The sequence below is a fragment of the Podarcis erhardii genome (assembly GCF_964252035.2).
Source record: "Podarcis erhardii genome assembly, chromosome: 3".
NCBI classification, from domain to species: domain Eukaryota; kingdom Metazoa; phylum Chordata; class Lepidosauria; order Squamata; family Lacertidae; genus Podarcis; species Podarcis erhardii.
Genome location: NC_138507.1, coordinates 76,193,088 through 76,264,485, shown reverse-complemented (window position 1 = coordinate 76,264,485; position 71,398 = coordinate 76,193,088). Strand labels below are relative to the sequence as shown.

Here is a 71,398-nt window from a genome sequence, read left to right as displayed (position 1 = left end):
ATTAATGGGGCTTAGTAACGGGGGGTTTAAAAAATCTTTCTGTTTTGGATTTGATATATTTGATAAGGCTTGTTTGCCTGAGGGTAAGTAAAAATCTCACTCTTGGCTACTTTTGTCAGGGGAATTGGAATGTGGAGAAAGCTGGGGCAGTTACGGGGGGAAGAGATGGAATGGTGGGCTACTGAGGAAAAAATACATGCCGCAGTGTTTGTGAAATGCATCTGGTGAGGAAAACTGTGAGTTTTGGGAGCAGTGTTCAAAACTCCCATTGTTCTAGGTGCATTTTGTGACAGGGAATTTCATTAGCGTGAGCAGTTTCTGAGCTCTGGACGCAGTACTGTACCTGAGATTTCAAATTTAAACTGCACAGTGGAAGGAAAGGAGGACCTTTTTCTGCCTCCCCACTTCCAGCTACTCTCTGAAGACTGGAGAGGAGACCCTCTTAAGAATAATAGAGAGGTGGGCAGGGGAAAGACTAGACCATGTGAAAAATGCACATAATATTTTAGCTGCAGTTCATTCATTTTCAGCTTTGTATTCTTGTTATAAAAAAGCGCACCTGGATATTCCGTTGTTGCGCCCATGACCTAGGTTCAAGGTGCCATTTAGCTCCTAGCTTTCATATCTCAGTTTCTAACACTGTTTGGGAGTGGCTGTGGGGGACAGAATGTCTGTAAGGTGCAGGAGTCTCTGGCAGCCTGCAATGCCAGGGAGCAGCAAGAGAGCACTGCCTCACATGGAAACCCAAGCAACACCACAGCACCATAAGGGACTTAAATGGGGAAGAGGACAGCAGTGTTGATTTTTATTGTACAAGAAAGGACACAGTCTCAGAAGGGTATTGTACACTGGAGAAAACATATTCCCTCATTTATAATAAAAGTCGCTTTAACCAAGATGTTCAGAGCGGCTTCCAAACGCCCTTCCCAGAGTGCAACTCTGTGGAGTGTGACCTTCCACCTGTGACACTGCACTTTGGTTACAACAAAGCAGGAAGTGGGAGAAGGAATCACCATTCATTAGTGATACAGAAGGAGAGAGCCTGCAGCATGCTCCTGACAGCTAAACCATGATTTGGCTGCAATGTCTGGACCAGGCCAGAGTACACTTCAGAGATTCTCTATGCTAATTCAAGTTTTCTGGATTATGGCCAAAACGTGCAGTTCACACCTTATCAAAATCAGAAGAAATCTGGTGATTAGCTTGATATATTTGATTTTACACTGCAAGTTACCGATGTCAAAATAACCACTGACTCCAGTGTGCTTGTTTGCCGCAGTATCTTTTAAATCTAAAGATTTAAAAGATTCATTTTATATTCCAAAATCAGTTTTACAAATCTACAAACTAGTGTTCGTTACACAGAATGCTTACTGTAATATTGGCTCCAGTTAGGCGGTTTATCCGATGCATGTGTTTGCAGAATTCCGGGCCATGGGATTCATGATCTTTGTCATTATTAGTGACAAATAACAAGGCATGAATCATTTCATGTAACAGGGTCTGAAATTAAAATTATTACACGATTACTTAAATTGCTATGTCCTAACATAAAACATTTGATTACTTACTGTTAAGTTGGCTATGATAAGAAATGGTAGTTAATTAAAAAATAAGCCTTAAAATCTTCTTGCTTCCAGTTTTCCATTCTCTGGGATACGTCAGACATGATCCCAGCTTCATAAAATCTTAATTTGGGACACAGACATTTGAAGAGCTGTTTCCTCCCACACCAATACTTCCCCGTGTTAAGATCAGTAGCTGATGCCTCCCTGGTTGTTACAGTAAGCATCTGAAGAGCACCTGTTATGCAGCAAAGAGGGCTTATTCTGTACTGGCAGTCCAACTATGGAATACCCTCCCCCTTAAAACACAGAACAGTTTTGGGGGTCAGCTGAAAACACACCTATTCCACCAGACTTTTCAGGGGGAGGGAGGGTCGACCACATAGTTAGATTTTGATTGATTGCTGTGATTTTATCTTTTGGTGTGATTTTATCTGTTCCTTTTACATTTATGCTTTTACATTTATGCTTCTAATTGTAAATCCTTTTCTAATTGTAAATCCTTTTACATTTATGCTTCTAATTGTATCAGTTGATTTTATTTATATTACTGCACCCTATGCTGGTATCACATAGAAATATTTTGTGAGAAATAAACACAATATTTCAAGGAGACATTTACATTATAAGCAGAAATGATGGGTAAAAAATACCACTAAAGGACAGGAGAGGATGGAGAAGCCTCTGCAAGCAGCAAGGAGCTGCTTGCTTCTCCTGTCTTTGCAGAAGTAGCTGCAATATAAGATAGCTATTTACAGCACTGGTAAACATGTTTGTTTCCAAAACTACAAGATACACTTGACTTTGGGAATGTACATATCAGCTGCAAAAAATGCACATGTTTGGGTTCATATCTATATACAAAAGAGGAATACCTCTACAAGATCCTTTCTTGGCCGCAACTTCAAAAGTGGTTCACTGAGCCGGATGGAGCACATTCCACCACGGCCTTCATAGCAGCAAACTCCTGCACACCTAGAAATACAAATAAAAAAGGCAAATTGTTTACTGAGACACAAACAATACTTGCTAAGCATTAGGTACTCTTATTAAACATTAGGTCCCACTGCTAGTGGCTGGACTAGACCTCCTGAGAGGTAAGAAAGCAGGCACTTTCTCCAATTCTGTTACAATTCGAGTTAGAAGATTTAGTTTACAAATAATGTCATCACACTGCAGCAAGTATGCTAGGAGACATAACAAGTTATTGATTTTTAAATTTGTGATACCATGCACTGCAGGAAACCTGCGGCCCTCCACATATTGTTGGATTCCAGTTTCATTCAGCATGGAGAATTGTCAGGATACAGCAATATCGGGGGGGGGGGGGTCACAACTCGCCCTCTCCTATAAGAACTGCATCTCTCACAAAGGTCAGATAAAAGACAGAATACAATATGCTCCTCAAGTTGTAAACAAGCACCAGGAGCCCACACACAGTATACAAATACAGTGGTACCTCAGGTTACATACGCTTCAGGTTACATACGCTTCAGGTTACAGACTCCGCTAACCCAGAAATAGTGCTTCAGGTTAAGAACTTTGCTTCAGGATGAGAACAGAAATCGAGTTCCGGCGGCGCGGCAGCAGCTGGAGGCCCCATTAGCTAAAGTGGTGCTTCAGGTTAAGAACAGTTTCAGGTTAAGTACGCACCTCCGGAACGAATTAAGTACTTAACCCGAGGTACCACTGTACAGAGAAGCTGTTTTCTGACTGTGTGCTTGTGAATACAGGGCTCATGCCACCTGGAACAGGACCAAAACTAGATCAAAGTCTCTTGAGTCAAAATGTGAGTACCCCTAAACATTTTTAGCAAACAAAAAACCACTATTATTATCATGATTTTTTTTAGCATTTGTTTCCCGCCCCCCGCCCCCCGCCCCCCGGTCCCAGAGCGAGTAACAGCCTTCAGGGCAACATTCAGGGCGATTCAGAGCCGCCTCTCCCTCGTCCCGCAGCGCCTTCCCCGTACAGCGTCATGCGCGGGCTCCACTTCACTTCCACGGCTGCCAGGCGGCCCCAGAAGAGGGTCTCGTTGAACTGCAGGAAGAGGCCTCGCACGTCGGGGCTCGGGTCCAGCAGCTCCCAGGCGCTGTCCACGACGGAGAGCGGCCGCGCCGGGGAACCGGGCGAGGCGGCAGGGGAGGCGGCGGCCACCGCCTTGGCCCCCTGAGCTTCCCCGTCCTCTGCCTCCCACTCCGCCTGCAGCCGGAGGGCCAGCAAGAAGTCGCCGTCCATCTCCGCCCAGGCAGGATGCCAGCCAGCCGGCGGTCGCGAACTCTTCAAACTCCGGCGCATGCGCCAAACAACTTGCCCTAGGAGGAGCACAGAGGCGCGGCTCCCTTTCCCTCCAACCCTCCATCCATCCCCAGCCACTCTGGTTTCGTTACGCGCTTGCGCGGGGCCGCGTTAAGCCCGGAAGTGGCTCCCCGTGTGTAGCTCTTACACACTGAGTCTGGTTCGCCGTTGCGCCTGCCGCTCCACGCCCTCTCTCTTCCGTCGCGCTCGCGAGGTCGTCAGCGTCCGGCGCAGGCGCTCTGGCGGCTAGGCGTTTGTCGCTGGCCTGCTTCCTCTCTGCCCGTCGCTCCGCTCTCTCGTCGCTCCGGGTTCGGACATGGCGCTGTCTGTGGGCGAGGGGGCTGCGGGCGGCGGCGGCGGCGGCGGGAGCCGTCTGAGGCGGCAGCTGGAGTCCGGCAGCTACGCGGCGGAGGAGTACGTGAAGCAGCTGTCTCAGCAGTCGGACGGCGACCGGGACTTGCAGGAGCACCGGCAGCGCATCCAGGCGCTGAGCGAGGAGACGGCGCAGAGTCTCAAGCGCAACGTCTACCAGAACTACCGGCAGTTCATCGAGACGGCGCGCGAGATCAGCTACCTGGAGAGCGAGATGTACCAGCTGAGCCACATCCTCACCGAGCAGAAGGGCATCATGGAGGCCGTCACCCAGGCCCTCCTGCAGCAGGCCAGCGCCGCCGACCGAGACGACCCGGCCCTGGGGGGCGCCCGGCGGGCCGCCGCCGACCCCCACACCAACCCCTTCCTGGCCCTCTCGGCCAAAGACAACGCTGCCAGCGAGGAGGGCCGCCAGCGCACCCTCACCACCCTCCTGGAGAAGGTGGAGGGCTGCCGTGACCTGCTGCCGGAGAGCCCCGGCAAGTACTTGGTCTACAACGGGGACCTCGTGGAGTATGATGCCGACCACATGGTGCAGGTCCAGAGGGTACACGCCTTCCTCATGAACGACTGCCTGCTCGTGGCGGCGTGGCTCCCCAACCGGCGTGGCGCGTACCGGTACGATGCCCTTTACCCGCTGGATGGGCTGGCGGTGGTCAACGTCAAGGACAACCCACCCATGAAGGACATGTTCAAGCTGCTCATGTTCCCCGAGAGCCGTATCTTCCAAGCGGAGAACGCCAAGATCAAGAAAGAGTGGCTGGAAGTGTTGGAGGAGACCAAGAGGAATCGGGTCCTCAGTGAGAAGCGGCGGCTGGAGCAGGAGGCCCCAGTGCGGGCCCCTCCCCCCTCCCCTCCAGAAGCCACCAATCCTTTTGAGGAGGAGGATGAAGAGGAGGCAACACCAGAAGAAGAAGTGGTGGATTTGTCCCTAGAATGGATTCAGGAGCTGCCCGAGGATCTGGATGTCTGCATCGCTCAGAGAGACTTTGAAGGGGCAGTTGATTTGCTAGATAAACTGAATGAGTACCTGGGAGATAAGCCTGTGACTCAGCCAGTCAGGGAACTACGAACAAAAGTGGACGAAAGAGTCCGACAGCTCACGGATGTGCTTGTGTTTGAACTTTCTCCAGATAGGTCTCTACGGGGTGGGCCTAGAGCTACCCGCCGAGCTGTTTCTCAGCTCATCCGCTTGGGTCAATCAACCAAAGCATGTGAACTTTTCTTGAGGAACAGGGAAGCTGCAGTACACACAGCCATCCGCCAGTTGCGCATTGAAGGTGCCACTCTGCTGTATATTCACAAGCTCTGCCATGTCTTCTTCACCAGCCTGTTAGAGACTGCAAGGGAGTTCGAGACAGACTTTGCAGGCAACGGTGGATGTTATTCTGCCTTTGTTGTCTGGGCCCGATCTGCTATGAGGATGTTTGTGGATGCATTTAGCAAGCAGGTGTTTGACAGTAAGGAGAGCTTATCCACTGCTGCCGAGTGTGTGAAGGTATGAGGAAAATATAGGCCCAAATGTGGGTGTATTATGCTCAGTCACACATGCACTGGATGACCACAAATTCATTCTTATAACTACTTCAGTTTTCCAGATAATGTCATAGAATACAGGGCAAGGAGGAAACCAGTGAGTCATTTAGTCCAATTCCCAGTCCTGAAACAGGGTGTTCTGTTTGTAAAGAAGCTGTGTAAATAATTTATTGCAGTAGCTGCATTGACTATCCTGTACTCCACATTCCCCATCACTTGGAGCCTCTCTCCCTTTTCAGCTCTCTTACAATGTTAGAGTGCTTTTTGCTTAATTCTAAAGGAGAGCAACACAAACATTTCTTGCTCTTCTAGGAGCCTTCCACTTTAAGATTAGGAACAAAAGAAAGGGCGAGTCGTGTGGCATGACTTTACAGATTTTGGCTATCTGATCAAAGTATATTTTGCTATATTTGGGCATTGAAACCTTCTGGAGTTGTTACTTGTCTTTCAGGAAAAGGCAGTCTGTACAGGATATCCAAGGTGGCTCCTCCCTGCAGCCAGCAAGAACAGTGAGGAGTGGAGGGGCCCACACCCGCTTCCTGCCCTAATCATGTGGCAGTCCCAAATACACTAGGAACAGTAGTGGGCAGGCTGCTGTGGGGGATTAAAGGGGGAGGGGAACCATGTATGCCACCTTGAGCTCCTGAGAGAAAAAGGTGGGACAGAGATGCAGTAAATAAATAAATGTGTTCTGAGCAATTACTTTTACCCAAGTATGGAGAAGTTTGCCTGGACAGAATTGCTCCGCAACCCACTCCTCCAGTGAGCTGCCCTGATTAGTGGGAAAAGGTGATCTCATGTCTTTGCTTTATCTAGGTGAAGGAGACTGTCATGGGTGATCCTATCCTGCCAGGAAAGAGACAGCCTGGATAACCTTGCATTACCTGCTGCTCCGTCCAATGTGATACAGCAAGGGCAGTGAACCTGAGGCCCAGGGGCTGCTTGTGACCTCCGGGTGTCTCTGGACTCTCTTTAAGCCATATCCCTTTCGCAGGCCATACCCCTTGCCTGCTCTGCTCCACATCCTCCTTAAATGCTTTTGCCTGGTAGAAATGTATTATTGACAATGCCTCCTGCTTGCCTGGATGGAGAGATGTGTAGACTCTCCAAGTTTTGTGTTGTTGGGTTGCAGCCTACTGTACAAAAGTAAGGGTCACAGTCATTGCTCAGGCGCTTTTGTCTCTTGTCATGCACATCACTGGCATATGACACCCCCCCCTCCAAGGTTCCTCACAAGCAATGCAACCCTCTGGATAACATGTTACCTACTCTGGGATACAGACTGCCTTTTCCTGAAGGCCAGAATGGTAGGGATCAATGCTGGGTCATATCTTCTTCTCCTCCCTAATGTGTATTGTGTTAAAAACTTGGATAGAAAAGCTAGGAGCCAAATGCCTTCTGGGACCTGGATTGTGGGCACCAAAACAGAATATCTAGTTGCCACTGGGGGGGGGCGGGGGACACGGGGTGATCAGCAACACTTTTTATTTAATATTTTGATAACCATGAATTTATACACAATTCACATAAGTGACACATTGTTAATATCACATTTTTAGCAGAAATGAAATGTTTAATTTGGTGTTTACAATAAAAATATTGGTACCATACTTCAGTTTTCAAAACACTCTACTCTTTATTGTTAAACTCCTTAACATATTGTCTATCTTTAACATATACTTTGAGGCTTCAAAGCACATACATTTCAGTATTCCTTGAGTGTCAGTCAGGTGCAAAAAAATGGCACCCAGACTTTTTGAGGTGCTCTCAAATGGAGAATCTTTAAGGTACAAAATGCCCCTGCCGCCCTGCTCATTTCGAACCCTGAATGTATGTCATGTTTTTCCTGCTGTTCATAATGGGATGATAGTTATCTTTTAGAGTGTCTCTATTGTGCAACTGCTTAAAGGTGTAGTAAAATTAATCATGTAACTTGTTATTGAAGGTGGCAAAGGAACACTGCAAGCAGCTCAGTGAGATTGGTTTGGATCTGACCTTCATCATTCATACCCTGCTAGTGAAGGATATCAAAGGGGCTTTGCAGAGCTACAAAGATATCATAATGGAGGCTACAAAACATCGTAACTCTGAAGAGATGTGGAGGAGAATGAACTTGATGACGCCTGAAGCTTTAGGAAAACTTAGAGAGGAGATGAAGAGCTGTGGTGTGACCAATTTTGATCAGTACACTGGTGATGACTGCTGGGTAAATCTTAGTTATACTGTTGTGGCTTTCACCAAACAGACCATGACCTTCTTGGAGGAAGCTCTCAAACTGTACTTCCCAGAGCTGCATATGGTTCTGCTGGAAAGTCTGGTGGAGATAATCCTTGTGGCCATCCAGCATGTTGATTACAGTTTACGCTGTGAACAGGACCCTGAGAAGAAAGCATTCATCAGGCAGAATGCATCTTTTCTTCATGAAATTGTCCTTCCTGTTGTGGAGAAGAGGTTTGAGGAAGGAGTAGGGAAACCGGCTAAGCAGCTGCAAGATCTGAGGAATACTTCGAAACCGGTGCGTGTTAACCCTGAAAGTACTACCTCTGTAGTGTGAAATGTAATCTCTCATTATTTTAGTATAACATGTCATGTATACATGTGCACATTTTCAAACATACATTAACATTCCCTTTAACTAATTATGCCCTGGGCAGGGGGGAAAGACGAGACAAAGGGAGAAGAATTCAAGCAAGTACTTTAGTAGACGAGCCACATCTAGTATATTTTCCTCAAGGTCTGGTTGTGGCATTTAGATAAAGGAGCTCATGTAGTGTCAAAGTGTGTTTTGGTCCAAAGGCTAATGAACTATTTAAATATAATTAGTATGATCAAGAATAGCTTCTGATAAGTATTTTACAGAAGTATAAATGATGAGATACACCTAGTTCTTCTATTATATTGACCTTCAGAAAGAGAAGAATCAGTTTGAGAAACAAAAAGCAAATTTGCATATTTCCCTCTTTGATAACTTGAAAAAAAGGTTGTAAAAACTACAGCAAATGCTTCTTTTCAAAAATTTGTGGCTTAAAATTCCTCTGAAAATTAAAACTTGGCAGGAGCATGGAATTAAGTGTAGCAGTTCCTGTGTGCATTACTGATTCTTGATAATGATAAATCTATAAACATGAATGATGGCAGTCAAATACAAATGCTGTCAAAGTCAAATCCTGTCTCATTTGCAGCAGATGAGAATTGGATTGAATGTGCAGTTGCTACACGGACTGTTGTTCCACTTGGGGATTGTTTTTTGCAGTTTTGTTACAGCTCCTTGGCAGCCATAGGGCCAAATCTGTTATTTAGATTTCAAAAAAACACACCACCCAAACCTGCATTGTTAAATTAGCTGTGGGAAGTGCTGTGTCAAAAACATGCACACAATCCCATTATGGCCCTCTATACATTTTGTGGGGAGGGGGGGCTTGCCACCAGACGTGTTAATTGAAGGAAAGGTGTATCATCGAATCTAGGTTGATAACTGCTTATGTAATCAACAAGAATAATGACTTGAAAACAAATAAAACAGAATAGTTTTACATGTTGTCAAATCAGCCTGATAAAGGGAACCACTGGAGAATTCATGATGTGAAAAACTACCCATTTGTGATCAAGTAATGAAGGGTGCAACAGGGGTGAGAAGTGACCTTGTATAAATAGCAAGGAGCTTTGAGTTACCATAAGTGAAAATTAGGGTTTGGGAGTAGAGGCACGTGTGCAGTAGACAATGAAAACCTGTAGGAACTATAACCAAGGCCTATTCCTAGCAGGCTCATCTGTAGCTCTGCACACAGTATGATTGTGTATAATGTAGGTAGAGGGTTTTAGGTTTTTATTCTTTTCAAGCATAGGTAGGTGTTATGTCTGCAAATTTAATACTGCCTAACATATTGTGAAATCCCCACCATGTTGTACACTGGGATTGCATAATTGACACTGAACCATAGTTAATGACACTAGGGGACATTTTTCCATGGACTATAAGAAGAAACAGCTTATGTTCTTTAAAAAGGTGTAAAATAAAACGTCTGGATTGTATGCTAAAAAGTATTAAAGGCCTTAATTCACAATTGTGGCCTTTGGAGATCTGTTCCCTCTGGTCTTGAGAACTGGTTTCACCATAAAAATGATAAAGGAAGCATAATTGTGAGAGTACAGATAGTTGGCCCCAGGAAAAAAAAGTAATATGAAAAAATTACTTCCTTGCCCAGCATTGTAGAAATGTTTGGTCCAAATAGTTGCTTGATATGATGCAGCTCTGTGCCCTTCAGATATTTTAGACTGTAGCTCCCATCAGCCTCAGCCAGCATGGCCATGGTGGCCAGAACAGATGTGAGTTTAGTCCAAAACATATTGAGGGCATCTGGTTGGAGAAGGGTGGTGCAATGCATAGTGTTGTGGGGCAAGTCACATCTTTCAAATGATTAATTTTGCCTCTCGCTGACAGTGGCTGGATGGCAACGGGCCTCAGCTGAGTGTGACTCATGTAGTGCAGTTCATCTTCCTTTGATCTCTAAAAGAGTGTGGTGTAGAAGATGCTTAGTATAGGGATGTGAAATACGTGACCCTCTGGAAGTTGTTGAACTACAACTCCCACAATCCATTGGTCATGCTGGCTGGGCCTGATGTGATTTGGGAGTCCAACATCATCTGGAGGGCCACGCATTTCCCATCCCTGCTTGAACATATTGTCTAATATGCATTCATGGTATATGGGCAGTTATGCCAAAGGATAGTCGGTATAATTATTTGCGCTCTCTTTCTGTGTGTGTGACACACAAAACAGCTTTGCAATCTCCAGTCATTGTATGTATGATTTTTTTAAAAAAATACACACAAGGAAATCCCCCTCAGGACTGTTCATCTAGCAGACTGAAGAAGCTGCCATTTAATTAACAGAGAAACTCCTCATTGGGTGTTCAGTAGTCTGCCGAAGAGGGGCCCACTGGACTATGTTTCTAGAGCAATTCTGGATTTCTGACGAATAACAAATAGTCCTGGTGCTTAGTAACTTACGATTCTGTTTGTATCATGCCTGTGAATGTATGGAGGCCAAATTATTTATGAATGAGAATAATGCCTAAACATGCAGACTGTATTTGTATATTAACACAAATGACTGGATTAAAAAGTGTGCCCTAACAATCTTTCAAATTGTGTTTTGTCTTCTTAAGCCTCTGTATGTGTATGAACAATGAGCATTAGACTCTGGGATAAGAAGGCTAGAAAAAGACCTCTGCTTGGGACCTTGGAGAACTACTCCAGTCATAGTAGACTGTAATGGTCTAGGTGGAGCAATGGTATGTCTCAAGACAAGGCAGCTTCATATATAACAAAGTAGTTATGTTTATTTGTTTGCTGTGTTTTCATCCCACTTTTCAGGTAATTAAGTGTCTCACAAAGCACCTCTCATCAAGAGAGACAGAAAGAGAAGCTGGCCATAGCTTACATGCCTCATCTAGCTTACAAACTTAAAAGAGATACAAGGATGGGTAAAGGCAGAGGAGGGAGATCAAGGCCAGACCAAAGTTTTGAACCGCAAGCATTCATATGCATTGGGGCCAGGTTCAATCTAATGTTCATTGTGTTCTTGCTTGAATAGCAATTGATGGATCTTGCTCCTCTGGCTGATGGATGGGGCCAGAGTGCCTTTCCTCTTGCTTTTGCATCCCACAGTCATTCATCAGTGGGAGCACAGTATTCTTTCTGGCAGGGAGAGGGGAAGAAAGTCACCTGCAGCTGCTCTGTCTTTGGCCAGTAGGTGGGACCAGGTTGGTTTCCCTCTTTCCACATTGGTCTTCCTTTGCTGATGACAGAGGTCAGAACTCTGCAGCACTGTGTCAAGTAAGCCCTGATATGGAGTATTGAGCACATGGATGTGTGTGTATTTGGTAAGAAAGCAAGGACATCCAAGTCTGCCTTAGTTATTAAACAAAACCCATATTTTAAAAATTGTGCAGAGTTACACCAATTACGCTACTCCAGTGATCAATGGTATGCCACATAAACACTGTTTGTGCTGTGACTTCCATGCTATAATTAGGAGCGGGGGAAACGGCATGGGATTCTGCATATTGCACAGCCTACTGCCCATGCTCTCTCCATGCATGTTTGCTGTGCGGAGACACAGGATGACATGAATAGAATTTTGGTTCATAAAGGGCAATGATCATATGAAAGTGTCTATTCCTTTTGTAAAGCTATGTTTGCTAATTGCAATCAGACATAATGGCTAAATAGAGCCTCCGGGATCAGAAGCAGTATACCCCTGAATAGGTGATGCTGGGGATGAACTTAAGAATGGCATTGTGGTCTTCAGAACCGTGTGCGACTGAGCATAATACACTTCCTTTTAGGCCCCTTACTTTCCTCATATCTTTACACACTCAACAGCTGTAGATAAGCTCTCCTGTCAAATACCTGCTTGCCTTAATGCATCCACAGACGTTCTCATAGCAGGTTGTTCCTGTATGTGAGTGTCCAAAGACTGAATTGGAGATAGACTGCTCAGCTAGACCTTGGTGTGACTCAGCTTGCGAATCCTTATGTTCTTAAATTATTATTATTATATATTTATTTATAACCCGCCTTTTCCACTGACAAGAAGTCAAAGCGGCTTACAGATAAAAATAAGAACAGCTAGAAACAAAGAAGAAGTCATTTTAAAAGAACTAAACATTGATAGAATTAAAATTATAGATAGGCAGACAGACAGACAATACAAATACAGTGATACCTCTACTTATGTTCACCTCCGGTTACGTATCCTTTGGGATATGTGTGTGGCAAACCAGGAAGTATTGTGCTGCGTGTGCTTGTGCAGAAGTGATAAACCGTGCCATGCGCAGAAGTGGCACCTCGGGATCCGACTGGATCTCTGGAATGGATCCCGTGCACAACCGGAGGTACCACTGTACAATAAAACAGCCCGGCACCAGTCCTTTCATTAAAAGCAGTCAGTTTCCTAAAGCCTGACAGAGCAATAAAGTCTGAAACACAGCGAGGAGGGAGCCAGTCCAGCTTATATAGGGAGGGAGTTCACCAAGAATGTCTTCTCTTGCATCCCTATCAAGCATCCCTGTGAGGGTGGCAGAACCACGAGAAGGGCCTCCCCTGAAGTTCTCAAAGCTTGGGCAGGTTTGTATAAGGGAATATGATCTTTCAGATCACTTGAATCTAAGCCAGGAGTCAGCAATTTTTTTCAGCAGGGGGCCAGTCCACTGTCCCTCAGACTTGTGGGGGGCTGGACTATATATTTTTTTTGGGGGGGGGGAATGAATGAATTCCTGTGCCCCACAAATAACCCAGAGAAGCATTTTAAAGAAAAACACACATTCTACTCATGTAAAAACACCAGGCAGGCCCCACAAATAACCCAGAGATACATTTTAAATAAAGACACACATTCTACTCATGTAAAAACACACTGATTCCCGGACCGTCCGTGGGCCAGATTTAGGAGGCGATTGGACTGGATCTAGCTCCCGGGCCTTAGTTTGCCTACCCATGTAGGGCTTTATAGGTCATATCCAGCACTTTGAATTGTTTCTGCAAACAAACTGGTAGCTATTGGAACTGTGGCAATCAGGGAGTCATAAGCTCCCCATAAGCAGAGCTAGTCAATAATCTGTGAGGTGGGTTGGGGAACGCTGATGTCCAATATGCTGAACATGGATATACACAACTAGGGCAAAAAAGCCCCAGCACCAACATGATTCAACAAGCTGGAGGCCAGAAGCCTTCATTATTGCAATATTCACTTGATAATGAGGGCAGCCATATTGTGTGCACCCAAGTTCTTCTTGTTGGACTATATTAATTGTATTTATGTTTCTCATTGAAGCTTGAAATAACACATTAAGTGCTTATAGAAGTAGTGCTATAACCTCCAGATGAATGAAATTAGCTGTGTCTACCATTTACATGCCCGTCACTTATTCATTTATTTGATCAGTATAATTGCTTAGAGGAGCAGTTAATTGGAAAGTGCCATGTATTTGCCTTCTCTGAGGAGAGATGGTTATTGAGTGTTTTGCTGCAGGGCATTAATTCTAATATTTCTGACAGCTTTGGAATAAAGGCGGGGAGCTTCATCCCTGAGTTATAAATGGAGAGGAATATTGCTGTTTCTTTAACCAGTTTTTTCCTGCCTTCCAACAAAATTGGTCTTATTTCATGTTCACCATGCAAAAGCCATACATGTTGAAACTTGGGTATCTGATACTGATGATCAATTATTTTTTGTTTCATATCTGTCCCTAATTTGGTTCAGCTGGTGATGGACTAATTGTGTGGATGATTTTAAAACAAAAGGTCTTTCTATAAATACATGAAGAAAATAATAATTTACCTGATCTCAAATCAGCAATTCTGATCCCCAGAAGCTGCTTTAAATGATGTTGCCTCCTCAAACCCAAATCCCATCAAGGTTTGTTGTTGTTGTTTAGTCATGTTCGACTCTTCGTGACCCCATGGACCAGAGCACACCAGGCACTCCTGTCCCATCAAGGTATACTAGCATTAAAAGGAAAAATATTTAAAGCAACATTGGTATGCCTATAAAACCAGGCAATGTTCAAGATCCCTAGCACATTGTTCCCTGCAGCTTTTGAAGGTGTGATGTGAAGGAGGTTTACTGGAGCCAAGGGCTGGTTAGGAATAATTTGATTCTCAAGGGCTCAGCTTTTGCTAGAAATGAGATGAACTAGATGGTTTGAATTACTCCTTGGTAGTAAATAGTCTGTGTCACAGTGGGCTATAAAAAGCACTGTTTTGCCAGAAGTTCTACAAAGGATGTGTTAGAGAAAATGGTCTCGTGGGTGAAGATCTTACCTTGAAGAGGTGGAGGAAAAGCATCTTCAGCCCTGGGCATTAATAGCACTCACATTTTCCCTCCCCAATATTCCCCAAGTCATAAAAGATCCGTAGATATTATGTCACCATGTTTCTGAGGTTCCTTTCCTTTATTCTCTCTGACCAGTTGAAGAATATTGGGGTGAAGGCTGTGTGTGTCAGAGAGACAAAAAGACAGACAGACCTAACCGCTGGCCAAGAAAGAAATGGCAAAGACCACCCACTAGGGCTGGTCCACTACATTTTGCTGAGATGAAGGCAGAGGCATAGTGTGCAGGGGCAGGGGGCACTGGGGGCAGCACTTACCGAGCCCAAGCCACGTGTCTCTCCTGGGAGTGATGGGGTGGCTGAGGCGCCTGCAGGCTTTGCGCTGCTTTTTGACCAGCGCAGGGCTGGAATCTGCCTTCCGCTTCCTCCTCAGCCGTTCTCCAGCTGAGGGGAAGGTGGCGGGTGGACTCCCTGCAGGCTCCACGCTGCTTGAGAAAACAACACAGGCCTGCAGGGTACCGGAGCAGAATGGGGCTCGGGCACTGGGATTCTTGTGTGCCCCGCACTGCACCGCTGCCTCCTTGCACTGCCCTGGGTGCCCACATGGCTAGCTATGCCACTGGATGAAGGACAAGACGCCTCCCTCAATTCTACAGACAGAAGCTGGCTTGAAAGACAACTGAATCTTGCATCAACAATGGCAACGAAACTGCATCCTTCAATGCAAGACAACAAGTCCACACACAGGGGGTGGGAGGGGTGTGTGCTCAGGAGGAATGACCAGGGAATAGATGTCTCCCACAGCCCTAAGTGGCTACCATCTGAGGCAACAGCTTTGCTCTGCCTAATGATAGGGCCAGTACTTCCAGCCTGCCAAAGAAGAAAACTTGTTAGCTGCAATAGGCCAGAGGGAGTAAATGTAAGCATCTGGACCTCCATGAAGCTTTCAGGCCACTCTTACTCTCAGGTCTAAACGCCTAGGGGGTTCTGCTCCTGGCTACAGGGTGTAGACTACCTTGTAATTCCTGCTGTAACAACAGCTGGATTCCCCACCACCAGCACTTGTGCACAGGAGTAGTGCATTTGTGAAATCTGCACACATTTATGTAGTTATGCTTTTATACATTGCTAAATATGGTGGGTGGGTGGAAATGATAATAAACAGAGCTGTATTGCTAGACAATGTATATATGGGTATTGTGTTTAAATAAGAAAATGTGGGTGGAATTTGGTCAATATATGAATGTGTACACAAAGTGTGGGAAATATGAGGAGTCTTAATCACTATTATTTAAGATATTTAGATACTAGCAACCCATTGGTGGAAGGAAAATACTATCAAGTTGCAAAATATAGTAATTGTTTAAGCAACAACAGAAAAATGGCATGAGGTGGATGGAATTGAATACATTTCAGTCTGATGCACTTACAGTACAATTCTATATATTCACTTGGAAATCTGTCCCACTGCTATTCAACAGACTTACTCCCAAGAAATTTAGGATTTCAGCCTTAAGCCCATTGCAACTGGAACAATGTTCCAAATTACCTTTCCTTGTGTTTAAACATGAAGTGATTAGCTTTGTACCTTTTTCCTTTCTGAAAAAAACCCAAGCCAGCATAAGTGAAGACTGCAAGCAACTAGCAAAATACAGTGTGCGTGTAATCACATGAGAATATGCCACCTGGTAAGGATAAAATTATATATGCAAGCTGGGACTATAAGGTTTGGCTAGACATGAGCTGTCCTATTTATAGGGCATCTGTTTTAAAGGATTGGTCCATTCCCTAAAACAACAGAAGTGCTCCTTATTTTAGACTGCACAGCAGAGTGTCCCCCATTTCCCCAGCATTGTTGTCACCTCCCTGACTTGAGACATTGGTGCAAGACTGGCAGTAACAAATGCAACAGTGCAGTCTGTGCAGCAGGAGGCAGCATTGTCCATCGGAAATGGAGCAGCCTTGCAAGAACAATATTCCAGCCTGCTATCCACAGGAAGCGAAAAAGGCACTTTGGCTCCTATTTTTGAGTGGTACCGCTAGGAATTCTTTAATTTGCTTCAAGCAGGCATTAGAATTTGCATCAGCTCATTTGAATGAAGCCAACACAGCTTAGAATCATAGAATCATAGAGTTGGAAGAGACCACAAGGGCCATCGAGTCCAACCCCCTGCCAAGCAGGAAACACCATCAGAGCACTCCTGACATATGGTTGTCAAGCCTCTGCTTAAAGACCTCCAAAGAAGGAGACTCCACCACACTCCTTGGCAGCAAATTCCACTGTCGAACAGCTCTTACTGTCAGGAAGTTCTTCCTAATGTTTAGGTGGAATCTTCTTTCTTGTAGTTTGGAACCATTGCTCCGTGTCCGCTTCTCTGGAGCAGCAGAAAACAACCTTTCTCCCTCCTCTATGTGACATCCTTTTATATATTTGAACATGGGTATCATATCACCCCTTAACCTCCTCTTCTCCAGGCTAAACATGCCCAGCTCCCTTAGCCGTTCTTCATAAGGCATCGTTTCCAGGCCTTTGACCATTTTGGTTGCCCTCCTCTGGACACGTTCCAGTTTGTCAGTGTCCTTCTTGAACTGTGGTGCCCAGAACTGGACACAGTACTCCAGGTGAGGTCTGACCAGAGCAGAATACAGTGGCACTATTACTTCCCTTGATCTAGATGCTATACTCCTATTGATGCAGGCCAGAATTGCATTGGCTTTTTTAGCTGCCGCGTCACACTGTTGGCTCATGTCAAGTTTGTGGTCAACCAAAACTCCTAGATCCTTTTCACATGTACTGCTCTCAAGCCAGGTGTCACCCATCTTGTATTTGTGCCTCTCATTTTTTTTGCCCAAGTGCAATACTTTACATTTCTCCCTGTTAAAATTCATCTTGTTTGTTTTGGCCCAGTTCTCTAATCCAGTGTTTCCCAACCTTGGGCCTCCAGCTGCTTTTGAACTACAATTCCCATCATCCCTGACCACTGGTCTTGCTAGCTAGGGATGATGGGAGTTGTAGTCCAAAAACAGCTGGAGGCCCAAGGTTGGGAAACACTGCTCTAATCTGTCAAGGTCGTTTTGAAGTGTGATCCTGTCCTCTGGGGTGTTAGCCACCCCTCCCAGTTTGGTGTCATCTGCAAATTTGATCAGGATGCCCTTGAGTCTATCATCCAAGTCGTTGATAAAGATGTTGAATAAGACCGGGCCCAAGACAGAACCCTGTGGCACCCCACTAGTCACTCTTCTCCAGGATGAAGAGGAACCATTGATGAGCACCCTTTGGGTTCGGTCAGTCAGCCAGTTACAAATCCACTGAGTGGTAGCATAGTCAAGTCCGCATTTTACCAGCTTCTTTACAAGAATATCATGGGGCACCTTGTCAAATGCCTTGCTGAAATCAAGGTAGGCTACATCCACTGCATTCCCTTCATCTACCAGGCTTGTAATTCTGTCAAAAAACGAGATCAGGTTAGTCTGACATGACTTATTTTTCAGAAATCCATGCTGACTATTGGTGATCACAGTATTCCTTTCTAGGTGCTCACAGACTGTTTGCATTCTCCGAGCCATATGCAACCCACCCACCAGGTATTTGCACACAGAAAAAACACCAAGATTTTTCAAGCCCTTGCTGAGTGGCAATATAGGCTGCCTTCAGGTTAGAAGAGAGGTTTTCAACCTTTTTGAATCCATGGCTCCCTTGACCAACTACAGTCATACCTCAGGTTACAGACGCTTCAGGTTATGTGTTTTCGGGTTACGCACCACGCCAAACCCGGAAGTACCGGAATGGGTTACTTCAGGGTTTCAGTGCTTGTGCATGCGCAGTAGCACTAAATCATGCTTTGCACATGCAGAGAAGCACCAAATTGCGATCTGCGCATGCACAGACACGGCGCTGCGGGTTGTGAATGCTGTGGGTTGCGAACGTGCCTCCTGCATGGATCACATTCGCAACCTGAGCGTCCACTGTACATTCTTTCTGCAGCACCCCTGTAGGGCTCCGGAGCCCAGTTATGCCACCCCTTGCCTGCAGAGCAGGCAGCCTCTCGCCATTTTATCAAACCTTGTGAAGTGTTCCCTCAACCTCTTCTCCTCTCCCCTCTCCTTGGTAGTCTTCTGGGCAGCCACTGCTGCCACCCCTGGTCTCTGAGCTGCCCCCTCCCTGCTCCAAAGAGAGATGCCTCCTCCCACTGCCCCACAGGGGCCTGGGACTTGTTTGCCCATTCCCAACAGCAAGGGCTGGTGGGCTGGCTGGCTGGGCTCCCTTGCCCACTTGCTTGCTTGCTTACTCCAACTCCAGAGGCAGAGACATGAGAGGACATCAGAGGAGGGAGGGAAGGAAAGAGGGACAGAGGCCGGTGTTGCCCTTGGCACCCCTCACCATCATTCAAGGCAGTGGCGGAGCTTCATGCTCCAGCACCGGGGGCAGAGAGCAGGTGGGAGCGTGGCGTGTGTCCAGGGAGTGTGGCGCCCAACACGCGCGGGGGGAGGGGGCAGCCGCGATGGCACCCCACTGGGATCGTGGTGCTGGGGGTGGTGTGCTCCCTCCGCCCCCCTCTTCCTCTACCAGTGATTCAAGGCACCCCAGGGTGCCACGGCACACTGGTTGAAAACCTCTGGTGAGAGTCACAAAAGTCCACAGCACTATGGCTGCTCTTTGCCACAAGGTGGCGTCTTTGGATGGCTGTGAACTTATAAGGGCACGATCATCTTTTTTCTGTGAGTGCTTGCAGTTCTATGGAACCCACATTGAGAAAAGTAATAGGTACTGGTGAGTTGTTCTAATCTAAAGTATTACTTCTGGGTACTATGACCCTGTTTGATACGTTTTGATTTTGAATATCTGTTCTGTGTTTGGTTTATGTATTCTTGCTATGTAAAATAAAATATATTCTTTTTGCAACCTGCTTTGAGAGTGGTGATTTGATGATGATGTGAGGTGAGTGTGTGTGTATAAACAAATAAAATAAATTTTTAAAATGGAAGGAGAAAAGAAAGAGTTTGTTCTTACTTTGCTGTGGGAAGAAAATTAATGCATCAGAACTTTAATGTGGTCTCTTTCAAATTCAAATATGTATTGGTTGTTTCTGTTGACTGAGAATGCCAACACAAATGTCAAAAGAGAATTCTGAGCTGTACTTATATATTAGCTGAAACTTCTCCTTGATCTGTAATGCCGTCCTGCCAAGTGCCTAACTAGGTTAAAAGAGTCCTGCCCCCAGTGTGATTGGCTGTCTAAACTTCCAAACTTCAAATCACAACTCAAGGGCCAATGGCAGAGGCCAAAATCCTGAAATGTTCTGTGATTGGACAACACATGCTTTCAACATTACCAAATGCTTTTAGAGGACCATGGGTGAAACATGGATAAGGCTGCTAGCTTTCATTCATTCATTATTATTTTTTGAAAAATAATGTGCTTTTGATTGACTGAGTTTGTTCCCAAAACCTCCATTTACAGCTTGATCTTAAAACGGATTGACTCTGAAGCAAAGCAGGTCACATTCTGTTCACTGGAATTTATTTATTGGTAAGTAAGATTAGTGTCTTTAAGAATATCCACATCAAACCAGCTTTCCCCTGTTAATATCTAAAATATCTGTGGCTCCTGGTCCAGGACATTCACTTATGGCCAGTGGATTTGTGGCGATTTAAATTGGAATGCAGGCTGCAGCTACAGCCAGTTTTATCACCTCTGAGAAGTATATTAATAGCAGATGATAATAATAATAATAATAATAATAATAATAATAATAATAATAATTTATTATTTATACCCCGCCCATCTGGCTGGGCCTCCCCAGCCACTCTGGGCGGCTTCCATAGAAAGCAAAAATACAATAAAATATCACACGTTAAAAACTTCCCTGAACAGGGCTGCCTTAAGATGTCTTCTGAATGTCAGGTAGTTGTTTATCGCTTTGACATCTGCTGGAAGGGCGTTCCACAGGGCAGGCGCCACTACCGAGAAGGCCCTCTGCCTGGTTCCCTGTAGCTTTGCTTCTCGCAATGAGGGAACCGCCAGAAGGCCCTCGGCGCTGGACCTCAGCGTCCGGGCAGAACGATGGGGGTGGAGACGCTCCTTCAGGTATACTGGCCCGAGGCCGTTTAGGGCTTTAAAAGCCAGCACCAACACTTTGAATTGTGCTTGGAAACATACTGGGAGCCAATGTAGGTCTTTCAAGACCGGTGTTATATGGTCTCGGCGGTCGCCCCCAGTCACCAGTCTAGCTGCCGCATTCTGGATTAGTTGTAGTTTCCGAGTCACCTTCAAAGGTAGCCCCACGTAAGAGCGCATTGCAGTAGTCCAAGCGGGAGATAACCAGAGCATGCACCACTCTGGTGAGACAGTCCGCAGGCAGATAGGGTCTCAGCCTACGTACCAGATGGAGCTGGTAAACAGCTGCCCTGGGCACAGATTTGACCTGTGCCTCCATGGACAGCTGTGAGTCCAAAATGACTCCCAGGCTGCGCACCTGGTCCTTCAGGGGCACAGTTACCCCATTCAGGACCAGGGAATCCTCCACACCTGCCCGCCTCCTGTCCCCCCAAAACAGTACTTCTGTCTTGTCAGGATTCAACCTCAATCTGTTAGCTGCCATCCATCCTCCAACCACCTCCAGACACTCACACAGGACCTTCACCTCCTTCACTGGTTCTGATTTAAAAGAGAGGTAGAGCTGGGTATCATCTGCATACTGATGAACACCCAGCCCAAACCTCCTGATGATCTCTCCCAGCGGCTGCATGTAAATGTTGAAAAGCATGGGGGAGAGGACAGAACCCAGGAGTCTGAACACTCATCCCCCACCACCACTTTCTGAACACGGCCCAGGAGGAAGGAGCGAAACCACTGTATGACAGTGCCCCCAGCTCCCAGCCCCTCTAGACAGTCCAGAAGGATGTTTTGGTCGATTGTATCAAAGGCCGCTGAGAGATCCAGCAGAACTAGGAAACAACTCTCACCTTTGTCCCTAGCTCACCGGAGATCATCAACCAGTGCGACTAAGGCAGTTTCAGTCCCATGATGAGGCCTGAATCCCGACTGGAAGGGATCCAAATGGTCCGCATCCTCCAGGCATGCCTGGAGTTGTTCAGCAACCACACGCTCAATCACTTTGCCCAAGAATGGAAGATTTGAGACTGGGCGATAGTTGGCTATACTGGTCGGGTCTAAAGATGGTTTTTTAAGAAGCAGTTTAATAACCGCCTCTTTCAGCAGGTCTGGGAAGGCTCCCTCACGGAGGGAAGCATTCACCACCCCACGAAGCCCATCGCCCAGTCCTTCCCGGCTAGCTTTTATAAGCCAGGATGGGCAAGGATCCAGGAGACAGGTGGTTGGTTTCACTCGTCCAAGCAGCCTGTCCACATCCTCGGAGGTAACAGATTGGAATTGATCCCACGCAACTTGACTAGACAGGTCTCTAGCACTCTCCCACCCCGGCCCTGCTCCAATGGTGGAGTCTACTTCTTTCCCAAATCTGAGCGATTTTATCTGCAAAAAACTTTGCAAAATCATTGCCAGGAAATATCTCACTGTTTGATCTCTGACGCTTAATTAGGTTTCAGTAAGTTGCATGCGTGGCAGAATAGAAATTGAAGCTGTTTGGGCAAGCGGACAACATTAAATATCAGCCCAATAAGAACCAGTCATTCTTTGTGCTCTGCTCCTGGTAAGTGTGTGAGCAGCAGCGGTAGGCAATAATGAAGGAAAGGGTGATTAAAACTTAAGCCTGGTGATTAATTGGGGAAGGATAATCAGCCAGGGCAATGTTGTTATATCCTTGCAGGTGCTCTTTTCCTGTTTCCCTGTCGACATTTTAACTACGTAAGCAGATAGTTGCTTGCAACAAACATCACAAAAAACCTTATCAATGAGTGCATAGAATTTTCCTTCTTTAAATGGGCTTTGATCTTCAGCTGGTCTCACATTCCTGCAGTTTACCTAGTTTAGCACGGAGATAAACTGCGATCAAGTGCCAACACAGTCTTTTTTTCCAGCATAGGAACACACTTGGGGGAGCTGAGTGTACAGCAGCCTTTGTGTGCCAGTACTGGAGCAAGCAAAAGCGTCAGGTGAGAGAAGAGGCAATAGAAGAAACAGACTGCAGCACTGCATCTAGCCTCACCTGACAGATGGGCATGGTATATTCCTTGAGATGAAGTGGTAGAGCAGCTGCTTTTCCTGCAGAAGGTCCCAGGCGCAGTCTCCAGGTGAGCTAGGAATGTCGTCTGCATGGAAACGTAGAAAGCCACTGGCAGTCAGTGTAGACAATACTCATGGACCAGTGGTCCGACTCAGTATAAAGCAGATTCCTAAGTTCCTGTGTATAGCGGTACCATATGGTTTAGCTCCCTGGAGACTGTAACTTTAGTACGCACTTGGGCCTTTTTCTTTTAATTTTTAATACACAGGTCTTTCACAATATCTCTTCATCATAATGTTAATTGCTGGGCCTATTGCAGTGGACGGGCATTCCTTATTTTGGATTATGCCATCCCAAATCCAGCCGAATTAAATAGCAGATAATCACTTTTGTGCAAGACCTCAGTATTGATATATATTTTCACACACACACCCCACACACAGAGAGAAGTAGACATCACCTTCTCCAAAGATCACAAGCATCTTTTTTGGCTATTGTGACACATAGTAACTAAGGGCTGGTTACATTTCTCTGTTTGCAATATGAAGGCTCCATCTGGAGACACCCAAGTAACCAGGAATGTAAAATTCCCAGACTGCATGTAATTGAAATTTATTTATCTGGGGACTGTTGTATGTCCATGTATCTGCACAAGAGTTTCCTCCATCAATAACAGAGCACTGCAGACAATCATTGTTTAGTGCAGGTTATTTAAGCCATCCCTCGATCGGTATTTCCTGGGAGGTGTCCCAGAAAAAAGCAGGATCCATCTCTCTTCACTGTGTTAACTGTCATGAATTTTGACAGTGTAATGTACCTGAACAAAATAAATGCCGATCATGGATATAACTGGGACAAGATGCTTTTCTGGGCCAAGGGTATGGAGAGCTCAAGAAATCACAAAGGCTTCCTACTATACTTATACTGAGTTCCATGTTTCCCTTGAGTCCCATTTCCTAGGAAATCGGGCTAGATGGTGGGGTAATTATCACAGCTGTATTCTGAACCACTTTAATAGCCCACATTTTCTGTGCTGGTAGTGGAATGCAATAAACCAGGGGTTATTCATGCAAGCATAGCACCACTGAGTAAAATAAAATAAACAGTCATTCTGACTTTTTGAAGCCGTTTTATGGTGCTCTTTAAGCAGCCAGCTTATGTGAAAATATTAGTACTCTTTTCGTGTTCTCTGCTGAATTTTCCTTAATGCCTTCTGCAATTAAATTGCTGTTTGCAGAAGCTTGTGCTAAGCCTTTTCTTCCCAGTTATTTAGCTGCCTTTTCCAGGAGGATGCTATAGTGATCAGACGGTCACCCCAGCAAACATCTCCATCCATTCTTGCCTGGAAGGAAGCATCTGGACATAGGCAGCTACTTCATAACTGGCTCTTTTGTGTGACTTAAAAATGACTCTTTTCATATTAAATGGATTCTGGACTTGGAAAGATTTCCACGGACTTTTGGGGGGCGGGTGAGGAGGGGTGTTAACTGCTGCTCAGGTGGAGGACAGAATCCTGGCAAGATGAACGAAACGTTAATCAAGACGAATATGCAGCTCACATTTAATGTACATTTAATTCAAACAACATTGGAGATAATATTTTTACTTCGACTGGATCTACGTTAGTGTTAATGATTTGTTCATACTGTTGTCAGGGTCCAGGTATGTACTGCATTACAGTGAATGTCTGGAATTTGGTGAATGTCCGCAGATGTAAATGTTGAAAGTCTCAGATTCTGGTTAAGAATGTCCAAACATCACAGATGTGCCAGCAAATGTGGACATGGGTGCAGCCGGGGGGGGGCAGGGAGGGACAGCTGCCACCCCTAAATTAATAAAAATACATAGCTAACTAAGGTTCTGTCCCCCCCCCAACAAAAGGTGTGCCCCCAGGGGTTTAGGAAGGGGGGCATACTGCCCCGGGTGCCCTCACTGAGGGGGGTGACATTTGGCACGCTGCCCGCCGGTGACTCCCAAGCTTACCCTGAGCCATCGGGGTAAGGGGGAGGGGAACTGTGCTGCTTTGCATTCCCCCCTTCCCCCTTCATTTTGACAGCTTGGAGGAGGCTTGGGAGTCGCAGGCATGCAGCGCACCGAATGTCTGCCATAGGCGGCTCACTGGGCCCCGTAGGTGGTTCGCTATGCCCCCGGCTGCAGGGCACGTATGCCACTCCGGGCACCTCAGCGGCTATCCCGTGCCTGGGAGGGCACCCTCCGTGCCACACCCCCCACGGGAGCATGTCACGACCCCCCATGGGAGTGCGCCCACCCTGGGCAGGGCAGGCATATGCTCTGCTGCTGCCTGCCCCTCTAAGAAAAATCCTGGCTACGCCCATGAATGTGGACCATCATCTGCAAGACTTCCCTCTTCTCCTGTCCCCTGCATTGCCCTTGCACCACAGCAATTGGAGAAACTTATGTCTGCCACAGCACTCCCTCTACTATAATAGAATATATATAGTTTTGAAAGAGAAACAAAAAACATTCCCTCTACTATATTTTACACTTCAAAGTTAGACTTGTTAGCTATAAGATCTGCAAAATCTCCGCTTCCTGTGCATTGAGTCAAAACCCTTTCAAAGAAGCCAAGGGTGTTGTGTGTCCTTGCTTAGCATAAACTCCCCATTATGTTTTTGGACGCTTCATTTGAAAAAATAAAATTGGAATATTTCATTTCACACCAGCCCTGTATGGTAATAAGTCACTGTTACTGCCTTGGGCTCAATATGTTTATGGCAGAGGTAGTTTTGAATCAAAGTGTCAAAAGCGTTAACTCAGCTGTTTATTCATTGTATTACAATGTCTTTGAGTGAAGTGGTTTGGTGCCCTGATACACACTGGTAAGTGATGGGGGGATCTGTTTGCTGTTCCATGGAAAAATACACTTTGCGCACCCATTCTTAAAGTCCAAAATCCACATGTTCTTACATGCTTACATGAGCAAAGACTTGTGCATACAGAAATGTATGCATCTGTTATGTCTCTAGTAGATTTTAAAAGCAAACACACACACACGCAAGATCATCCTGTGTGACAATCTGCATATGGGTTTCATGCAACTTCCTATGTGTAAGTGACTTCTTTGTAGGAGCTTTGCCATATGCGAAGTCGTTAGTAATCCAATTAGGAGGGGAAAGTTTTAGAACCTTTATTCACCTTTCACTATTATATGCTAGTCAAATGGAAGCAGAGTTAGCAACAATTGGGAACAAGTGGTCCTATTTCTTACAGGAGGAGGATTCTTCCAGAAAAACAGAGAAGAAGGATAACAGTTTAACAGGAACTTGAGTTGGAATTCATATATGAGGCATTCATCAGGCTGGTATGCATTACATCATAGGTAAGAGATATGGCATATCTGCTTTTCTCATTATTTGCTCTGACTGATGTTCCCTGGAGACCTGCGTCCCCCAGTCTACAATGAGTGTTTAAGCAGGTCTGCCATGTTCATCAGCTGCACACTACATGGAGCCAAAATGAATTTCCCCCAATAAAATGTACCCTTTAAACTGCATTTCCTTGCTTTATCACAAAGTTCACCCTCCTTGAAGTTTCTCTGAATGTTGTCTTACATGCCACCCCAATCTCTGAGCAGCGAGAGATTCCAGGGGTTCCTGGTGCTCACCCAGGGTTTGCTTTTCCTGGAACGAAGGTCAACAGAGACTGTGTTGTCCTTAGGATATAAGGTTTGTTTACACATATATACACACTGAGCCCAAGATGGAGGGGCTCACAGCATTCAACACCAACAGATCTTGCTTCTCCATTAGTAACAGCTTTGGATTCAGCACAAACTAAGCACGTCTCTGTCTCTCAGCCTGCCTCCTGCTTTCAGCTCAGCTCACACACAACTGCCCTGGCGATTTTGCTTCCAACTACCAGCCAGGTGAGGAAGTAGTTTGCCCTCTGGGCATGGAACAACTTCTTTGGTTATACTAATGAAGGTACAGTCATACCTCAGAAGCTGAATGCCTTGTGAGTCAAACGTTTTGACTCCCGAATGCCGCAACCCCGGAAGTGATTGTTCCGGTTTGCGAATGTTCTTTGGAACCCGAACGTATGATGTGAGTTCCATGGCTTCCAATTGGCTGCAGGAGCCTCCTGCAGCCAATCGGAAGCTGCGCCTTGGTTTCCTAACATTTTGTAAGTCAAACAGACTTCTGGAATGGATTCTGTTCGACTTCCAAGGTACGACTATACTTAAATGGCAAGTCAATGCCATTATCTTACAATTGTCTAGTTAGCAATCTGTTTTTAACCCATACTAGGTAGAGGATCTCAAGGAAGGGGCTCAGACCACCAGGCAAACTGTCCCACCAGACCTACATCAGCATATATGGAATGCAGTATATATGGGATGCAGAACAGGCAATCAATTTCAGACATAACACAGATCAGTTTAAAACAGTGGATTCTGTTTAGCAGAAGCCCCGGATCAACTTTAGCCTCAAAGGTTCATTAGGAGACAGAAAAAAAATGTAAAAAATTAAATCATTTCAATCATGAAGGATTCTAGGTGCATGTTCAGTCAGGTGATGGGTAACACTGCTGCCACCATTTTTTTTTTTACTGATGAAAGGAGGTTCGTTTTCACCTTCTGCCTGGGCTGCCCCTGGCATTGTAATACCATTTTGGATTAGATGGAAAGTTGAGGAGGAAGGGAAACAAGGTGTGCAATTGATTTGTGCTTTCATTTCTTCCCATTTCCCTGTCTTGTCTGAAATTAATCTTACCTAACGAGGAAGTGCATAAGTACCTGCTGTGGCCCATCTTGCACACCTCCTTGTCAGAGTTAACACATGGCATTGATTTCAGATGAGAATACTCCTATTCCTTCTCTTTTGTCACATTTCAAACAGATCTTAGCCTGCCCCTTGGTTCAATACACTGACACCCTCTATTTCACACCAGCTGAACCCTTGACCCTTGCCCACCTTGGCTTCTTAGAGATAACCATAGGGGGCTGAAAAGGTGGGTCCAGGGAATTATTAATGTCTCACTGGAGGAGCAGGAAGTACCATCTGCCTTGAAGGAAGTGGTGGCACACCACATCATTCAGAAGACCACCCAGTGTTAAACAACAATTGTCCAGTGGCAATATGGAAATAAGATGCAGTGAATGCCCTTCCATGGAACATCCGGAAGCAGACCAGATTCAAGAGCCACACATACTACTCTAACACATCATATGCTTTGTTTATAAATATACTAAATGAAAGTTTTGTCTGAGTTGTTAATTAAGAATACCAAACAATGCCAGGAACAAAGAATGGCTGACAAAAAAACTGATGTAAAGTAATGAATAATAATAAGGTAATAATAATAATAAAATTTTATTTATATCCTGCCCTCCCCAGCCGAAGCCAGGCTCAGAGCGGCTAACAACAATAAAAGTATCACAGTTTACAATCACAATCACAATCAGTTAGTAATTGAAATGCATTCTAAAATCAAATCATTCTAAAATCAGTTCAAAATCAAATTAATGGGAACCATTGGGCTAGAGTTCTTTGAGGATTACAAGTAAAATCTCTTAAAATAAATTATGGGACAGATCTCTTGAGAATATTAAAAGAACTATGAAAACAGCAGTTCTAAAAGCAAAGATTAATAATAATAATTTATTTGTACCCCACCCATCTGACTGGGTGCCCCAGCCACTTTGGGTGGCTTCCAGTATATATAAAAACATAATAAAACCTTAAATCTTAAAAAGTTTCCCTATACAGGGCTGCCTTCAGATATTTCCTAAGTATTATATGATTACTCATCTCCTTAACATCTGATGGGAGGGCATTCCACAGGGTGGGCGCCACTACCGAGAAGGTCCTTTGAAGTAGTATCTGATGACTGAAGAACAGCTAATTGTGCACCAATACAGAAAAAAATGGATAATTGAATTAGGTAAAATACCTGTTAGCAGAGGTGACTCATCCCATTTGGCTGCCTGAGACAAAATGAGAAGGGGCCGCTTACTGGAGGTCATGTGACTGTGGCTTCCAGGTTCCAGCGAGATCTTGTGAGTTGTCTCTAAATCTTGCTGGAACCCAGAAGCCACAGCCTCTTCTCCTTGCTACTCTATTGGTGGTGGCAGCGGCAGAGGAAGGGGAGGGTGTCCCCACCTTCACCACAGGAGAAGTGAGAAGTGGTGGCGAGATCTCACCAGAAGCACCACCTCCATGGGATTCCGCTGCCCAAGGCTTGACCCACCTATAAGTTTTATTTCAGTGGTGTTTAAGGTCCCCAACTAAAGACAAGGCAGGAATCATAGCTCAGATCACCATACCTGGATAGCTTAGTTGGTTAGAGTGTAGTGCTGATAACACCAAGGTTGCAGGTTCAGGACAGCTGGATATCCTGTATTGCAATGGGTTGGACTAAATTATTCTCAGGGTCCCTTCTAACTCTACAATCCTACAATTCGATGACCATGGTTTCATTTGAAGTTGATTACACTAGCTAATTTCATAATCTTTTTCAAGAAAATGATTTGCTTTTCCAGATAAATGGACTGAAAGTGTGGTTTTAATTTTAGTGAGGTTTTTTATTTTATACAGTAGAAGATCTGATACAATAATAGCAAGGAATAGCTACTTGCCCTATAAATGAAGGGCTTCGTTAATGTAAGACGTGTGAGGAATCAGTAAAAAGTAACAAGACAAAAATGCAGTTTTATAAATCAACATTGACATTAGAGACATATAATTTCCAAGAATCAGCCTTTGGATCTGTTTCATAAAACATTTTGCTGGCAATATTGACTAAATAATTAGCTCTAATCAATGTCTTTGAATCAAATCTATCTCTCCATGTTTCATCCGGAAGCTAAAACATTCAAGAATTGTCACAAAGTAAATGCTACTGTTCTCATTCACCAATAAGGATTCAGCAATACTGGAATGTCTTGTCACCAACAAACTCTCTTTGATTTGCCATCACAGTACAAATTGTTTCACTAGGGCTTTTTTCTTTTTCTTTTCTGCACAACAACTAGCTTGATCATACTGTTCAACAAAAGGCTAGTGTATTCAGTAGGATACATTACATTACAATTCAACACAGCCATAGTGGAGGGGTGAATTCTCAAAACCCAATCCAGAAAAGGCAGGAACAAGTCAGACATTTGTACTTCATAATCCAAGTACTGAGCTTGCACTGAAATCCAAGTACTAAACTTGCTTTTTTTTTTTTAATGCACACAAGTCCTTTGTCGAGAGAATGCAGTAATTCCATTAAATTATTTTTACCTCTGCAATTGCTTTTTATTCCACACAAAAAAGAAGTGATGTCATAATCTCTTCACCCCCAGGATCATAGCTCCTTTTCTACATCAGTGATGTCCCTCTATTTTGATTTGTTTTCTCTGATGACAATAGATCATAATGGCATTAATGAGAGACTGTCACTTGCTGCTGACAGCACATGCCATGAGTACAATATCCCAGCAATGGCATCAAAGATCCTAGCATATTTGTTTGTGACAAGCAGAAATGATCAGCTATTGTTGTAAGGAAGAGCTTCTGCAGCAGAGGCGTGGTGAGGAACTGACATTGCCCCCCAAAAGAGGATGCTGCACTATCTCTCTGAGCACTGAAAGGCTTCTGCAGCAGCAAGAAGCCCAGTGAGGGGAATATCATCACCTAGACATAGAGGGACAGCACTATTTCAACGGCTCTAAACCTTGAAAAGCTCTTGCTGCAGCCTGTGGGACCCTTCCAATGTTTTTTTTTAATGTGCATTCATGATTATTTGTGCTCATTATTGCAATACTGTTTGCACCTGCAAGTGTTTTTTAGGGGGGCGGGGACATACTGCTTCATTCAGTGCATCATGTACTGTAACGTCCTGCTGAAATTCTGTAACTTTTTGTACTACATCATATTGTGGTGTTTGGGGGTGTTTGTCCTGTTTTTGTTGTGCTACGGTGTAAGAGTGCACATCAGGCGGCAATAATGCAATAATCTTGGGGACACAGAACAGTGTGAGCACTTTTCTTATTGCAGAATGTCCAGTATTGGGGGGAATGGGTTTGCAATGGCTGTGTACATAATATACCTTTACAGCCCATTCGAAACTCGTTTTCCCCCTCAAAGAATTATGGGTATTGCATTTTACCACTCACAGAATTATAATTCCCAGCAACCCTTAACAAACCACGGTGCCCAGAATTCTTTAAGGGGGAGGAAAACGTGCTTCAAATGTGTCTAAAAGGTATAGCAGTCACGCAGCAACCTGAATTTTCTGGTACATGACTGAATCTCAACAGAAAATAGTGAAAATGTGGAAGCAACCTAACTTTTTATGTAACAATTGTTCTGGGCTTGTTTTATCCTGCTTTTGTTGCGCACAAGGGTCCCTCCAGATGGCAAGAACGCAGCGACATCAGGAAAGGATTGTAAAACAACAAATACAACCTGTGGCCCTCTCAACATTGTTGGACTCCAACTCCCATAAGCCCCAGCCAGTGTGGCCAAAAGTCAGGCATAATGGGAGCTGTAGTCCAACAACATTTGGAGGGCAACCAATTCCCCATCTCTGTTGTACAGGTGTGAGCTAGTTTAAAGTAGAGCTGAGTCACCTCAGACAAGCTGCTGCTCAAATATCTTGTTGCTCAAAGCTCAGGGTCTCTCACTACCATTTCCATAGCTTTGCTGAGGGTGAATTTTTGTGTGAAAACACACAAAAACCAGTTGTTGCATAGGCTGGGGATATAATGGGGTCAGCAGAGAGAGGCTGCTAAATATCAAACGTATTGTTTGCATTTGGTCCTGAAATGCCTGTGTTCTCCTGAGCTTTCAGACAGCACACACAAAGTAAACATTGCTTTCCCTCTTCTGCTTTGAAGCCACCCAGAACAAATATTTCCCATATTCTGGGGAAAAAATGATTGTTATAGGTGGCATCATTCCTCTTCTACTCTTAGACTCTTCCAAATAGGGGCTTAGTTTGCAAATGGGTCTTTGAGAGATCATAAACAGGTCTTTGGCAATAGGCTCTTTTCTTCTTCTTCTTCTTCTTCTTCTTCTTCTTCTTCTTCTTCTTCTTCTTCACTTAATCATATTTCCCCTAGAAAAGGCTTATCAGGATTAAATTGTGGGGCAGGGGCTTGGGCTGGCATTTCTTTGTCAGTGATGTTGTGTGGATGCTGCAATGGGGGGAAAGCCATTTTCAAACACGGAGAGCCAAGTCCACACTAAACACCTGCCTGGAAGCATCCTCAGTCATAACCCAGAACTGGGGAGGCAAAACTACACGAATAAAAACTAGAGCAGTTTTAAGAGTGCCTTTAGCTGCACCGAAGCACATAGCTTCACATAGTTGTCTCATTAATACTGATAAATTGGCTAAGAAACTTGCTTTCCCTCTGTGAAACAGGCTGAGCTTTGATAAGATTAGACAGTTTTACAGCTCAGCCTGGAGAGGTGGGGGTGGGGAAAGGATAAGAAGGGAAGAGAATGGCTCGCAGAGAAGAAACCCGTTTTGCTTATGCACAATGAGTGAGCGTACGCGGTTGGAGAAAGGACACCTGGGCCGGCAGCAGCCTCTTTATCGCCCCTTTAGGCTATCTCAGCTCCGTAGACCATGAGGTCCCCGCCCCCCAGTCGGTGGGCTTCCCAGCGTGTTAAATGTAGCATTTGAGTGTCGTTGTGCAAATACCACGCAGTGACCCAATGCCACCCTCAACGCGGCCGCCTTCAAGGAGCCACCGGGCTCTTTGTCGCTCTTCAACGCGGCTGCCCTTTGGGAAGCGGGGGGCCACGCGGGGAAGCAGAGCTCTAGAGAAACGGAAGATCGGGGAAGGGGCTCCCGGGAAAGAGGTCAGGAGAAGGGGCTCCGCTCGCAGGTAAGAGAAGGAGGGGCGGGGCGGCACGTTAGCCTTGGGCCAAGCGTGGCAAGGGGGAGCTATGCGAAACATGCCCGGCCAATAGGCGTCGTCCGAATTGCCGTCAGCGTTCGAAAGGAACAGCGGCCGTCCAATGAGAAGCGCTCTCGAACGCAGCCCGGATTCCACGCCGTCCACAAGTTGCGGCGGCTGCGGCTGGCCTCCCGCGTCCGCCTGGGCTGCCTGTAGCGCCGCCTGCCGGCCGCCTCTCCTGCGCCTGGCTCCTCCCCTCCGGCTGCCCTCCGCCCTGCTCGGCTCGTTCACTCGCTCTCTCCCCGGGTCTCCGGGTGTATTATGTCATCTGCAAGCGGAGCGCCCGGCCAGGCTCCCCGAGTCAGCGCGCAGTGAGCGGTGGAGCCGGCAGACGCGTCTCTCGGGCGGCAGCGCTGTGCAGGGACCCGGAGCTGCGCCGGCTGGGCGCTCCTGCCTAGGACGGCTCCCCTCGGCCGGCCGCGCCGCCGCGCCTTGCTTGCTTCCCCTCGTCCGCCGGTGGCTCCGCTGTCCTCGGAGGGGGTCTCCCGCCCGGACGCCAGGCGGATGCCGCCGCAGCAAGAGGGCGAGACGGGCTACATCAGCAAGCCGCTGCCGGGCGGCTGCGAAGTGCCCCCGGTGCCGCCGCGGAGGGTCCGCAGCAGCCGGGCAGCGGCGCTGGGGGCCGCGCTTGGGAGCCGCTGCCGGGCCGGGGCGGGCGGCGGCGGCGGGACTGGCGGCGGCGGCGGCGGAGCCGAGCCTCGCCGCAGCATCAAGTGCGTGCTGGTGGGAGACGGCGCGGTGGGCAAGACCAGCCTGGTGGTGAGCTACACCACCAACGGCTACCCCACGGAGTACATCCCCACCGCCTTCGACAATTTCTCAGGTAAGGGGGCGGCGGAAGAGGGCTCCCCTCGGAGGCTGCCGAGGAAGCACTTCCCCTCGGGGCAGCAGGGTCGCGGCGAGGCGCCCCCGCTAGCATGCGATCCGGCTGGGCAGGCGCCTTTCCCCCTCGGAGCGCCGCGTGGACTCGGTGGCTTCTCTTTCAATCGCCGTCCATTTCCAGCCTTGAGACTCAAAAAGGGGCGGCTCCCCTCCTTGGGAAGTTCGCGAGGAAGAGCTGCGTTGCTCTTTGAGCTCCAGGTGGATGCAGGTAGAAAGGAGGGGCCGAAAGAGGATCCCCCCTCCTCCGCGTCCGAATAGATAGGGAAAGGATCAGTCCTACGGTCAGGGGACCAAACGGGTTAGATTAAGCCGCTTTCTTCGGGAGGATCGTCTAATAGAGAAAGAAGCTCCGAGAGATACGCGAAAAAGAAACTCTCCTTTCTTTCCTTTCCTTTCGCATGCCCATTCCAGATCATAACTGGGCCCGAACTGAAGAAGTGTCCTGCATAAACCGAATTATTCCTATTTAGTTGTATATAACACGCGCCGTTTAAAATGCAGACGTGCTGTGCTTCCTCTGGAATACGCCTTTTTCTTTTCTTTTTCTTTTTGCAAGGTTGAAAGGTTTTTACAAATCTTGACCTGGACTTCGAAACAACCGAGGTCAAGGGTGATTGTAACTCAGCGGTTCAACATTGACTTTTCACGCAGAGGGGCCCTGATTCAATCTCTGGCATTTCTAAGGCCCAGAAAGGCCCACATTTGAAATTCTGGAGACCCGCAGTTGGCTGGACCAATGGTCTGACTCTGTACAAGCGATTTTTACTTGGAGTTAAGTTCCACTGTGTTAAATGGGGCTGACACATGCATACGCCTTAATGTACTTGTTTGCTTCTGAGTTTTGAAGCCTCCACCATTTATAACAGTATTTTCCATGCCGTTTCCAGCTGTGAGGGTTAGGAACTTGATAACAACTAAAAACAGGATCCTTTGAATTATAACTAGCTCTTATGGGGGCAACCTGTAGTGGGTGTGTGTATATATAAACATGCCTTATATGGCGGATATTCATCTTTCAGGGCGAAGTACTTTTACTGCCAAGGGCTTGTGTGGGTCTGATTTACCCCAGACTCAGGCGCTATGCTTCGTGTGCTGTGCCCACACAGATAATTCTGTTCTTTATTTTCCCAAAACGTCACACTTTCCTATCATCTTGCAAATCCTCTTGGCTGTCTCATAATCCTTATCCCTTTAGTTGGGTTCAGAAGGGGGGAAAGTAAGCCCTTGTCCAGTCCCCTCCCCCATCTTCTATTAGTTTAAATCTCCATTGATTTGGGGGGGGGCAGGGAACAGCGTGGAGAGATGGCTTTCTGCTGTTTGCGGTGTGAATTGTTGTAATTAAATAGCCCCTGTCAATCTTCCCAGTTTTTAATAAGGTTCCTGGGTGTTGAGTGGAAGCTGCTGGGTCATCAGTCCTGGCTTAACTCCTTCGGGGATAGATACGAATCTGGGAGCTGCTTCACATTTTTACAGAAAAGAGGTGTCCCTGTGCATTTCTGTGCTGACTGTGTCTCTTCTCCAACATCTGAAGGGCATTTTCATGTCTGAGAACATGTGATAAACATGCACCTACTGTTGGGAGTTTCAGTCATATGTGGTTTGTGTATGTACACTGTCCAGATATTCAAATGCCCTTCAAACAGAAAACACACTGCTGACCTGCTGTGGAAGTGCTGGGGTCTTCTTTGTTGTTTGCCGCTGTATTGTGGCCTTTGTCCTTTGTGGTGAAACATTCTCATTTTGAAGAACAGACTCTTACAACCTCATGTCACCAAAGGTGCTCTCCCTGTCCTTTGCACCAGCTTAGACCCGAGTAACTCAGCACTCTGCAGCAGGTATACTTGGGAGTAAGTTCCACAGAGTTCAAAGGGAGTTAGGTGTGCTCAGCTGCTTCCCCAGCAGTACAGTTTAGAGACTTTATGTGAGCCCAGTCCAGACAGCCACTCCTTCCCAGAGCACGTTACTGCCTCACATTAAACTGCAAGCGGTTTTGCTTTGCAGTAAGCAAATACCTGAAGGGCACAGTTTTTCTGCAGTATTGAAAATTGATGCAGCAAAAGGAAGTGACAAAAGCAATAAATCTGCAACCGTTTTGGGGGAGGGGATTAAACCAAGCAAAGCCCACCCCCTCAATTAAAAAATAGCATATTGTGCTTAAACAGGGAAGCGATGGTAACAATGGCCTGTGATTACACGTGGTTCTTTATCAAGCTAGTTCTTTTCTGAGGGTGGAATGATAAATCCTCTAGTCAGAACTGAAAGGGATGCAAAAAGAGCAGCAGCTTCGCAAGGGATGTGTCAATATTTGCATTGTCTTTTCTGCTTTAAAGCAAGGAGGGGTTGGGTTAGGGGCCTCCTTTGTGCCAGGACTTTTTTTTTTTTGGGGGGGGGGGGAAGAAGTGACAAGAAAATCAGTCCTCAAGCAAGTTGAAGGGGATAGGGATACAAAACTGCCTGAGTGTTTGGGGACAGCTCTCTTCTTTCTTTTGCATCATTCAGTGATTTTGCTACTTAGCCCATTGGGAGTGTACCAAATTTTTAAAGTCCTGAAGGGCTTGGGTAGGCCTCAGAGTTGGGACTGAGGCGGCTTTTGAGCTCCTTAAATCACAACCAGTTCAAATAAATACGTGGAAACACCTACCGGTAATTCTCCATGAGTGGATGAAAGTTTCACTGACTCTTCCCTCCCCTTCCATTTCAGCTGTTGTATCCGTTGATGGCCGGCCAGTGAGGCTCCAGCTCTGTGACACAGCTGGCCAGGTCAGTAAAACTACTTACTTACTTGAGTGGAAGGGTGGCCTAACCTGGGGCAGAGGGAGGAAAGTGGAGGAAGAAAGAGCTAATACCCTTTTTGGGTGGAGTGGTGTGCGCTCTGCATTGTCACTTCTTTCAGGCTGCTTCCCTGGGTGACATGAGAAGGCTGGGAGGAGGCAGCAGGAGCCCAAATACAGGTCCTCCCCACATCGGGAGTATCCCATCTTCCCAAGCCTTGGTGCTTTGTGTGTGGAAGGGCTGCGGCATGGCCTTGTCCCAGGTGGCTTCTCAGTTACCTTGAGGGCATGGGAAGGAGCAGCCCTGCAACAGCTCCCTTGTTGCCAGAGTAATGTGAGTAACTGGACTACATAGGAAGGACTGGCTACTGTGGGAGGAGAAAGACTTCCTGCTTTGATTTGCGGTCTTCTGTTGTGCAAACGTGAGTGACGATGAGTCACCCACGTGTGAAACAAAAGCACATGTTTACATGTGAATTTGCAAGCAGCCCACTACCTGATTTGCAATGGATGGCTCAAAAAGACAAAAATATACTGCACTACGCACTGTGACGCATGGGAATTTTCTCTTTGCAAGCTCTCTGAGTGCATTTTCATAGAGTGGTTGCTTCTAACACACAATGCATAAGGGGACTTCCTGTTTCCTGCTGGCTGATACTGGGTAATCCAGCAGTTGGCAGCATATGAGCTGTGGGCACCTAGTGGCTGTCTTCTCCATCTTGTTATGGAGGGCCTTTTGGAGCCATGATTGCTCGTGACATCTTTGTCCTAGATCCATTGTTCCCGTGGCCTGTTAGCTGTAGATAAGAGATGGAAAAAGAGCCTTGATAATCTAGGGCTTTCTTTCGCACTCCTAATTCATCTCAATCTCTGAATCTGCTCCTCAATTCTACTCCTTGTGGGAACGCATTACAGTTTTAAGCAACACAATGACATCAATGCGACAATTACTATGAGGACATGCAAACAAGCTCTAATTGTGCAAATATTTGTAACCACGGCCCACAGCTTCAGTGCAGTACAGCATGTTTCAGTTCAAACTCTGCCTCCGAAGCTAAGTGACAGGAGTCTTTGGCTCTAGCCTTGTTTCCTAAGGGGCTTAAATCTGGGAAACAAATGAGCTCATGAACCCAGTGTCCCTGACTCTTGCCCTGTAAACCTCAGCCTTCTTTTGCAAGTACCCCTGAAAAGAAGTGTATTCAAGTGGAAGGGGGCTTGTACTAATTTCTTTAGATGTATTTTGAAGAACTGCATGTCTGTGTTCCTTCACAATTTTCCCAAGTAAGAACCTCTGACCCCTTGCAAGTTAAGATGCATGTTTCAGTTTGGCAACAAAACATTGGCACTGGAGGTGCATCTCAGACTGTGTTTGCTCTTCGCTCTTCTTAATTTGAAACCCTTGGAAGCATGCTGTATTTTAATTAAAATGCTACCACAACTGAGGCAAATTGTATTGGTTTGGGAGGCCGGTGATGTTGTGCTTTTGTCCTGCTGCCAGCAAGAAGGAAAGGTTGGGTGCAGGCAAGGAGTTGGTTTGCTTCCCCCAGCTACATCTCTTGAAGCCTCTGGGCCTAACAAAAGATTTGGTTATCTGCATATCTGCCAGTAAGTGTAGTGGAGTTTTTCCCCATGTGTGTGTGTGTTGCAAACATTCTCGGCATGAGGCCTCAATCCAGATCAGCAGTCTTTTTTATAGGGCTCTGAATCAGGACAGGGAATGAAGGATTTTAAAAAATCTAACCCATACTAGGATCCTGATCTAGAACAGCCCCACTGGCATTTTTCGTAAAACATACACAAAACCCTACACTTAAACAAAATAAAAAAGTTCCTTCCAGTAGCATCTTGGAGACCAACTAAGTTTGTTATTGGTATGAGCTTTCGTGTGCATGCACACTTCTTCACACGAAAGCTCATACCAATAACAAACTTAGTTGGTCTCTAAGGTGCTATTGGAAGGAATTTTTAAATTTTGTTTCGACTATGGCAGACCAACACGGCTACCTACCTGTAACCCTACACTTAAAGACACAGCTACATAACTAAGCTGATTTTCATGAGTGGTATATGGTATGTTAGGCTCTCCCTGCAACAGACTATAAACTGTGAAGGGCCAGAACACTCTGATCATCACACAGGATCCACAAATCAGAAAATTATACTCCATGGCAAAATCACAGTTTTGCTGCATAGAAAGAGCTACAAAAGGGCACATAGCATGTAGGTTCAGTGGGGAGGGAGGCAGCATATTGGGAAATGTGAACGTGAGGGTGTTCTTTATTCATGGCACCAGAAGTGTGTCAAGTGTAGATCATGAAAATTGGATGACAACAATAAATATGAACATGGAACAGCAGGCCTCTGAAGGGCTATATTAAATCATGAATCCTTCCAGAGGATCATGTTATATGACAGTGTGGTGCTAAATCCCTTGCACCTTCCTGTATCAAGCTTTGCCTGGATTTAGTGTGAAATCTCTCATCAACTGTGTCTTGATCATCTGAATTCCTCAGTTATCCAGATCCATTGCTTTCCCCTGCTCAGTCAATATACCATTTGGATAAACCAAATCAAAATAGGAAACACATTGAAATAGGAAGCAAGCAAACAATATTTAGGGTCTGTTCATGTTACCACTCACTCTGCATGCAGTGCTATCTTACTGCTGGCTTTAGAAGCTGCATTCATAGGACCATTAGAAACAAACCATATTGATCTTGTAAGTTAATTAACAAACACTGCTGCTTGATGTGTTCTTTTCCTCAAACCAGCTTCCATACAACTAGAAAACTGATGCAGAATAAGTGCCAATGTGAACATGCCCTAGCAGCCACCGTGCATATAGTGCATGTGCAGGAGAGAGAGCTTAATGAATAAGAGTTCTGGGGACGGGGGGGAGGTGGTTGCGGGGGCAAGGAAACAAAAAGACATAGTGCATGTTGGGTGGAGGAATCCCTGCCCTCTCTCTGATGTGAACAAAACCATGCGAATGGGGCTTAAAATGCAGGGGGGTGGGGGAATTACCTCCCTGTATTTCAAGCTGCTAATGTGAACATAGACTGCATTGCTTAATGCTGAAAGAGGTCAAAAGGCACTATTCTAGACTATCCAAAGCGTGCTGGCACAGGCCAGCCTGATCCATTCATACCACAGCCTCAGCCCAAGATGAGAGTAGGTACCCACAGAGCAAGGAAGCCTGGGATTACTCAGACAATGTTCCAAGCCGTGTAGAGGCAGCAGGAAGCGGCCTGTTTACAAATTTAGGGTTAATAGATAACCTGATGCAGAGATTGACTAGGGGAGTCCTAAACAAAAAAATCCCCATCCACACTGTTCCCATATTTGGGGGGGAGGGGGCAGCAAGCCCTTCCTAACACCACAGAGCCCAAAGGACCAGGACAAATAGCTAGAAATACCTGTGCCGCTCTCCTTTGAACTTTGAACTCTTACTTCCCCAGAATATTCCTGAGTGTTTTACACTTCTCCAAATTAAGTGTTACTCTAATATCAGTTTGAAGACTGTGGTTGCAAAATTGGTACAACAGTTAGGTTGGAAATCATATCACTGTGCTACTTTCTGTGGGACGTCTGCAGCATCTTAAAATAAATAAGCCAAGATCTTTTAGTTTCTGCTTACAGGAGAAATTCCCCATTTCTTTCCTGTAGTAGTTCCTTGCAGCTGGTTTACTCTGAGCTAGTCCTAATTAACCATTGGTGAGAATCTTATCAATGGGCTTAAGCAGAGGTACAAAAACCCAGTCTCTTGGTAGGCACTAGAGCCCCAAAACTGCCCACTGACACCTGGTGAGGTGCAGAGTTCAAGAAGTGCTGCTGTTATTCACTCCGGTCCCTAGAAAATCTCACTGTCTCATGTTTTGGGGCAAAGTCACTTCTAGTTTAAATTTACCTAACTCTTTGCTGGATTGTGGCCAAGTACGTCAGATTGGATCTCTGCATTGCTTCATGCATCTGAGAACTGCCTTTCCCCTTTTACAACTGCTCACACTGGCAGTTCATAGCTATCTTGTGATTAGGCAAGATCCGGAGATCGGGTTCTGCATGACTCTTTTCCAGCTGCCAAGTGGCAATTTTCTTTCCTTTTGCTTAGGTTTGTGTTAATTCCATTTAATTCCCTTTGTGTTGCACGAGTTCAGGTGGCTATCCCATTCATCCCGCATGAGTTCTCATCAATCCTTCTGGTATTTACAGTGCCTCTTGAGTTAGTGCCATCTGTAAGTTTCATCTACGTGCTCCCACTTCCCTTCCAGGGTCACTAATGAAAACAGCTATATGAAACAAAACCCAATAGTAATCTCTGAGGAATTCCACTAGGAAAAGGGTAAAAGCTGTCTTTTCAGCAAAGCCTTTCCTTTGGTTCAATTCAGTTTCCCATTTGCCTGTCAGATGCCTGGCCTGCTTTTATTGCATCATCCCTCCTGTATGGCTATGCATTCAGCAGAATCATCTGGGACAGTCTTATAGGACTTTGCCACTTCCTAATGCGGGAGGTGGATCATAAAAAGGAACAATGTCCCATGTCAAAAACTCCTTTGCTTGTCAGGGGAATATGGAGGCTAGCCTAGTCTTTGCCCTGATTTGCTGGGTTTATGAGGATTTTTTAAAATGGGGTAGCATTCAAACATGCAATTCCTTTCAGTATCATACAGTGGGTGCAGTCCCAGGAGAGCTATATCCCAGCATTTCCCTGAAAGCTCTGATCTGTAAGTTCAGCTGCAGCCCTATTTAGAAGTTGCAAAGAAGGGGAAGAGGCAACAGAGAGGATGTAGGGTTTGTGCAGGGATTCCTAGGTATGTGGGGTGATTTCTTAAGCAGTTGGGGAGTTGGAACAACTCTCTCCCTCACCTTGAACCATGGAGCTTTGAAGGGCTATTTGTGGCTGAGTAAACGGTCTCTCAACATTCACGCTTCTTTTCCCCATTTTCCCCCAGGATGAATTTGACAAGCTCCGGCCCCTGTGCTACACCAACACAGACATCTTCCTGCTGTGCTTCAGCGTGGTGAGCCCTTCCTCTTTCCAGAACGTGAACGAGAAGTGGGTTCCTGAAATCCGATGCCACTGCCCCAAAGCACCCATTATCCTCGTTGGGACACAGTCGGACCTCCGGGAGGATGTCAAGGTCCTCATTGAGCTGGACAAATGCAAAGAAAAGCCCGTGGCGGAGGAGGCCGCGAGGCTCTGTGCCGAGGAAATAAAAGCCGTCTCTTACATTGAGTGCTCCGCTTTGACTCAGAAAAACCTCAAAGAAGTCTTTGATGCAGCCATTGTTGCTGGCATTCAGTACTCGGATACCCAGCAGCAGCCAAAGAAATCGAAAAGCCGGACTCCAGACAAAATGAAAAACCTCTCCAAATCCTGGTGGAAAAAGTATTGCTGTTTTGTATAGTATATTTTGCAAAGGCTTTGAAAACAGCAGTTGGATACTGGGAGCGGGTCAAAGCTATATTAGCTCAAAATCTCTATTCCAGAGCACATGGACTGAATTCCACAGCTCTAGATGCTGCTAAAAGTCATCCGTTGTCATTGGAGGAGGAGGAGGTGGTGGTGCTGGGAGGAGGACCTGAGGGAGCTGGCTGATGTGCATTAGGTGGAAGGTTCCCACCCGGAGTAAGTAGAGTTTCCTGTTGCCAAGGGACAACTACCCCACACTTCTGTGAAACCAGAAGTTGGGCTGAGGAATTGACTCCATGCAGAAGTGGGAGGAGCCGCAACAGAGGCCTCTGGTGCCAAGGCGACACAGAAACCAGGAAAAGACTATAGGAGGACAGAGTTTGACAGGTGGATGTTAGAAAATGTGTGCTACTTAATGACATTTGGCTTCCCACGCACCCGTTTTCAGTCTTGCCATCTTCAGAAACTATAACATGCATTCCAGAAACATCCATAGTTTGATAAATTTAGCAGAATCTGCACGTAAATCCTATATATTTTTCTTAAGACGATATGCCTACTTCATGCACAGTGTAGGGATGTCTTAACACAATGAGCTGCTTACATAACTGCATCTTATTTGTAGACCCCTCACTTACAGATCTTTTACATGGTGTAAATGTGCATGCTTGCCAAATTATAAAAAATAATAATGATAATGATATTTTGAATAGCCTTGGGTTGCTTTTCTATTTCTAGAGACCCCATGACAGGTTTTTTATCAATTTATAAAGGATGTAATCCTCCCCTTAAACGATGCACCAAATACCTGTGAAATGTATGTATCTGATGGTCTAAGTCAATGTGATGATGTTTTCTACAAGATAATCTCAACTAATTACATTATAGTCTTTTTCACATAGTCAGGTACCGCACATTTATGTACCTTAGATAGGGCCATCTTTCTGCATGATGGAATTCAGTGCCTATCAATATAAGGTGAGCAAGCTATCAGTCATAAGCAGTAGGAAATCCATCCATTGATGCCAATGGAAAAGTCTTCCAGGTAAATGCATGGCCATAGGAATTGGTCCTGATTCAAAATATACCAAATCTCTCCCTGTCAATTATCATGTAGTGATTTAAATGTTTTGTTTTTTTTAAATGATCACAAATGCGGGCTAGCAGTGGTGGTGACTACCTGGGCTGCATGCTTTGTCCATGATTTCTTATGGTCTTCCATATTGCTTTGAACAAAATGAACATTAGCCGACATGCAACACATTTTGGTGGTGACCCAAATCCCTTTCAAGACAATTCAAAGGTATATTTTAAATTTTAACAAAATGGCCTGCCCTTGCAATAGATTACAGTGTGATGGATCTAAAATGTGGAATATTATTTGCTCCAATATCTACCTATAGAAATTCCTCTTCTAATTAAGTAATGCAATGTTCTGAATTCTGGAGATTGAGCTGTTTAGGAACCTGTTATTTGCAAAATGAGCGCAAAAGCCTTAAGTTATTGTCTCCTTTTCTGTATTGTCAAGATTCCTCCTCCCACCAGCCACCGCCTTTAAAGTAGGCTTCTTATTCATTCCATTATCATCTTAGATTTAAACTGGCCTAATTCAGGCATAATGAGGAACAATGGTTTTCTGCTACATGAATGAACTTTGGATTTACATGTTTCCCTGTCCTCCCTTTTCATGTGCCAACATCTGCTTTAGTTTTTAAACTAACCACAGTTCTCTGTGAGTCCAGGCTTCGGGAACTGTGGTTAATTCAAAAGCCAAAGCAGATGTTGGCACATGAAAGGGGAGGAGGAACATGTGAACCCAAGGCTTCCATGCTTAGAATAAGCTAGGATCAAACAGGTGGAAGCTAGGGGGCAGGTGGAAGCACATGAGTTCAAGGTGGGGGCAATGTTCCTATACCAGTAAACCATGGTTTCCCATTATATCTGAATGCAGTCTACACATGCAAGCCCTGCAAACAGAATCCACATCAGATCTCACAGGGCTCCTGCAGAACCTCTATATTCACTGCATCTTGTACATGAGAAATACCAGTACGGAAATCCCAGGCACCTACTTGCCCAATTGTTTAGCACACAGGGCACTAAAGTATTTTTCTTCCAGCCATAGGTGAAGTTGCTGCCTACATTTTTTTCAGTGGCTCTCATTTTTCCTAACCTGGTTGGGATAAGTTTCCTGTTTCACTGTTGGCAATAGCTTTAGACTGACTCAGCCCTCTCCTGCCCAGCTGGGAGAACCACTTTTTCAGTGGGTGGTGATGGTGGGGGCAGTAGCAGAGATTCAGAGTTATCCAAAGCCTGCTGGACTTGTTGCAGGAGGGCAGAAGTAACGGTTTCTGCCTTTCCAGATTTTTTAATGGGAACTATTCCTCTCCTGTCGTTTCTGATGGGAGAGAATGCACAGAAACGACTTCCAGGGCTTACATACGTTTCCTTTAGTTTCAGGGGACTGAGAAGGAGACTTGTGAGATCCATCAAAGCTATGCTTTTCCCTGACCCACCCCCAGCATGCTTCCCTTAGGCCTCTGATGATGTTGGACCTCAAATGTTGGTGAGGCAAGGGCCACAGAGACTTCTGCAGTGGGAGGTCCTATCTCAACACACACACACACACCCTACCCCTGGTTTGACTTTTATATTCAGAGCAAGGTCTGATTCATCCCATAGCCCCAGGAAAACACTCCCAGGGACCATAGACTTGCATGGCCCATCAGAATGTAGAACACTACATTGTTGTTGTTTTTTTAATTTTCAATGCATACAATAAGTCTGTCGTTTTGTTACTGTACTTATTACTGTAAGTAATAAAAGCATAACTAGCAGTGCATACAATTTCAGAGGGAAATAAAGAGGGGGGAGTCCTTTCACTTGCAGTGTGATTTAAATATTGAATCTTTTCAACTCCTCTTATTAGGCATTTTGGTGTCCCCTCTTCATAAAAAAGTAGGTCACAGTAACCAGGAAAAGAGACCAAAATGGAGTAAGGGTAATAAGGGAAAATCAAGGGTAAGCAGGGGAACCCCTCACAATTGGACGGACTGCTTATTTTGTTCATTCTTGTTCTTAAAATGTGTTTAAAAACAAACTCTTCCAAGTCTGCATTACATGTGTCTTATCGTGCTTATCTGTGATTACCTCCATTGACGCCATGTTTAAATAACATTAAATGATGCTTCAACCTTTTGGGACTGTTCTCCTTTTCTAGTGTAGCAAACTGATCTATGTTACAGAGGGCCAAGCTACACAAGATGCAGGAGGGCCGTGATCAGATAGCCTAACTTTTCAGATTTGAGTAAATTATAGCTACAGGGCTCCCCAAATTGGATCGGGGCAGTGGCTTTGCAGGAAGGTTTTAAAAAATAATTTTAAACATATTACTCTCTCTGCCATTCCTCCATTCTAAATTCTCCCTCCAGCTCCAGGAGAAAATGTAACAGTGTACGTACATAAGGAGAAGAAAAACTGTTTGGCCTGGATTGTAAGATGAGTGAAAGGAAGGGAAGTTTGTAGAAGAAAGTTTGATCTGTGGTCCCTAAAAAGCCTTTCTTGCAGGGTGGGAGCTGCCATGAACAATATACGGTGGGATTTAGGTTGCTTGGGGGAAAGGATTGGAAACTCTATGTTTATTGGAATCCAAGGCCGATTCTGGGTGATTCTCCTTGCTCCAGTGGCATCTTGCAGCCCATTCCACATTGTCCTGGAATGCAGGAAGTCTGCTGGAGATAAGAGGCATCAGACTTTCTATGATGTTCCTTAACTTCTCTTGGGATCCATGACTACAAAAAGAGCTTGTTTTAGTTCTTTGGGTACATATCCTTCAATGCATATACAGCCATTTTACCGTTTCAAATAGTTTGAATCAGGTATAGAAAATCCAATAATTGGAACTTTTATTTATTTATTAAAGAGCTACGGTAATCAAGCTGTGTCTTTTCCTAACGGCCTCATTAGGCATAGGCTCCAGTTCTGCAAAACCCCTTGATAAAAATTGGCTACAATGTTGCTCCTGACCTAGTTGAACTACTTGTAAGATCAAGGCCAAATCCCAACTAAATCACAGGGTGAACTTGCTGAAATCCATGGACTTAATTCCACTGGGTCTACTCTTGAGTCTGACTTAGTTTGACATAACCAACATTCCAGAATCTTTGGTGTGCTAGGAGCAATGCATAAAATACACATCATCTGCTGAAAGCTTCAAAGTGTAGTGGAAATCTTGACTGGAGTCAAATGAGCCTGATTCAATAAAAATATGTTTGCTCCTGCAGTGCCATCGCTTGGAAAATAAGTTTCCATTGCACAGAAACTGTATGTTAACTTGCTTGCATATGGTCAACAATAAACTCATAATGGTGAGAAGTTAACATCTGGTTTTCTGAACTTTCTATATGCAGGGCTTTGGTGTTATCTGTGGGTATGTGGATACTGACTCGAATGTAAGGGCCAGTCTTTCTTTCTCTCTCTCTCTCTCTCTCTCTCTCTCTCTCTCTCTCTCTCACACACACACACACACACACACACACTCTGCCTCTTTTATTGCTCCCCTGTACAATGGGAATAAAAGATGGATGATTACATTTTTATCAGGAGCTCAAAAGGAGTACAATGCTTGCTGGAAAGGGAGTGGAAACTTTGCCTATCTACTATTAACATATGGGGGCTGCTCAGGCCGCATACCAAACCATACACTCCATAAAGCAGTCAAGTTTCATAAGGCCGCAAAAATCATGGCTTTTCAAAAATGCAGCTCATTCTGACTTCTCTCTTTTTCCAAACAGTGTGACGACTTGGTACATATGAATTAAATGATTTAATACTGTTGTAGATACTGGTATACTGCAAGCTACACGCTCTTCTCGAAAGTTTCTTAAAAAACAACAAACAAAAACACCTAATTTGCCCATTTGAGTAGGAAGTGTCTCCTGTAGCCTATAATCTGATGTGCCTTAGGACGTTTTGTTTTCAAAAGTGTGGGCTATACTTAAAAGCAAGCTTTCTGTGGGAACGTTATCATTCCCCCTCCCCTCTGAAAATAAATTCTGATGGCTCTTTGGCCTGCCTGTTTTACAGACAGCGTTCCTCTCCCCATGCAGCTACCCCAAAGGAAGTCTGATGATTTCTACTTACATAACCCTCAGCCAGCATGAGGCTACTTGCATGTCCTGAGGGGTGCATTTCATGGGCTGCTGTCAATTTCATTGTTGGTGCTTAAATGGCACATTGAGCTTGCTCTTCTTAACAACCTAAAATAGGTCTGTGCTGTTACACGGCTCACTCCAGTGCATAGCAATAGAGGAAGGACATATTTTCCTTCCAAATTGGGGTCCTGGGAAGCTGTCTGCTTTCAAATAGACCTCCTCTGTCCTCTGCCACCTATTCCATAGCCGATAAGGTCCAATTGTTTATTTAATGTATGTGTGGATGTCATGTACATTTATACCCATCCTTTACAATGCAGTCTCAATGCAGGTTACACGCTACTTAAAACAAGTGAGCCATGTAGTATTTAACAATAGTAAGCCATCAGTTAGACCATATCAAACAGCAAGCAGATGCAGTAGCAATGTAGCAGAAGAAGTGATACTCGTGACTGCACCCTTAAAGGCCAGTGCAAAAAGGTACGGTATGTCATGATGGAACCAGAATACTTTGGAGGGAAGGGCACTGCACAATGTGGAGGCCACTAAAGAGAAACCCCACATATGTGTTTAATTTATTGGTATACTGCCCTATATCCATAGATCTCAGGGGTGCCTTACACCCCTTATACCTGAAGGAGCAAGCGTCTCCACCCCCATTGTTCAGCATGGACTCTGAGCTCCAGCTCCAAGGGCCTTCTGGCAGTTTCCTCACTGCGTGAAGTGAGGTTACAGGGAACCAGGCAGAGGGCCTTCTCTGTGGTGGCGCCCGCCCTGTGGAACACCCTCCCATCAGATGTCAAGGAAATAAACAACTATCTGACTTTTAGAAGACATCTGAAGGCAGCCCTTTTTAGGGAAGTTTTTAATGTCTGATGTTTTATTGTATTTTTAACATTTTGTTGGAAGCCGCCCAGAGTGGCTGGGGAAACCCAGCCAGATGGGCAGGGTATCAATAATAAATTATCATTACTATATTACATACTTTACAGTGGGGTGGGACCACCAGCAAGGCCTCCCCGGCTGAACATAACATCTGATCCGATCTATGTGGGTGGAGGCACTTCTTAAGATGGGCCCAAGTCGTTTATAGAGCTTTATTTTTGTTGTTGTTGTTTAGTCGTGTCCGACTCTTCGTGACCCCATGGACCAAAGCACGCCAGGCACTCCTGTCTTCCAGCGTTATAACTTTTATATGCCTGTTGTCTTTGTCCATGGAGTTTTCTTGGCAGGGATACTGGAGTGGCTTGCCGCTTCCTGCTCCAGGTGGATCACATCTGGTCAAAACTCTCCACTATGACCTGTCCATCTTGGGTGGCCCTGCGCGGCATAGTTCATAGCTTCTCTGAGCTATTCAAGCCCCTTCACCATGGCAAGGCAGTGATCCATGAAGGGGATAGAGTTTTATATGTCGATGCAAACATCTTGTATTGTGCTTGGAAGCACTCCGGCAGCTGGTGCTGACCTTTAAGAACCAGTGTGGTGTGTCCTCCCCTGCCCTGGCTGCTGCATTCAGCATTGGCTGCAGCTTCCAAACCATCAAGGGAAGACCCACAAAGCGTTTGCTACAATAGTCCAGTCTGGAGGTTATCAGAACATGGGTCACCGCAGTCAAGCTATCTCTGTTCATGGGCATCCATAATTGGTGAACAACCCAGAAAATAGGTACTCCAAGCCTCCCTGAGCCTCAAGTGACAAGGCTGAATCGAGGAGTACCCCCTCATTTCTTCAGGAGAGAGCAACCTTGTCCATAACAGGCCATCTACTCCCTTCTTGGACCTGAGAGCCAGCAATTTACAATGCTCCCATCTTGTCTGGATTCAAGTTCATCTGGCGCACAGCACCTCCAGGCAACAGTCCAGCACCTGACCCGCCTCTGCTGATTCATATGGCACAGATAGAGCTGCATGTCATTGCGTACTTATGACACCCCCCAACAGCTTCATATACTGTAGATGTTAAATAGTGTTGGCGGGTGGGCTAGATTGACCCCTGCAGGACACTGCAAATTATTTCACATTGATTACCCTCCCACAATGGCACAGACATAGAAGTGAAACCATTGCAGAGCATCCCCCCCCCAATTTCCAAATCCACAAAGCTGCTCCAGGAGGATACTATGATCAAACGTCACTGAGAGGTGAAGGAGAATCAATATAACTTCATTTTTTCTGTCCCTCTCTCAACAAAAGTCATCGACCAAGGTGGCCAAGACTGTTTTGGTGTCATACTGGGGCCTGAGTCTGGACTCGGAAGGGTCCAAATGGTTAACTTCTTCCAACCACATTGCCACCACCATCTTGAGCGTCTTGTCTAAGAAGGGACTAATAGCACCCAGGTGATAGAACGTCAACACTTCTGGATCCAGGAAGGTCCTCTTAAGGGCAGGGCACACCACCGCCTCTTTAAGAGTACCTGCCCATCCCACACCAAGGCTTTCACCATTTCCTGGGCCCACCCAGTTAACTCCCTCTGGTCCACTCTTATAAGTAATAATGGACAATGGTCAAGAGGAAAAGACCATATCATGAGGCTGCAACAATTGAAACTGATCTAAGTTAACAAGAACACAGTGTTCTGGACTGATTTGATTTGGCCAAAGATGTCATATTTAAAAAGCAAAAATCTGATTTGAAGTTAGCCAGGCTGCTTCTAAAGGAAGTAATGGGAAATAGATGGCATGAGGAGCTCCCTTAGGATTTTTTTGAACCCCAAACTTAGGGCTTCAGAGGGCCATGAGATAGGACTGGCATAGCTGGAGTTGTTCACCCCTCGTTTAGATTTAGCTGCCCTTCTAGCCAGATCCTTTTGTCCACTGTCTCTGGGAATTAACAGTTAAGTACGGATGTTAACCAGAAACTGTTTTCCATGTTTCCCTCTGTCAAGGGACCATGTTGGAATGATCCTGATAAATGTTTGCTTTTAAGGAATTCAGCTGTTGCAGTTTAGGCCCCTTTCAAGTGGGTGCATATATATGTGTCTGTATCAGCCCTTCTTCACTCTGGAGCTGCTCAGATGCTTTGAATTACAACTCCCAACAGCTCCAGCCAGGCTGACTGGGGCAGATGGGAGCTCTAGTCCAAAACATCTGGAGGGCACCATCCCTGCCCTCGCCCTCGCTTCCCCTTTCCACCCCACGCAACTACTAAGCTCACTTTTCACCTTCACAACCTGATTTCTGAAGTCACTTCTCTCTTCTGTTTCTCAGCCCTGTTTTCATCTTCACCTCAAGTCCATGCGTCACCCTCCTTTAGTATACAGTGGTACCTCAAGTTACATACGCTTCAAGTTATATGCTTCAGGTTACAGACTCCGCTAACCCAGAAATATTACCTCGGGTTAAGAACTTTGCTTCAGGATAAGAACAGAAATCGTGCTCCGGCGGTGCGGCAGCAGCAGGAGGCCCCATAAGCTAAAGTGGTGCTTCAGGTTAAGAACAGTTTCAAGTTAAGTACAGACCTCTGGAATGAATTAAGTACTTAACCTGAGTTACCACTGTATACCCCTCTTTGCACAAAAAGCCACCTCTTGCATCTTATTCCACCCACACGTTGCAGCTACTCAGCAACCTTTTCATCCTCTGTCCAACTATGAAGTCACCATCCCCTTGTGTTCTAAAGACCTTTCCATGCCCCTACTTTCATCTTCACCCCATTCCTGTGCCTCAACCCGCCTGCTTGCATAACAACCTGTGCTGTTGTTTAAAACCAGTATTTCCCTCTCAGTTTCTCCCCACTCTTGCTTTACTTAAACGTCTGCCATTGTTATAAACCACCTCTTCTTCCCTCTCAGTGTCCCTCCCTTCTCACTTCAATGTCCTGGCCACAGCTGCTGTGCAAGTTGCCTTCACTTTTGTACACATCTTCCATGTGTTGCAAATACTTTTACTTTCTTGTAAAATCTTGCATGAACAGAGACTTTGCCTGTAAGTACTTGTTTCATCTGGCAAAGGAATGGTGAGAAAGAAGGAAAGCTGCTTTTACCAGGACTACATCAGTTTGATTTGTTATTTCTATGGTGACATGTAAGTAGGGTTGCCACTTGCCAGAACACAAATGTCTACCCAGAATTTTGCTTTCATCCTGGCTCTTCCGGAGTCCCGGAATGCTTGATATTCCAGAGAGGGCAAAGCTCTTTATGCATCAGCTTGGACATGCAACATCTATTTCAGTCTTTGCTCTCAACATGCAAGCCATAGAAGTAGTCAGTGTAATTCAAAACTTCTTTCCTGTAACTTAAAAAATAGCTTTTCTATTAAAAGAAATTGTCTCATTTGCACTTTCTTTTTTGAAAGCTGATGGGCACCAAACAATCATCCTGCTGAGGCCATGCTCACACTTAAACTGATCCCTATTGATGGCTGACTCTACATGGTGGACCATTTACATGCAGCATGGATGAAGAGTAAGTGGTCCACTGCCATATTCTTACAATTAGGAACTTGAGCGAGGACAGAATCCATCCTGCTCCTCTTCAACAGTTTTACTATTCCATGGGAAGTTCTATTCTAAGAAATGACAGCCTGTGGCCCTCCATCCCTGACAACAGGCCATGCTGGCTGGGGGTGATGGAAGTTGGCATCCAAAAACATCTGGAGGGCCACAGATTCCCCATCCCATACCTTTGTCTTAAGTAACATTTGGGAAAGTCCAAGACCTTTTAATCTTGATTCAGGGAGGCTCACTATTTCCTACACTCTCCATGAATATGATGGAAAGTGAAGACCTTTGAAAGGCACGTTGTTTAGCTTGGCAACTTGTCCAGTGGAAATATGAACAGGCGGATGTCTGAAGAGTCAGCAGTTTTAATTTCCGGCAGGTACCTGTTGCTGAATTACATTGAACACGGCTCACATCTTTTGAGGATCCAGCAGTTCAGCTTATCCCATGCACGTAATCTGAAACCTTCAGGTCTTTGAAATGCAATCAGCTCTTGCTTTGTTCCCTGGAGATGTTATGCTGGCTTGCTGGACAGGAAGCCCATAGTCCTGTTTGCCTATTAACTTTCAGCAAATTCTGTGTTCACCCAAAGGCTAAGAATATGATTTTGCCAACAATCCTTTTGCAAAATGTAAGCACTGCTTGAATAAACACAAGTGTTGCACAAAGCTGATATAAACAGATGTCTTTTTTGGTGCTGTGTAAGCTGCTGTTGCACACACCCGCACATCTGGACAGCACTATGTATGGATTATGGAGGTCTGGCTGTGTTTTGCCCTGTGGTAACTTTGTCCATGTGCACGGTGGTGTGATCAAAAGGCCTTTTCAGCTGCCGTGTCTGAAATATTGGGTGAAGTGGGAGCTGAAGCTGATAAGAATGCATTGATGTAAGTCCATTGTAAATAAGGTTTCCCAGGAACACCAAAGCCTTTGTCATTTTCTGATGGATGAACGGACATTCCTGAGGGAGAATTTTATATTAAAGCCACGTGCTTTGTAAAGTTTTAGCTTGGGAGGAGGAAGAGACAGGTCAAAGTTTTGATACACAGTAGTGTTGTATTTGACACGTGACTTTTCGGTTGCCACCTCAAAATGGAGATCCACTGAGAACTTGTTCTTGTGAAAGAATTAAATGCCTACGGAGCTGTTCCACCCTGTTCCACCCTGAGTTTCTGGCAAACTCAGAGAGGTGGAACCTGTGACCCTCCAAATATTGTTGGACTCCAACTCCTATCAGCCCCAGCCAGCATGGCCAGCAGTCAGCGATGATGGGAGCTGGGAGCCCAGCAACATCTGGAGGGCCACAAGTTCCTCGTCCCCGATTTTAAGTGCTGATGGCATGGCAAAAGGTCAGATAGATGCTTGCTAAACCCTTCGCAACAAATGGTCCATCTAAGATATCCAGCATTAATTGCCTGCTAAAAGTCAAAATGGAAAACAACAGCTATGTGAATAATCTCTGAACTTGGAAAAAGTATGCCATTGTGGTGAGATCGTTGAGGGTGTCTTGTTGAAATAAGAGCAGCCCTTCTGGATGAGACTAAAGGTCCATCTAGCCCGTGAGCTTCTTACCCTAGGAAGGAGTATGACATGGGGAATGAACATGGAGATTCTGTAAATAAGTCCATCAAAGATGCAGGCTCTCAAAAATGTCTGGCATGCTCACCTGGGCCTATTTTAATGTCATATGTGGGCTGAAATGAGAAAAAGGGGTTGCAAAGCTTCAGTAGCTGCAGTGATGTGCCCTGCCCTTAAGAGGACCTTCCTGGACCTAGAAGTGTTGAAGTTGTACACACACACACCTCCAGTGGCTATTATTTCCATCTTAGGCAAAGTGCTCAAGATGGTGGTGGCAAGAAGTAGCTGGAAAAGGTTAACTATCTGGGTTCTTCTGAATCCAGACTCAGGTCCCAGTACAAAACACCAAAACAGTATTGGCTACCTTGGTCGATGGCTTTTGTTGAGAGAGGGGCAGAAGAAATGCAATGTCCTGTATGTGGAAACCAGAATGAGGAGAGGGGAAGAGGAAGAGAGGTAGATTTGTCATATCAACACTCAAAAATGCAAGTCACAGTTTGGCAATGCTGACCAAAATCTCACAATCTCACAAACCAGTTTCGGACTTTTCCAGCTTGCTCATGACTTTATGACATTTTGGTTAGTCTTAATTAAGGTGTTTCCATACTGTGGTTCCCATGGGTCTATCATAGTAGTTACATATAATTTTTGAGTGCCTTGGAGAACACTAAAAAATGTTTTTTTTAAACCTATTGCTAGCAACATGTTATAGGTGCAAACTCATTCTTTGAAAAACAGACTATGAAAAGGTGAATCAAAATGAATGTACATAGGATGGGAGGGCTTTGTGTTGGCTCCTCATCAAATAACCTATGCTCAGACCAGCTGCCCATAACAAGTCTATATATAAACCTATATTGAGCTTCTCAATCTGGGAGGCAGGCCTTTCTATGGAGTTATGAACAATGATGGAGCTGTGGGGCATGGAGAGGGAGAAGGCAAGACCCACCTTCCCAGTCGAACCCAGATTTAATTTAGTTACATTACTGTGGTTAACATGCTTTACCCTTGAGAAAAATTATATCTGAATGAGACCTGAGATTGCTGTTTTGCTAGTTTAGGCAACGAAGGTTGGTAGGATGGGAGAAAAAAGAAACAATATCTTATTGCAACAGAACAGAACTCGTTTTTCATTATCTGGAGCTCATCTCCAAAGCAGAATGCAAGGTTAAGGAGAACGCAGGCTGCCTTCCAGAAATGGGAGGAACTGGCTGTTCTGATCTCCCTTTCCACTTTCAGAAACCAAGTGAAGAAAAATCAGAGTTACTTCTCTGTGACCCTTCAATATGCAGCACTGATTTATTTTTTTCATTAAATCACATAAGCACAATAAATCATCAACAGTGACAGCTACATCAAGTGATGAAAAAGCCTCAAATCCTATCATATCACACCATTATTTGTTTCTTGGTCTATATATGTGAACTATCTGGGTAATGAGAATCTGAAACTGTTATTACATCTCCCCTCGAAGCCTTTTTGTGTCCTGCCTGTAGTTTAATGGATTAATTTAAATGTGCTTGGTCGGCATGTGAAAGAATGTTGTCAAGAGATCGAGATAGCTGGAAAAAATCAGATTAAAATAGTTTCTGTTTATCCTACATTCTTATGATTAATATAATTCCTTTCTTTAAACTGCTGTTTAGGTGAATCTTCTGGGCTGCTTAGCATAAGTCTAACATTGCAAGCATGAAGTATAAGAGATTCTGCTGGATCCTCTTGTAGAAAGATGTGCTCAAGGCTCTCGCTGAAGGAGGAGGTGGGTAGGCCCAATGATTTTTATCATAAGGTGGTTCCAATCTCCCATTAACACCATTTTGCTGTGCTTTGTACAGCTTTGTGCCAATTAGTATGAAAGAAGAGGGTGCTTTGGAGCATGTACAGAGTGCTTCCCCTTACTACTGAATAGATTAGTACTTAGATCCCAGATCTGGATTTAGGGATAAGGGCTTCCAGCAGAGATTCATTGCTTCCAGGCAGACTCAACCACATCTCTCTAATTTGGGAATTATGCGCTAACGCAGGGATCAGTGGTGGATCTTGGGGTCTCGAATTTCAGTGGCACCGTGTGCAACACCAAAGTTCAGGATCCTTCCACCTCTCCATTCTAAATCATAGTTACAGCATCCCCAGAGGCACCCACCCTGAAGCTCTGCACCCAGTGTGACCGAACCAGTTGTGCTCCCCTAAATCCGCCTCTGCAGGGGTCAGCAACCCTTTTGAGCCAATGGGCATGTTTAGAATGCTGAGAAATTTCTGTAGGTGGTAGTGACAAAATGGCAGCCTACGGGCCATGACATAACACAAAATGGCTGTTGCAGGGTGTCGCATAACTCAAAATGGTTGCTGTGTCTAAAAGGGCAAGAAAAGGACCACACAATGGTGCAGACATGTTCCCTGACATCAGACCCCCCTCCACATCAATGCAAAAAGGAAAAAGTGCACCAATACCAGCCACTGCCATGCTCATTCACAAAGAGACTCTTTTCACCTCTCCTCTGCTCTGAAGAGAAGGGAGGGTAGGTGGGTGTCCAATCTTATCATCTAAAGAAATGTGAGCATGTTTAGAGGGTGGGGGTTCAATGCAGGAGAGGCCAAACGAATACAAAGAGCTGGAACTGAGCAGGAAGACCAATGAGTCCCTCACGGATTTCTGAGGGGATTCTTAGTCAGACCTTGCATAGGCTGCATAGGAGATACTGGTGGGTACAATGGTGTCAGTGAGCAACACATTGGTGTCTCTCACACTAGCATCCTAGTCAAAATAACAAAGTATTCTGTGGCATCTTGAAGACTAACATTTTTATTGTGGCAGAAGCTTTCATCTGATCCATGAGGTGTCTGAGGACTAAAGGTCACAAAATGCAGTAGATGACAACAAGGCTTTCGCATTCCTACACAAGTGCCTAAATCTCTTTGGTGGATTCTGGTGCTTTTAAAGAGTATCAATGAATTTTTAGAGCATCTGAGCCCCTAACTACTTCCATAAGAAGGACTCCCTGGTCTCAGTCTCTCCAGCTCATCTTGCAATTTCAAAGCCTCCTTATGTTTAATTTATTTGTAATTAGAAGTGGCATTTTGTCCCAATTGCCAGGCTTTCATGTTGTCTGCATGCATTTCTTGCTTTGCCTAACTACTCCATAATGATAGTCCCAGCATGCTACCTTTCCCTCTTCCTCAAAATGAAACACACACTCACTCATTCCCATACCAATCTGCAGCAATCAGGTGGAGTGACTGAAAAATTAAAACAAAAATGTGTGTTTCTTGCTGAAAAAGGATTAAAAGTCAGAAAAGATAGCAGAGAGGTGAAGCCTGGTACTTTTTACCAGCAATGCATGCCTGATAACAAGGCACCAAATCCTAACGAGGAAGGAACTATTGTTGACATCTTGGAGAGGAGCAGGACATCTTTCTCTAATTGAGATAGAATCCCGGCCATTTTCAAAGGACTTTGAAGTACCTTCTCATTATCTTCTCTAGAAGATAATGGATGACAAAGAGAGGAAGGAGTGGTTCTTTCTTAAAATATAGTAATACATTTATCTAGCCTGCTTAATTGTAGTTGCCAGACAGAAACGAGGCCCAGATGTGCGACCCACAAAGGAGGCAAAGGAAATGTTAGAAGAAGAATAAAAAGCAATCAGTGTAACGTCATGCATTGAGACCTCCCATGCTTTCTGTACACCAGACACGTATGTACAGCATGTCTCCAGGTTGTAAGTATCATCATGTTTTGAATGCCAGATTCTTTGATATCCTGTTCCCACGACAGGAGCTAAGTGTAGGGAAGTTAAGAATGAAATAATATTTCAGGCATGATCCTCTGCTTTGTTTTTTCTCCTTAGGTACATAAGATATATATGAGTATAAACATGCCCCTTCAAATGTAATTTTTTAAACACAATTTTCTTTTTAAAACCAGTTGTCTGCCATTGGCCCAGAACCTTGCTCTTCTTCGTTTTGTTTTGCTTTTAAAAAGAGAGCAGTCAAGTATTATGTGACAATGCTCATCACACAGTATGTTCACATGGGCGTAGCTAAGGGAGGGTGCGGGGGGGGCAGCAGCCCCCCTAAATCAAGTAAATCAATAAAAATACTTAGTTAACTGAGGTTCTGCCCCCCCCAACATGAAGTTTGCCCCCCCCTCCAACCAAAACCCTGGCTATGTGCATATGTGTTCCTAGTTATTTTCTGCATAGTGTAACAGCTAGAGATGGAAAACTTTTGCTGAGAGAACTTTGTCACATGGATTAAGATCCGGCTGCAAATGTTTAGGCTTTCGGGATCTCCAGGGCAGCAAGAAGTTTGGTCTGTGTGTGCACTGTGCATTGCTGTATTGCTGTTCTCAGGAGCAGTTTAGGCTTATAGTTTCCCAAGGTACTATAATCAGATTGGCATTTCTGCCTGAAAGAATATCCAATTGACTCACAAGCCTTTGTAGACAATAAGCACCGACTTACTGAGCTGACGCTTGAAAAGGAAAGTCAATAACATTGCCACATTGATCTTGCTCATTTGGAAAAGGAGGTGAGGTCGTCCATTTTGTTTCAAGTACATGAAAGCAACTTTGTGGTTCACTCACTGCAGCCGGGCTGGACTTTTCTGCTCTCTTCAGCAAATCTTTTCAATGTTGCAAAATATCACACCTGGAAATGTGCACACACCATCGCTCTAAACAAGGTGCAACAACTCCCATCAGCTCCAGCCAGCAAAGCCAGTGGTCAGTGGTGACAGTAGCTGCAGTCAAAACTGGCTTCTTCTGCTCTAAGCTTTTCAAATTCTGTTGTCTTGTAATGCCGTTAGCAAATATTTAGCAATATTCAAAGGAAGGTATATAAATAATGCAATTTACAGAGGGGTGGGGGTAGAGATTAGGCCTGCACAGGATGGTTCTGTTTTTGGCTCCAGCTTTTTAATATTTCCATTAGAAGCATTGCATGAGAGATTTGATATCCTTCCCCCTCCCGCAGTCCCTTTTCACTGCATCTGATAAAGATTAGTTGGTGCTGGGTCATTCCTGGCCCCATGCAGCCTCATTAGCTAAGTAAAAGCCTCATTTATTAGCCATTCTGTAATTGTGCTGGGAGAGATGAGGTTGTTCTGCAAGTACTGTAGCCAGTTTGGATAACAAAGGCCCTGATGTCATTTGCCATTTGCTTTCTCCGCTGAACAATTAGTGGGGGATGCTCACTTATGCAATCAGGCAAGTTGAGGTGAAATTGATTGAAGATACAGGACAAAATTAGCCTTTTGCTTGCCTGGATAGCTTGGCTATGCTGAAGGTGCAGAGACAGTACTAGGAAACCCCGAGGCAGTCTAAAGGAATGTTGTACACTGTAGAAGGGGCCGGATATAGCTATTCTGAGGTGGTTTTTGCAAATGGCACTTGGGATAAATTCATCCCATGTGCACGCCAATCACCTAAACTTTTTAATGGCTTCAGTAGGGTTTGAGTTAGCATGGCTGGAGAATGAAACGGATTCCTGAGTATAAATCTGGGAAAGGAGTTATCAGCCCGCTATTCACTGATGCACAAATATATCGAGCATGGCTACAGTATGAAAAGAGTTCAACATATAAGGCTTACAAGTGGGACCTGCAAAAAAATGTTGCAGCATAGAGTGTTTCTGTTTAGGTATCCAGCCACTCCACTCCACTCCATTCCATTCCCACCCCACAGCTGGCTGCAAGTTTTCTGGTTCCCTCACTCATCAGCCAGCATTCTGAACCCACTGAGCTTGCTCTGTCCTGATAGGTCTTTTTTTTAGCCCTTCCTACAATAGATTGTCCCCCCAAGTTTTTAATTTTTTGTTCTTCTGCAAACCTTTTAGTTCCCCCAAGTCTGTTGATACTTCCCTCTTGCATGTGGCTGGTGCTGTTTTGGCACTCAGTTTGCTATTAGAATATGGCTTACTACAGTATATGGGGTGTATCAGCAATTTGTGGCGCTGCAGAGGGGTTATTTTGTACTTGTTGGTGCAGGACTTTGGTTTTTTGGATGTTGAGTGATAGGCCAAGCTTTTCGTAAGCTTCTGCAAAGATATTTAGGATGGTTTGGAGGTCATCCTCTGAGTGTGCACACAGTACGTTGTCATCAGCATACTGAAGCTCTATGACGGAAGTTACGGTAACCGTACTCTTTGCTTTCAGTCTGCTCAGATTGAAGAGCTTTTCATCTGTTTGATATATGATTTCTACTCTGGTGGAGAGTTTACACATCACTTGGGAAGACAGGCGAACTAATTTCAGTGTACTAGAAGAAGCAATGATCACCAGTGTTTAAGCAATGATTCTTCAACATCAACTTCATTGGACTGGACATGTTGTGCGGATGCCTGATGATCGTCTTCCAAAGAAACTACTCTATTCAGAACTTAAAAATGGAAAGCGTAATGCTGGTAGCCAACAAAAGAGGTTTAAAGACTGTCTCAAGGCAAATCTAAAAAAATGTGGTATAAACACTGACAACTGGGAAACCCTGGCCTGTGAGCATTCCAGTTGGAGAACAGCCTTTACCAAAGGTGTCATGGGCCTTGAAGACACTCGAACTCAGGACGCAAGGGAGAAATGTGCTAAGAGGAAGGCACGCTTGGCAAATCCACACAGTGATCAACTCCCACCCGGAAACCAATGTCCCCACTGTGGAAGGACGTGTGGATCCAGAATTGGCCTCCACAGCCACTTGCGGACTCATTGTTTAAACCATGTTTATGGAAGACAATCTTACTTGGCTACGAGTGATTGCCAAAGAAGAAGATCAGCAATAAGGATGTTGAGGAATTAGGCTTCTTTTAACTATTTCTTTTCCTGCGCCTATATCTGCTGTGCTTGAGTAGAAACTTCTCTGCTACTGCTCAGCTAGGATGAAGAGCAGAAGTCATTCTCACAGGTGCTTCCGATGTCTTTCGCAATCTGAGGTGATACTGACCCACTGGGAAAGTCTACAGCCTGGTGTCCCTCTTCTACTGCCGTTGGCCAGAGAAAATTCTTCCCAGGTCAGCCGGAGGCAACTGTGGTCAGCACAGCATTCCTTTCAGCTGATATGGAAGAAGGAAATGGGCTTGAGGGTGTATTTATCACACCTACCCCAATCCCTGTTCTTGGGTTGGGCCAAGCTAGAAGAAGAAGAAGAAGAAGAAGAGTTTGGATTTGATATCCCGCCTTTCACTCCCTTTAAGGAGTCTCAAAGCGGCTAACATTCTCCTTTCCCTTCCTCCCCCACAACAAACACTCTGTGAGGTGAGTGGGGCTGAGAGACTTCACAGAAGTGTGACTGGCCCAAGGTCACCCAGCAGCTGCATGTGGAGGAGCGGAGACGCGAACCCGGTTCCCCAGATTAGGAGACTACCGCTCTTAACCACTACACCACACTGGCATCTTTGCACCTAGTATGCAAGTTCAAAATGATAAGAATGCAATTTATTTGCAATTAGAGCAAGTGTGGCAGAGGAATTCACCCCTTTGCTCCCATTTTGTGAGCCAGAGGGAAAGCCCTACTCGCTTTGGGGAATCCAAATGCTCCATTTGTAGTTTGGCCTGTCATTTCCAGTTTCAGATAGGTAGCCGTGTTGGTCTGCCATAGTCAAGACAAAATAAAAAAATTCCTTCCAGTAGCACCTTAAAGACCAACTAAGTTAGTTCTAGGTATGAGCTTTCGTGTGCATGCACACTTCTTCAGATACTGACCCACTGGGAAAGTATACAGCCTGGTGTCCCTCTTCTACTGCCGTTGGCCAGAGAAAATTCTTCCCAGGTCAGGTATCTGAAGAAGTGTGCATGCACACGAAAGCTCATACCTAGAACTAACTTAGTTGGTCTTTAAGGTGCTACTGGAAGGAATTTTTTTATTTTGTCATTTCCAGTTTGTTTAGCATCTGTTTTGTTGTTTCATTGAATTTTAGTGTTATAATATTTTTTTATTGTGACATGTATTATTAAAGGTGCTATATAATGTCTAAACAAAATAAAATGTGAAGACTGTGCCTTCAAACCCATATACAATCTCAAATTAAGGCTTGTCCCCCACATGCATTGTGGTACATCAGGATTAAATTCTTCTCATTGCAAAACAGCACATTTACGTACTGTAGTTTTCCTAGGTCCATCCAGGCCAGGCTTCCTCAAACTCGGCCCTCCAGATGTTTTTGGCCTACAACTCCCATGATCCCTAGTTCGTAGGACCAGTGGTCAGGAATGATGGAAATTGTAGTCTCAAAACATCTGGAGGGCCAAAGTTGAGGAAGCCTGATCCAGGCCATAAAGGACAAGAATAGAAATGACTGAGTATGCCACTTACTTATGAGTAAGCCCCAATGAACTCAGTGGGCTTTACCTCTGGGTAAAATTATGCAGGGTAGCACTGCATACTTGTAATAGTGAGTAGGTGGGTGGAAGTACTAAGTCTCTCTCTCTCTCTCTGACTTTTTGGAGAGTCATCAAGACCTTTTTCAAACAGTCTTTGAGGCATGTTTTGGGTGGATTTCATTGCTGCTCCTTCTACCTTATGATGTATGGCAGAGACAAACGACTTTGCAGCCACTGGGTAGGGCAGCTACTTCCAGCCAAGCTCCTTGGGGCCTGGCCCCACACTGGTGAGGATGTCATCCAATTCTCCAAGGCAGGTTGGCAGAGGCCAATCCCACTCTCAGATTGAAAACACTGGCACACATCTGCATGGCTGAATAACAGAGTCTTGTGTATATTTAATAAAAGTTTATTTGGACTTCTGTTTATTGGAGCCAGCATTAAATGAGAGGGGGGGATATAAAGGTAAAGGTACCCCTGACCGTTAGGTCCAGTCGCAGACGACTCTGGGGTTGCGGTGCTCATCTCGCTTTATTGGCCGAGGGAGCCGGCGTACAACTTCCGGGTCATGTGGCCAGCATGACTAAGCCGCTTCTGGCGAACCAGAGCAGCGCACGGAAATGCTGTTTACCTTCCCGCTGGAGCAGTACCTATTTCCCTACTTGCACTTGACGTTGCTTTTGAACTGCTAGGTAGGCAGGAGCAGGGACCGAGCAACAGGAGTTCACCCCGTCGCGGGGATTCGAACTGCCAACCTTCTGATCAGGAAGCCCTAGGCTCTGTGGTTTAGACCACAGCGCCACCCGCGCCCACATTGCATATTTGAATATTTTCATTCAAATATGGCAACACTGGATGACATATTTCAGTGAAGTGGTGAGGAGCCCTTTATTCCCCCAAGGAAAAGACAACACCCAAAGCAAAAACAACCCCCCCTATTTTACTAGCAAACCATTTTAAAATGCTAGCGAGTCAATGAGCAATCTAACAGAATATTTTGGAAAACTTTTATGCAAATGTTAATTCTGAACTCATCCCTGTGGAATGCCAGAGGCCCCCCCCCCACTGATCATTTGCCAAGATGACAAACATCTGTCACATTCAGATCTTATTCCTCGTCTCTTCCCAATGTGTGTGTGTGGGGGGGATGAGAAATACTGCATAGTAAACTCATAAAACTGGGACATGGATAAGATGCTAGTCTGCCTTATAGCTGGTTTAACTGAAGCTTGTATAAATAACAATATTGTGATAATCTGATGGCAATTATTGAGAACTGAACAATTTACTTACCACATTGTTATTAGAGCATTGGGTATCATAACTTGCATGGCAAATGCAATCCAGCATGCCAGGTGATATTCGTATGATATTTCTCCTTCTTTAGATTTCTCCTTTTCTTGTATTTTCTTCTTTTGGAATTTGCTCTTTTTTTAGAATAAGTAGCTGTTTTATCTCAGTGTATTATAAAAAGATACTTTGTAATGGTTATGTATGTCTGTATATCTTTGAATAAGCATCAATACATTATTATTATTTTCTTAGAGAACAAAAAAGCCTTTGCTTGGTGCCAGAAAGATGACAAAGTTGGTGGCAGGTGTGGTTCTGCTGATCATGCATAGATGAAAGGGAGAAAAGCAAGCTTAGGAAATCTAATCAAATAAAACAGTGTGCATGAATTTCCTCAGTTTTAGAGGCCACATGAAATATTAACAATACAAGAGTCCTCTTCTTCCACTGAGGATACCCTCTTGTAACTCCCATGAATTCACTGTGTGATTCAGTTCTTACACTGGGCAGAGAAATGCAACGTTTGTATGTATCGTTCAGGCCACAGAAATGAAGGGACCATTTAAGACCTATCTATGTCAGCTGTTGGAGAGGGGAAAACAGAGCCCTTGTTTTGACCCCAGATCAGCCTATATGACAGAACTGTGTCTGGTTAATCTAATTTCCACTAATGTTGCTTTCATCATAAAAGGTTCCCGTCTATAGATTTAATGAAAGGCTGAGCCTTCTGAGTTTTCTTTGCAGAGTTCATGAATGTAAAATAGGAGGCAGGGAATAAAATCTTCTGAAAACATACATAGACCTGAGATAAGACAGGATCTTCCTACATTTTTATTAGAACAATGTCTGCGGCTGAAATCAAAGGCAATCTCAGAAGTTACTTTAGAATTCCTATTTAAGCTGCAATCCTATATCCACTTACCTGGATGTAAGCCCCATTTAATTTATTGGGACCACTGCTGAATAGACTTGTGCAGGATTCCACCATTAGACCAGTGTGTTTCAGAAGGGTACTATGATCAACAGACTCAGTCTCGAAAGCTGCTGAGAGATCAAGGAGAACAAACAGGGTGACACTTCCTCTTTATCCTGGCAAATGTCATCAACTGAACTTGATGACACTGGCAGTTCCAGTGCCATGGCCACATCTGAAGCCAGACTGGAATGGAGTCAAGTTGCCAGTTTCCTCCAAGCATGCATGAAGTTGGACCACTGACTGCCACCAACTTCTCAAACACCTTGACCCCAAAGGGGATATTTGGCCCTTGGCAATAGTTGTTCAACTATTCTGGGTCTGTGGAAGTCTTCTTAAGGACGGGGTGCACCACCACATGTTGGCACTCATAAACAGCAGGGGTGGGGCCCAAGGTCTGCATCACCTCGTGGGGAACAAATAAAATAATCAAACTAGTAGTATTGTCCCTTATTGAAGCAATTGTTTCAAGCACCTCTGTTTGATTGGGCAAATGCAAAGGACCTTACGCAAGGCAAGGGACAAACCGCTCCACTTCCTAGACCTGCTTCTGCAGCAGAGAAGATAACTTTTTTTCCGCATGAGGCGAGAAACTCAAGGGATATAGAAACTGTGACAAACACCTAAGAGGGCAATGACTTGGATATGGTGGCTCTTGTTGACTCATCTGGCCTGAGGGGTCAGGAACTGTGTTCAGTCAACAAAGTTGCTGCAAAGAGCTGTTTTTACACAAATAGCTCTTGACATGGGTGACGTGCAGTTTGGCCAGGCCAAGCCAGGCTGGGGTTGGCTGTTTGTACTGAAAGAGCCACTGGGCTCCAGTTATAAGCCTCAGGGAATGCACTTGAAAAAGCTCAGGAGTCCATGCCTAGATGCCTAATGTAAACAACCAACAGAGAAGCAAAATTAATTGTCTTTTGTGAAAACTACCGTACCTCACTATCTAAAGGCCCGCACTCAAAGGGGCATCAGTTTTCAATACCAAACTACAACTACAACTAATTTTCTGTTTCTGTTTTTTTACAGCAAGTACAAGCCTAGTTAGGGATTCCTCTTATTCAGTATGTTTATTTTCTATAAACTATTCCTGTTGCTTCTTCTGCCTGCCCAGCAGCTTTAACTACTATAGCTATAGTTCTGTTATCAGTGATGCTCACATCCCACAAATCAGCATGGGCACATTATTGTTTACACATACAACTGATCAGCCCTGCTACTTACAGCAGGTTTACAGATTTATAAAGCCATTCTGGAAAACCAGTTGCTTGAATTCAACACCACTGGAAAGCCACATCCTCTCGCATCTGCTTCTTGCAAAAAGTTCCACTTGTGCAGTAACACAGGGAAATGCATCTTATGTATGTATGTCTTCACGTATACCACATTTGAACCACGATTTAAATAAATGCTTTCAAAAAGAGCCACTCATTTATCTCTGGTGAACATTTGCTTGAGCATGGGCCATCTTTCCCCTGTTTTTGGTTTGAATACCAAAGCCTGAAGAAGAATTTTGTGTTAACTGACAGCTGGCTTGCGGATTTTTGAACATGAATTCATTCAATAAAATTATTACTTGCTCTTTGTAAGAACATAAGATGAGCCCTGCTGGACCAGGCCAATGGCCCCTCTAGTTCAGCATCCCATTCCCACAGTGCCCAATCAGATCCCTGTGGGGATCCCTTAAGCAGGACCTGAGCACAAGAGCACTCTCGCAGTTTCCAGCAACTGGTATTCAGAAGCATGGGAGGAATGTGACTCTGGGGGTGAACTCAAACCGTTGCGCTCTAACTCTCCAATGGTTTGGTAAAAGGTAAAGGTAAAGGACCCCTGGATGGTTGAGTCCAGTCAAAGGCAACTATGGGGTGTAGCGCTCATCTCGCTTTCAGGCCGAGGGAACCGGCGTTTGTCCACAGCCAGCTTTCCGGGTCATGTGACTAGCATGACTAAACCACTTCTGGTGCAACAGAACACTATGGCGGAAACCAGAGCACACATTAACGCCGTTTACCTTCCCGACGGAGCGGTACCTATTTACAGTATCCACTTGCACTTTGACATGCTTTTGAACTGCTAGGTTGGCAGGAGCTGGGACAGAGCAAAGGGAGCTCACCCTGTCGCGGGGATTGGAACTGCCAGCCTTCCGATTGGAAAGCCCAAGAGGCTCAGTGGTTTAGACCAGTGTTTCCCAACCTTGGGCCTCCAGCTGTTTTTGAACTACAACTCCCATCATCCCTGACTAGCAAGACCAGTGGCAAGGGATGATGGGAATTGTAGTCCAAAAACAGCTGGAGGCCCAAGGTTGGGAAACACTGGTTTAGACCACAGCACCACCCGTGTCCCTATCTAATTGTTTGACTTCACCCATAAAGGCAACCGAGACAGACGGATGCCAACAAACACCTCCAACTGTAGAGGCAGAGCATAACTGTCATTGCTAGTAGTCGTTGATGGCTTTTGACACTATTATTTGCCCAACCCTCTTTTAAATCCATCTAAGGTGGGATCCTCCTGTGGGAGCAAGTTCCAATGTTTAACTAAAGAAAGACTTTAATTTATCCATCCTGAATCTTCCAACATTCACCTTCACTGGATATCTATTAGTGTTATGAAAGGGAAAAAAGCTTTCCCCCCCTCTGTATTCTGCTTTCCATGCATGACTTTGTAAGCTTCTGTCATGTCACCTCTGATTTGCCTCTTCTCTAAACTAAAACATCCCAAATGCTGCAACTTTTTGTTGTTGTTGTTGTTGTTCTTAGGACCTTTGGAGAGCTTTGGTGAGACCAAGCAGACAATGATCAAGAAACTATTCATTCCAGATTAGCACCTCTGTAGAACTGCAGTTTTGGGGTGTTTAATTAGATTAATTTACAAAGAGACCTGGGGAACCAATTGCCACTTTGTGTCTGTTCCAACACACAGCCAGCTATTCTCTGTGAAAAGCAAACACAGTTGTTCTTATTTAGCTAAAGCATTTGCACACATTACCATACAATGAGGTGCAGGGGAGGGGGGAATCACATCACAAACCTTCCACAATAGAGAGCTGTACTTCTTCAGTTGAAATCCTGTGAAGAAGACACATGGCTATTGTGAATTTAATGTTTGTTTGTGACATCAAATGCCAGTAAAATTTAATCCTGTATGTAAATATTGGCAGCTGTTGCTGTGTGCGCAAGTGATACAATATAGTAGGCATCTTTACAGTGATGAAGATGATCTTTTTAACCTTTGCAACAATGGAACTTTGCCTATGAGACTTTCTCTCCAGCTGTCAGGCTGGCAAAATAGCAAGTTAGCAAATATTCAGATTTGTAGAATGACTGCCTGGTTTGTAAATGCACATATTTTTAACGCTTTTGCCAGACTGTTGCCTAAGTGTTTACTCAACTTTCAAAGGCTGGGATTAGTAGGGTAATTGCCATTTACTGATGCAGTAATTACTGATATTGGAAATGGAAAGCTGATTTGAACATCATTCCTCTAAATGGTCCAATTCCCAGGAAGCCCTTTAAAAAATAAAATATATATATATACAGGTTTCATAGAAGAGCTAGGGGGTCTAGCTTATAGGCATATTGTGTGGGTGGAAAGCCTGAAGGAACATGCTGTATTTAGCCAAGGGGAAAGACGATTAAGGAAGGTTATGCTGACATTTTAAACATTTTTTTTAATACCAGAAAGAAGCAGCAGTACTGGTAGGGTAGGATAAGATTGATCCACAGGGGCAGCAGAAACCTTTTGTTGCCTTGAAGATCACTTTCCCTCAGGGTAATTTGTTAGCGGCTGGATGCTGGGGGTGGGGGGCGGGTGGGGAGGCCCAGCAGAAAGTGTGGTTTTCTTAATATTTCAATTTCCATGTAGGAAAATAAGGAAACAGATCAACAGTGGAGGTACCCTGGAATCACCCAGTCCAGGACAGGCCCAGCGGATGAAGAAATAAGACCATCACTTGGTGTCACCTATGGCTTAAATTTCTCTCCAGTTATATATTTCAACTTTTGAAAACATAAACTTTTTTTTTTTTAAAAAAGGTGGGGTGGGAACATCGCAATGATGGAACAAGGCCAGTGCTGCCCTGTAAATCATAGTTCTTGGCTGAACAAGCACTGCTTGTGTGGCCTCCATCAAGCCACTAAACATCCTTGTATTTCAGCATTACCATGAACCCATGGGATGCTCTGAGCCCTCTCTCTATGCTGAGCTCTGTGATGCGTTTTGAGATCATCAGACAAAAATTGTTACAGAATTGTCATTTTCAAACTGGCCTGTCTGAAAGCTATTTGCACCCTGCTAGCCAAAAGCAAAATTAATCCGGTGTTATTGTTCTTATAATTCCTCCCACATGTTGAAGGATTTGTAAAATGCAGCCATTCAAACGGCATGTTAATCTGGCTTTGGTCCCATGAAGGAGTGGTGTTTGCACAGCTGACTTCAGAGCCCATTCAAAACAATCAAAACTGCATTTCAGATGTACTGTGGCTTTAGTCCTGCTTTATAGTTTCAGTGATCAGGGTCTAGTTTTCAGAGAACACAGTGTGTAATGGCTTGTGATTAAAATGTTCACCAGATTTGCTATCTACGCTGATGAGAAATAGCTACCTTTCTTTTTCCTCTGATAACAGAGCTCTGTGTGACTCAAATGCTTGCTTATATCTGTGTCAACAGAGATGGGCCCAATAAAAGGTAGGTATGACCAGAATGAGGTCAGGCTTTCAAGAGAGGTTAAAAATAATAAAAAAAGGTTTCTTTGGCTATGTCCGAAATAAGAGGAAGAACAAACAAGTCCTCTGCATGGGGAAGACAAAGAAATGCTATTGGGTGACAGAGAAAAGATGGAACTACTCAAAACCTACCTTGCCACTGTCTTCACCCAAAAGGAAAGTGATGCCCAACCTGGTGATAACAGAATAAATTATGTAAGGAGGGAGCTGCAGACCAAGATAGGAAAAGAGGTAGTAAGGGAACACCTAGCTACTTTAAAAGAATTCATAGGGCCTGATGAGCTGAATCCAAGATTACTAAAGGAGATTGTGGATGTAATTTCAGAGCCTTTGTCTATTACAGTATCTTTGAGAATTCTTGGAGAACAGGTGAGGTCCCTACTGACTGGAGGTGGGCAAATGCTGTGGAGGTGGGCAGGATGCTGTAATTACTAAGACCCAGTACTGTATGGATTTCCCAAAAATCATGCCAGACCTAATTTCTTTTTTTGATGGAATTGCAAACTTGGTGGATCAGGGAGATGCTGTGGACATAGTGTATCTTGATTTCAGTAAGGATTTTGACAAAGCCCCCATGATGTTCTTGTGAGGAAGCTGGTAAAATGTGGGTTGAACGAGATAACTGTTACCTGTTAGGTGTTTTTTTTTAGCTGATTGACTGACTAAACCCAAAGAGTACTCATTAATGGTTCCTCATCATCCTGGAAAAAAGTGACAAGTGGGGTGCCACAGGGTTCTGTCCTGAGCCTGTTGTTGTTCAAAGTCTTTATAAATGACTTGGATGAAGGAATTGAGGGGATGTTCATCAAATTTACAGATGACACCAAACTGGGACGGGTAGCTAATAAGACAGATTCAGAATTCAAAATAACCATAACAGATTGGGGAACTGGGCACAAGCTAACAAAATGAATTTCAATAGGGACAAATGTAAGGTTCTGCACTTAGGCAGGAAGAACCAGATGCACAAATACAGGATCGGGGACACCTGGCTTAGTAGAAGTACATGTGAAAAGGATTTAGGGGTCTTGGTGGACCACAAGCTTAACATGAGTCAACAGTGTGATGCAGCAGCAAAAAAAAGCTAATGCTAGTCTAGGTTGCATCAACTTCTGTATAGTGTCTAGATCAAGGGAAGTAATAGTACGTTAGTCAGACCACACTTGGAATATTGTGTTCAATTCTGTTCCCCCCCCCCTGTTTTTTAAAAAAATAATATTTATTACTTTTAAACCTTACAAACAAGAAGAAAAAGAAAAGGGAAAAAAGAAGAAAAAACAAAAGAAAGAAAAAACAATACAATACAATATATAAACAATACACCACACAACATTAATGCTTTAAACTAAACAAAACAGAACAAAAACAATTTAAAAACATACATCATACCATTTCAGTGCCTTATCTTTCATTCCCTTGTTTCATCGACTTCCTCTCACCTCGCTTTTTGTATTCCACTTCTATTAATTGTTTCAGCAAATCCTTTCCATCTTTCACTATTTTCTGTCATATAAATATCTTAACTTATTTTAACCTTATTTTCCATTAATACTATAATACTTATTTATGCTTAACTCCTTATAACACTTCTACTAAGGCCATATAATTTTATTCCGGCATTTTTCTAACACTCATTAATTTTACCATATTTCTATAAATAAACTTTAAACTTTTTCCAATCTTCTTCCACCATCTCTTCTCCCTGGTCTCGGATTCTGCCAGTCATTTCCGTCAATTCCATATAGTCCATCAACCTGATGCTCTTCTGTCCGAGGCTCTTAACTCTTTTCCAGGTCCCTTCTGCAAATCTTCTTCGCATTTATACATACACTTTACTTTGTCTTCTGCTGATCTTGTTCTTAGTTTCCTTTCTTTGATGCTGAAGAGTAGGTCTCGAGGGAGCTCCAACCTAACAATGTTTTTATTCCTTCTCGACATGTCATCCACATCTCCGTGGTTAAAACTAAAATCCAAAAGATATTTCAGGACGTGTTTCAAAGTCCCTCCAAATCTGCAGGTCCCCACAACTCCAGTTTCCTCCTGACCCAGGTCCAGATCCCAAAGGTCAGTAAATCCCTGCATGAGGTGATCTATCCAACTTTCCTTCTCCAGTCCAAGCAGGGTTCCAATCTGACTTTCTCTGAATTCAATCATAGAGGGCAACAACTTGTAATCATCAAGTTGCCTCTGTAAGGCTGGGGCTCTCTCCCTCTCCACTTGTATTACTTTAGGTTCAACAACCACAACTTTCTCCCTCGCTTTCTCCACCATTTGGCATGTCAAAGTAGATTCCTGTATCGGTTCCTGAATAGTTTTTGTGTAGATGTTCACTTTTTGTCCCAAATTAGTCACTTTTTGTCCCAAAATATCAATTTTAATATTCATCACGTCCATCTTTTTATGGAGCTGTTCCAATGACTCACTTATCTTGCATAGTGCAATCACTAAGGCTTCTTCTGTCGACATTCTCAAGCAATCCAAGGTCAATCTCACGGTTTTCTTTTGCAGCTGGAGATTCCACCAGCCCAACTCTTGTAACAGTTTCAAAAGCTCCCTCTAGAGGGAAACAATTTCTGTTTGTATCAATCCTTTTAAGCACAGTTCAAGCAGTAAAATTAGTTTCAATTTTCAGCTACTTTTACTCCTTTTTAAATGCAGAAGGAGACAATGAAAACAATGTATTTCTCTTATTTAACTAACTGTCACAGTCAATGAACTTTCCCCAAAACATCCGTCTTACTAGCAGTCCATTTCCAGGTTCAGAGCGGTGGTGATCCAACTTTCTTCACTTTCTCCTGCAGGCTTACGTGATCCAAAATTTTCCCCCTCTTCTCCTGCCTCCAAGGGGGGTTTAATGATTTTAGCCATTGGAAGTTTAATCCTTTACATAGGACTTTCCAAGACTTTAGCTTGCAAATTCTTTGCTTCAATCTATTTACAAAAGGGGAAGGCAGACTTCCTGTTTGAAACCTCCCTGTTTCGGTGCCAAATTAAGACGTTTAAAAATCCAATTTTCCGTTCTACTCACGGGTAGTTGTTTAGAATCAAATTGTCCACAGCAATGCGGCTTCACTCCGTGAAAGAAGCAGTCAATTCGAAGCACCACGCCGCTCACCCCACATCGCTCCGGATACCCGAAACCGGGTCTCCCCGCGAGTAGGGGAGGCGCAAAAGGTGCCAGCCGAATCCCACGTTCACAGGCTTC

At 44.7% G+C, this 71,398-nt stretch overlaps 3 protein-coding genes and 1 long non-coding RNA gene across 4 annotated transcripts in view; 3 read left to right on the top strand and 1 right to left on the bottom strand.

The window, feature by feature from the left end:
• The window catches only part of SPRTN (SprT-like N-terminal domain), a 7,491-nt gene extending 3,534 nt beyond the window's left edge, over positions 1 to 3,957 (bottom strand). The window contains exons 1-3 of the mRNA XM_081855860.1: positions 3,538 to 3,957; positions 2,441 to 2,540; positions 1,375 to 1,503 (exon numbers count right to left, since the gene is read on the bottom strand). Of these exons, the coding sequence (XP_081711986.1) occupies positions 1,375 to 1,503; positions 2,441 to 2,540; positions 3,538 to 3,863 (555 nt within the window). The 5' untranslated portion in view covers positions 3,864 to 3,957. The remainder of the gene's footprint in view (positions 1 to 1,374; positions 1,504 to 2,440; positions 2,541 to 3,537) is intronic.
• Positions 3,958 to 4,084: 127 nt separating this feature from the next.
• On the top strand, positions 4,085 to 8,419 carry EXOC8 (exocyst complex component 8). Its single transcript, XM_081855837.1, has 2 exons — positions 4,085 to 5,733; positions 7,717 to 8,419. Exons 1-2 carry the CDS (start codon positions 4,180 to 4,182, stop codon positions 8,323 to 8,325), a joined length of 2,163 nt encoding a protein of 720 aa, XP_081711963.1. The 5' UTR covers positions 4,085 to 4,179; the 3' UTR covers positions 8,326 to 8,419.
• A 4,757-nt stretch (positions 8,420 to 13,176) lies between these two features.
• LOC309338683 lies at positions 13,177 to 14,885 on the top strand. Its single transcript, XR_014155017.1, has 3 exons — positions 13,177 to 13,419; positions 13,454 to 14,193; positions 14,275 to 14,885. It is a non-coding gene; the product is annotated as an uncharacterized lncRNA (long non-coding RNA).
• Positions 14,886 to 32,928: 18,043 nt separating this feature from the next.
• Positions 32,929 to 44,930, top strand: RHOU (ras homolog family member U). Its single transcript, XM_081855893.1, has 3 exons — positions 32,929 to 33,492; positions 36,253 to 36,311; positions 41,272 to 44,930. The coding sequence occupies exons 1-3, from the start codon at positions 33,174 to 33,176 to the stop codon at positions 41,725 to 41,727; spliced, it is 834 nt and encodes a 277-aa protein (XP_081712019.1). The 5' UTR covers positions 32,929 to 33,173; the 3' UTR covers positions 41,728 to 44,930.
• Positions 44,931 to 71,398: the final 26,468 nt, after the last annotated feature.

Bases quoted from the DNA above. Each gene is read 5' to 3' on its own strand.
- EXOC8 (XM_081855837.1), top strand. From the start codon at position 4,180: ATGGCGCTGTCTGTGGGCGAGGGGGCTGCGGGCGGCGGCGGCGGCGGC. The intron at 5,734-7,716 runs GTATGAGGAAAA...TTGTTATTGAAG, and splicing joins CTGCTGCCGAGTGTGTGAAG to GTGGCAAAGGAACACTGCAA.
- RHOU (XM_081855893.1), top strand. From the start codon at position 33,174: ATGCCGCCGCAGCAAGAGGGCGAGACGGGCTACATCAGCAAGCCGCTG. The intron at 33,493-36,252 runs GTAAGGGGGCGG...CTTCCATTTCAG, and splicing joins CGCCTTCGACAATTTCTCAG to CTGTTGTATCCGTTGATGGC. The intron at 36,312-41,271 runs GTCAGTAAAACT...ATTTTCCCCCAG, and splicing joins TCTGTGACACAGCTGGCCAG to GATGAATTTGACAAGCTCCG.